At 45.6% G+C, this 71,391-nt stretch overlaps 1 protein-coding gene across 1 annotated transcript; it reads left to right on the forward strand.

Annotated features, from left to right (window-relative positions):
* Positions 1-11,914: 11,914 nt before the first annotated feature.
* Positions 11,915-18,121, forward strand: BMP2 (bone morphogenetic protein 2). Its single transcript, XM_083856039.1, has 3 exons — positions 11,915-12,753; positions 13,529-13,887; positions 16,206-18,121. The coding sequence occupies exons 2-3, from the start codon at positions 13,536-13,538 to the stop codon at positions 17,048-17,050; spliced, it is 1,197 nt and encodes a 398-aa protein (XP_083712165.1). The 5' UTR covers positions 11,915-12,753; positions 13,529-13,535; the 3' UTR covers positions 17,051-18,121.
* The last annotated feature ends 53,270 nt before the right edge of the window (positions 18,122-71,391 follow it).

Here is a 71,391-nt window from a genome sequence, read left to right on the forward strand (position 1 = left end):
TCCTCCCCCTGTTTCTGTGTGAGTCTCTCTCTCACACTAAAAAGAAAAAGAATGTGGAAAAAAGGCAAAAAAGCTTTGAAGGCCTAAGTATCAGATATGAGCTTAGTTGAGAATTTACTGCCCTTTTTTATCCAGAAAATCTTATGTTAACTCAAAATGGCATTTACTTGAATCTAACTGGAACCATTTTATGTAGCTCCAAACTCATTGCTTGATCTCAATAATAAATGAACTTACAAAATATTTTTGTTACTAAAAGAATTGTAGTTATGCAGGCCAGATCATCAATCACGATTTCCTTTTGTGGGCCCAATGTGAACCTCATTTGATTTTGAACAATGTTAGCAGAAACATTAGCTACTGTACCTTCAGCTGTGGCAGGGAATGTGGCTCCTTTAGATTTTTAAATCCTGGTTTACAAGGTAAAGATTTTAACTGAGATTTACTTGTTAAATGAATTTACATTGCATTTAAATATAAAGGAAAGAATATATTTGTAATGCAGAAGTTCCAACCTTGATCAGGACCCCACCGAGCAAAGTGCTGTGCATGTGCTCCAAGAAGGTTTTACTTTTCAGACAAACCAGCTCTTTGAACCTGTTTATGGCAGCAGTTTTGGCAGAAGATATGGAGCTGGGCTGGGAAGGAGCTATCTGCGCAAAGGTGCTTTGATCAGCTACATTGTTTGGGACTCTGTTCATGGCAGCGAGGCTGGCTTCAGAAAGTTTCTGTGCTGAACAGAGGGCAGATGCAGCAAGCAGGGAAGGGTCCTTCATCTCTGGAATAAATTAGTCATGGGAAATGCCAAGCCTGAGTCCAAACAAGGGGTTATCAAACTGCAGCACAGATGGGAGAAATGGCTTTGCTGTGGTAGTGCAGAAACCCTGATACCTCCTGCCTAATTTATGGCTCGATCATGAAGGAATAAAACTTGATTGAGGTCTGACTGAATAATTGTCTCTAGGACAGATTGCTTTTAGGACCATATGTTCATCTAGTGAACTGAATAAAAACATCTTCACATCCATCACTGGGCTTTTTGTAAAAAGAAAACAAAACTGACATTTAAACCTGCCCAAAGAGGTATCGGTCACACATCCTCACCTGGGAGCAGTACTTTCTGCCAAACATCCCTGCTCCTCTCCCTCTCCCTGGAACTGCTTCCCCCCTTCACCTGCCAGCAGAGCAGCATGTACAATTGCTTCCTAACCCAGAGAAAATAGTCAGCTTAAATGTCTGGAGAGGTTTCATCCTAACTTGGAGAGTCCTGATATAGGGAATGGCTGGGTGTGAGAAGTGTAGGAGGCCCTCAGTGAGGATGTGGGAGGAAAAGGTGATCCCTTTCCTTGCTCCCTGCAATCAAGACAAGGTTTACGGCCACAGAGTGACACCCAAGTGAAGAGAATGCCAGTCACAAGCTGGGTGCCAGTTTGGACCAGCCTGTGGATCAAACACAGTGCAGAACTCTGTTGTGGTTCTTGCCATAGGTGTGCCAGGGCAGAGCTGCACCAATCCTGGCAAACCTGTGCACAGTTTGTGGCAAACACCCCTCAGCCCCTCTGTGGGAACAGCTGAGCACTGGGGCTTTGGGAGTCCTCTCACCTCATACCCCTCAGCCCCTCTGTGGGAATGAGCACTGGGTGTTCAGGAGCCTCTCACCTCCCCACAGCTCTGGCTCCCTGGGATCCCACCCCAGCCTGCCCCAGAGCTGCTCTCTGGATCACAGCAGCTCTGCTTTCAAGTGGTTTCCCCTCTGGGCACCTTTAAATGCTCCCTTATCAACAGCTCCTGTGCAGATAAAAGTGTGTTCAGCACTGGGTGAAATCCCCACCAGCTGACTGAAGTGGTGACAGCCTTAACCTCAGTCCTGCATCTTCTGGGCAGACTGAGGTGAGCATGGCCTTGGGAACACCTTGCACTGGTCCACACTGCAGTGTCTGGGAACACACCCAAAGCCAGTGACTGTAGTTCTGTCAGGACACCCCTGCTGTGCCTTTGGGCTGGGCCAGGAAACTCTGTCCCAGGTGGTTCCTCACCTTGGTTTGTTCTGACATCCCTGGGACCACCCCCAAGCAGCAGTTTGCATGCAGCCATCCCACTGAGGAAGCCAGCAGTGAAGCAGGCTTTTCCATGCCAGCTGGCCTCCATGCCTAGGAATGTTCCCAGGCACACTGGATTTACTAGTAGAGATGTAGCCTCAGAGGAAGAGATACAAACAGAGCTGTGGGTCTAGCTTGTTCCTGTGGAATTTGGCCCTGGGCTTTGGAAGAAGAGGGTTTTGTTTCTCTGAAAATGCAGTGGGCTCACGAGGAACATGGAGCTGTGGGAAGAGAAGGAAGCAGGGAGTAAGGTACACTTCTGTCAGGGCTCTGAGTCTGGACAGTGAGATGACAGATCACTTTGGTATTGCTGCACCTGCATTTCTGTTTAATGCCCTAAGGTGCGTATAAATAGTGTTTTCCAGAAAGTGAAGGAAAAGTTGCAGTTTCAGTAACTTGGGAAGAAATGAGAGGACTCTGCCCCCTGAATCCCCATTTCTGGCTGGAAATCCTGGCCTTCCTTCAGCACAGCAGGGTGGCTGCAATCCTCCAAACTACAGGTGCCAGGTTTCAATTGCCCACTCTACACCACTGGCTTAGCACGGGCAAAACGAGATTCCCTTCAGAGGTCACAGAGTTGGCTTGGAAGAGACCTTAAAGATCATCCAGCTCCAAACCCTGCCAGTGACAGGGACACTAAACCAGGCTGATCCAAGCCCCACCCAGCCTGGCCTTGAACACTTCCCCACAGTTAACTTGCGGTTTTCTTTTCCCTCTTAAGATGAGATTTGTTGCTGTGGTTTCTTTCACTTTTAGGATGGGAAATATTACAATAAAAGAAAGGCTCTAAAGACTCCTCATTCAGGGGAATTACATATCTTTTTCTGGTTCTGTTACATTGTTTATATCAAAGTAGTTGTTAGGAGTGCTTTTATCAGTAGCAGGACTAATGAAGAGGTTGGCAGGAGCAGTTATTTCTCTCTCGAAGAGCATTGGAAAATACTATTTCTCTGAACACAATGGTGGTAGTCCTTCTGCTAACCTGCTGCTCTGCTTAAAAATGTTAAAAGCTTTAAAGCTTAAAAATTTAAATGATGTTCGTGTGGCAGCTCAGGAGTCTCCTTTCCACATGGGGTTTTGGGAAAGCCACAGAGGAAGTGACATTCAGTTAGGATAGCAGTGATTTCACTTAATCTTAAGACGATTAAATCTTTGTTTTATCATATAAGTAGAATATTCCTTTGGAGAGTTCATAGAAAAGCTTTTTCATAGTTTCAGAGCTGGAAAATTGAGCTTGTTTTATCAGAACGAGTCCAATATTGTAAATGAATGAAGGGAAGAAAGGAAATAATAATATTGACATATTATTTCAGTGGTGTATTTTTTTAATCTATCACAGTTCCTCAAAATTAATGTCTGACATTTTAGAAGTTGCTTAGGGGGAAAAAAAAGATACAAAACAGTCTACTTTTTATTAAGTTTATTTTGTAAGGAAACTATTTTCCCACCAGCTGCAGAAATGAATGTCACATTCGATTGCACAACTTGGATTTTCAATTTTCCACTGGTATAGAGAGAGCAGCCCTGATTTTCCAAGGATTTATTTGCAAACTTGAGTTTCAGGTCCTCAGGATTCTTCCTAGGCTCTGTGAGCATCTGAACCAGGACTTACAGTTTGTTTAAAATTATTTAAGGTATTAATTTGGGGCTTGTGGTGATCTTACTTCTTCCCTGATTCAAGTGCTGGCCGCCTTTTCTGGCAAAGAGGGGCAGGAGGAATTTTTGGGCAGTTCTATTTTTGAAACCCATTGGCTGTCAGGGCTTATGCAGAGGTTTGGGATGTACAAAGGGAAGCAGAAAGCAAGGGAGACAGTCAAAGGTACAAAATAAATGAAGTTTATTCCATGCTTCCCTGGCTTGTTTGTTTGTTTGGTATTATGATTTATTTGAAAGGAATTTATTCCACGGCTGACTAAAGGAATGTATGCAATGTTTTGTACACCCACCTTAAGTGAATGTGAATGTTTACTGAGCCTCTACACCTGAATACTGGAGAGGAAACAGAAAATGTAAGGAAGGGCAGATCTCCTACAGTAACACAACACCAGGGCTGCCTAAGTCCAGGCAGAGAAAGCAGAATTGATGGGAATAATGGAATTAGTAATTGGACAATGCTGCACATCACGGATGTTTTATGGCACTGCTTTTCCAGGCTAATCCTGAACAGGCTGATGGATGTGCTTACTTTAACAAGCACATAAAGTGAGGGTAGATAGGTCACTGCAAATATGAGAAAAAAGCAGGAAGCCGAGGTGTGGTGAGGGAAGGCATTAAATGTATCCTTTTTTTTTATCCTATTAATTTATCCTTAATACATTAAAGGTATTAAGGAATATAAAGGTTGGCCCAAGCTTTCCCAAAGTGCTGAGCAGATTGGGCATGGAACGCCCATCCTGCAGTGGGGCCTGGAAAAAAGCAAAGTGAGGACATGGTGGCACAGCAAACGAGGGAATTCGGTGTGTCCCTCTCCTATGGAGACTGCTCCATGTTGGGAACAAATCTGTACATGGATACCCTGACTGGTACCTTTATTATCCGGACCAAGGCTGTAAAAACCCCTCTCTCTTCAGTGGTCTCCTACCACATCAGAGCTTTACTCTGAAGTTGAATGGGATTATCATATTCCTGCTAGGATTTATGGGTTGCAATAAGAACTGTGGACAAGGCACTGCAAGAGTTTGTCAGGAAACTATTGGGTAATAGGTTTGGTAGCAGGCTTTTAAAAAATGTCTCCATGAGCTGAGTACTGAACATCTCACTTGAAGTTTTGGGATTTTAACCCAAAGACTGTGTCTGACCTGCTCATGCATTGTTGAAAATCTGAGTGTGACCTCCACAGGTCTTTGTGCCCCTGTGCACCTCTCAGTGAAAATAGCCTTTCTCTGGTCTCTGCCTCTTCTTTCCTTCTGTAAAATGGAGACAATGGCCATTCCTTCCCTTGGAGAAGAACATGGAGGCTGGATACAGAGGGAGATGACTTTGACTAGGACTCTATGACTTAAAGGTTACAGATGTTCTGAGGATAAAGAGTACCTTGAAGCAGTTGAATGTGTGCTGCTAATAATTAGTCCCTGCAATCTGGAATGTGCTTTCTGGAATGCCACAGAGGGAGAGCCAGAGTGGACAAGAGCCTGGGAACAGTCAAAGGATGCTGTTCTCCTAAGGCCCCTCCCAGTCAGGAGATTTTGTAGCACACAAGCAAACAGGCTCCCAAATAAAAGTTCCATGATGATGTTTGAATGGGGACCAGTGCCCATCAGAGCCCCTGTAGGAGCTGGGAACAAGGGAGTGGATTGAAGGCCGCTCACAAATGGCTTTGCTGCCAGCGCGAAGCAGGTGCAGCAGCTGATCCCTTGTGCCGAGCGCATGCCATGGACCAGGCACAAATCTTCACTATTGCTCTCTGTATTTCTGCCTAGGCTTAAGAGGATATTTAAAAATTGGAATTATAATGACTTGAGCAAACATGACTTTACAGCAGAAAATAAAATTGCAAGCATTCACTATCAAAGGCAAAGAAGTGTTAGAGAACAAGAATGCCTGATGATGCAATGTTTTTCATCCTGCAACTGAGCACAGAAAACCTTTTCATATGCCCTAAATCTGCAGCTACAATAAAGCCTTCATACAGACAATCTGCTTAAACAGAACGTCATGCTTGCCTTTATTTTATTTTAATTGCAAAACATTATCCAGTTTCACTGCTAAAATATGCACTTCTTAAGGCAATATGCGTAACTTTATTTTATCCTCCATTTTGCTTGACGTCATCTCTGCAGTGATGAAATTATAAGCTCTTGAAGTGGACCATCTATGACGCAGCCATTTCCCTTTCTTGTGGGAGAACACCCTCACGTCATTGTCTTCCTAACAAGACTTATATAATTAAAAAAAAATCCCACTTTGCTCCAAATCTTCTGACCAGAAGAGTTGGCATCCCTGTCTCTTCATTGCTTAAACATGTAAGCCTGTACCACCAAAACAAGTAGGAACTTTGCCACTGTCTTTGAGGCAAAATTGAGATTATTATTAGTATTAACCTAATATTTAACCCCAAACAATAGCAGTGACTAACTTTTAGTGCTTTTTACTTGAAGGTCTTGCAGGAACTTACAAGTGAGGGTCAGCATGATCATCCCATTGATAAAAATGAAAATTAGAATGTTGAAAATTTGAAAAGTTAAAACCATTAATTGTCATAGAATAAGTGTATTAATATTTTAAATGTAATAATCTTAAATTGTAATGTAACAGTAAAGAGCCACCTCCGTGGTCCCCCTGGAGGGGGCAGTGAGGGGGGGATGCTTGGTCGCTGGAGGCCGCCTGCAGGCTCCCCCCCGACACCAGAGTGAACTGCCCACCGCCTTAAGATAGCCTGCACAGACACCGAAGCAAGCCATCCCAGCCCCAACCCCCACCGCAGCACCGCCAATGGGGGCAGCCTGCCGCTGCCGCCTGCGTGCCGCCCCCCGCCCCCAAGAGTCCGCTTGCCTCGGGCCGGCGCGGCCCGGCTCTCAGAGCCCATAAAAGTGCGGCCATCCTGGGCAGCCGCCGCTGCCGCCACCTCAGCTCTGCTGACGGGGTGGCTCGCCCCCAACCCAATCCGCTCCAAAAACCCGCTCCCTGAGCCGCGGCGGATCGCCGCCGAGGCACTGCCACCGGTGCCTCCCCCCCTCCGTCATCGAAACCGCAGGACCCCCGAGGCACCCCCTCTCCATGTAGCGCGGCCATCTGGCTGATGCTGGTTGCGAAGTGCCATGAGGCTGCTGCAGCCCCTGCCCCGGGGCCCCGTAGAACATGTAAATTAGAAATCCCAAAGCATTCTGGGACCCTTTTTAACACCAAAAACCCCCTATAAAGATAAATCTAAGTAAGATTTAAACCCACAAAAAACAGTACTAAGCTGTATATACCCTAGAGCATCAATAGAGCTAATTAATACAATTTTTGTAACTCGCTGTAACCTAAAAATACCAAAAGAAAGGTGAGACTCTGAGGCAAACAAACGGAAATCAGAACTCCTTAGAGACTCCCGGCGAGGGAAGAGTTCTCCAGCTCTGCTGAAACTTCCTGCTGCAGAGCTGACCAAGACCCTCCTCCTCAAGGGTGAACCTGGTTGCAAGATCCCTTGAGCCACCCTTGTAAGAGCTGATTAATAAAGGCATTTTAAGGAGAAAAATATTATCTCCACCCATTTTTAACACCGTTTTCTTGGTGGGAAAACCAAGGCACTATGGAAAGTAAAAGGACATTCCTATTGCTGGGAAGAAAACTGGGATCTTCTGCATCACCTCACAGCCTACTGAATTGCCCTAGTCTGTGACTATTCCTACTGCATGGAATTAAAAGTGCATCAATGGTGGCAGTGCCATGGAATCTGTCCAGTGAATGCTTGGTTATCCTCCAGGCTGTTCTGAGGTGTTGTGGCATTTTCATCTCTTCATTATAAAAGCCAAAGGTCAAATGTTGGATTTTGAAATCTGGAACTTTGTAGCATCAAAGGAAAAACATTAAAAAAAAAAAGGTTATCGTATTAGCCTCCCTTTTTCCTCTTTCCCCAGTAATTTTACTACAAATTGAAGGAATTTTTCTTGCAGTTTCAAAGCTGCACAGCCACATGAACTGATTGCTGCAGCCTGTGTTTGCAGACATAACAGAGTTGGCAGCAACTGCTATCATTCACTAGCAGTGGAGACATACTGGAAATGGAGAAAATCCTGGCTCTGCATTGTATTTCCTAATAAATTCCAATTTCCCTGCCACCATGAGGGAAAGCAAGGTGAGATTTGATGAATGAAATTGAGACTCACTGTGAAACAGAGCAACAGCTTTGAAGAGCAGCCAGATTTCAGCAAAGGTGAATAAAAATGAAATAGACATTTCAGAATAAGCTGCCTTTCCTCTCTTCAGAAACAAATCACCTTCTTGTAAGTTATCTTCTCAGGTGAGAATCCATCCTTCACAGAACAGCAGACAGGCTGTGCAGCAGAGCCAGTTGATAGATGTTAAAAGACAAACCACCAAAAGGCAAATATGTCTTTGGGAAACAGTATTAAGTAATATTTTAAAGAATGGCCACACATCATATTCACACAGATGCCAACAGGAAGTACAGCTCAGAAAAATAAAAGCTTTCAGATAATCTCTACCCATTAGGAAGGTAAAACTTCAACATCACTAACACATCTTAACTCATTTTCAGCTGTCACCCTGCCCACATTTGATGCTGTACCATGTATATATTTCATACTTCAGCACAGACTTTTATCAAGAGGTTTATTCACTGAAATGTGCAAAATCCATAAGAAAAAGCTCACTACTATTAACATTTCATGTCTCACATACTTATCATGTCCAGGGGACAGGGTCCAAAGTGGGAATTTTCAAAAATGCTCCACATTGGTGACACAGGGCTGCTGGAGCCAGTACTAAAATGTTTAGGGTCACTATGCACAGAGTGATGCAAATGTTTCTGCAGGCTTGTGTCTATAACTAGACCAGAATTTAGGCCATTTTGTTAAGGATTGCAAGCTGTGGTCACAGACCCCAGGGAGCCCTTCTCATCTACGTCCTCCAGCTGAAGTCTTTTGCCCACAGTCACCAGCAATGCTGGTTGCAGTGTAACCAAGCTGGAAAAAAAGACACTACATTGTGGCAGTGTATAAACGTGATTTGGTAAAGGATTTGTAAGAAAAAATTCTGAAGGAAAAGAAGATTTTCTTCTTTCCTGTCTACCATGGAAAAAGTATTCTCACTTTGTTTGTAAAACATGCCCTTATTTGGATACTTTTCCACCCTTTTTACTAAGAAAACCCAACAACACCTGAACACTTGATATCTATCAGCTGGGTTTGGGTCCTTGTGAGGAACACCTGGATCTGAAACATTAGTAGCAGGTGCCACTAATTGAATACTTACTGGCTAAATACCTGCCCAAAAAAAAAAAAAAAAAAAAAAAAAAAAAAAAAAAAAAAAAAAAAAAAAAAAGGAGGAGTGCATGTGGTAAAGAAGAAATAAATGAATCTGTGTTGTCAACTATGCAAAGTTCTGGGGGGAGAAGTGAAATTTTACAGAGGAGATCACCAAATATGCACAGTTAGGTTTATTAAAATGGATCTTTTCAGTGTAAATGGTGGTTTCTTTCTCTGGCAGGACCTGAGCTGAAGAGCAAGATTGCTCTTGGAGTTACTCTGTAAAATGCAATGACACTGTAGGACTCCACCTCAATGGGGCTGGATATTTAGCTGATGTACCACTCAACTCCTCATTTTCACAGAGCTTGTGAGGAATTTCAGCTGCAGGAAAGGCACTGGTTACATAGCTTTAGTTTCTTTATCTCAGGTGTGCTGCTGAACAGCTCTAGGAGTGGGGACAAGGGCTCGTTTGTGGAGCTGGAAGGTCTGGGTGGGCACATCCAGGCGTGTTTGCCCTCCAATGCATTAGACCTAAACACACCTGTCTCTAATTCTCTCTGTAATCATGAAGATGCTTCTCAGCTGGTGAGGTGAGGCGTGATAGTGCTGCTAAGGAGCGGGCCTGAACACAAGGCAGAATTCAGTCAGTTTTTGTGCTGAGGAGACATCGACTGCGACCAAACCTTTGGGGATGGCACTTTGAAGGCCTTTTCCCCCATATTCCAGGGTACTGCCTCCGTGGAGCTGAATCTGCCTTGGTGAGAAATCTTTCTGTGGGGAAAGTGGGGAGGCTATGGCTGAGGCTCTGATGTGGGTGAGCACACTCAGGGAACATGTTATAGGTGCTTCAGTGTTGTTTTTTGGGGCCTCAAGGAAATGGATAGCAAGGCAGAGTTGCTGCCCCAGTAGCTCCAGATCAAAATAGACTGAGACTTGACAAAGTATAAGGGCAAGGTGTTTTACAGCCAAGAGAAGACTCTGTGGGCTTATTTGTACTTAAAATCAGAGAGGGGCAAAGCTACAAGGCCCTGCTGATATCAGATCAAAGCGTATGCAGACCTTCAGAGCAACCGCAAACACGTTTCTCCCTTCTAAGGCTCGTTACCCTAATATAGAAAGCTCCTGGAGATAAGGCTGTGCTGGGCATACAGTAGAGCCTATGCTCCAGGCACAGGGAGTAGTAAGTGTTGAGGCAAGAAATTACTTTTTCCTGGCATGAACCACTAAGATTGAGCTGGAATGGCAATTAGAAGCTGAAGTGCTCATTTAATGTCAGTGATGTGTAAACTACGTTGCCATTGTTACTTTAGTGGTGATTTACATAATTGGCATACCCTGAAGTCACACTGCACGAACTTTCAGTTCATGCTAAAGACTTGCAGGAAGTCATAAAATTAAACATTTTCTGCGCTGGAATGCAACTGAAAAATAATTCAACTTTTGAGGGATTTCACCTTGCTCGGTGTCTGCTCTCCCACCGTGTGCACGGCGGCGAGTGAAAATCAGGTTAGCGAGTGTTGGGAGCTGTTGGCATGAAGGGGCTTTAGCAGCTCTTTAATTAAGCTGGTGTAGTTCTGGGGTGGTTTGTTTTGCTGGTGTGTATCTCCCTGGGTGAGCTCCTCATCCTGCAGGGACGTTCCATGAGAACTGCTGGAATCGTGATAGGGAAGCCAAGGGAAGAATGCCCACAGGAGGAATTATTCCAGCCCAAATGTGCTGAATTCCTGTCTCAAAACAGTGTTCTTTCTACACTAAAATCTTGTAAGATGGAGGGGAAAGGCCGCTCCCAAAGGAGGAGCAGGTAATGGAGCTGTCTCAGTTGTTATTGCTCTAAGTCCTCCTCCGCAGTAATTCAAGGTGTCACAGGCTGGCTGTGCCTTTTGCAAATGAAGCCCCTGAGAGATATTGGGAAGAGAGGTGGAGCACAGAGCACTTGATTTGCCGGGAAGGCACCAGGACCCCGGCTAATGATGGTGTGCCGATGGCTTTGGCTTTGATGAGGACCCTAAATTGCTAGGTATCGCATACCTGTGCAAGGGCCTGGCCCTACCGCAGAGCCCAAGCGGCGAACAAAGAGATGGGGCAAAGGGCACGGCCCTGCTCGCGAGTTACTCGTTATCAGGAGATGAGCCAGCGTCAGGAAAGGGATCGAGGGGTGCAGTTGGGATTGGGAGTCCAATCACGCTGGGCATGGACGTGCCTTCTCCAGCCGTGCCGCCGCTGTCCCACTCTAGGGGTGATGCCAGGAGCTGTGGGGGCTGCAGCCCGAGGAGCAGCGGCGTGGGCCCCGGCCCCGCGGGCAGCGCGGCTCAGCCCCGGGGCAGGTGCGGGGCCGCGGGCGGCGGTTCACGCCGGGGCTGCCGTTCCGGGCCGGGCGATCCGCTGCCGTTCTACCACTGGAGGGCAGCCACATCTTAAATAAAACCCCACACAGCCCAACCCCTCTGCCGCCCGCACGGGGCTGAGCCCGCATCGGATGCGCCGCGGCAGCGCTGCGGGAGGAGACTTCTCCCGAGTCCGGGCACTTCTCTTTCGGAGAGGAGAGCGAGGAAACCCCCAGATTTCCAGCTCTCGCCCCTGGCTCGGGCAGCGGGCTCCACACTCTGGTAGGGGGAGGAAAAATACATGAGTACATATATGTATTTTTAAAGTAGTTCTAAAGCACCGGGATTCTCTTGGTACCTTACGTGACCTTCGCACCTCACCACCCCGGCAGTCCCCGGGGCACGGCGCTAATCCGATTTGCGGCGGCGGAGTGCTCGGGCCGTACAATGGGTCATTGTTCCACCCGGCCCGGTCCCGCTCCGCCACCGCCGCCCGGAGCGGGACGCGGGACCGAGCGGGCCGAGGGTCTTTCTGCATTGGATCGGCCGCTGGTACCAGGGTTTAACGGGACAGCCGCCCGCCCCATCCCTCGCCCCGGTGGCATTGCGACCCGGGCGCGGGCGGCAGCCGCGGCGAGGGAGGGAGCGGGCGAAGGGGGAGGGAGGGAAGGAGCGAGGGAGGGAGGCGGCGTCTCCTTTAAAAGCCGTGCGGGGCCGCAGCCCGCTCCCACAGGGCGGCTGTGATTGGCGCGGGCCCCCGAGCCTCCGGGGTCGTGACATCGCCGCGCAACAAAAAGCCCCGGCGGCGGCGGGCGGCCACCCCCGGCCATGGTGCGGTGCGGGGCCGGCGGGGAGCCCGGCGCGGTGCCCTAGCGCGGCCGCTCCACGCGGGACGGCGGCGGGCGGCTCCCCACCCCCTTTTTTTTTTTTTTTTTTTATCCCCCCGCTTTTATTTACCCTCCTCCCTCCTTTTTCCTTTCTTTTTTTAAGGGAGCGGAGACAAGTTAAGCTTCATCTTGATGTTGCTGCGGGAGTCTCGGTAAATGTCCATCTGTCTGATGAGCGTGATGCAAAGGACATTTTTGAAAAGGAGCCTTTTAACTCGGTAGACACGTAGGGACCCATTCACGGGCAGGCACACACGCGAGGAGGAGGCGGAAGAAGAAGAAACAACTTCACGATCGCTGCTTTTAAAAGGGAGAAGCTTTTTCCCTGGCTGGGACTTGCCTTCTGCCTCCTCAACCAGCTGCTAAAAGTATGTTTCCGAGACGGACTGCACTTCAGGGAACTTCTATTTTCTGCTCGGCAGCTGTAGAAGAACAGCAGCGAAGTTTGGAGTAACACCAAGTGATGCGGGAAAAACACCCCGAGAGCAGAACACCCTCCTGCAGACACAACCCCTGCTGCTGCACACAGGTATAGCTCCGGCGGTCGCACACCCGCTGAAAGCCTTCTCCGCAGGATAACTCTGTGGGCCACGGTGGAGGTGCTAGAGCTCTGGAAGAGAGAGGGGGGACGGGACACTAATCATACCTATTATTGCTATTATAATAATCCAGCCCCAAAGTTTCACGGGGGAGAATGTCATCCTGTGGGTTTGGCTAAGGACGTAGCAGGATATGTATTTTCCTCCTTCCCCTTCTTCCACTCCGCCGAGGGAAAACAGCTCTCCTTTTCCCTCCGCTGAGGGAAGCCGCTGCCCCGCCGCGGGGGAAGCGGAGCCGGCCCCGAGCCCCCGCGGCTCAGTGGGGCGTGCGGGGGGAGGCCCGGGGGTCGGGACGGGAGCACAGCGGGGAGCTGGCTTTGCTGGGCAGCCGCCCCTTCCCTTCCCGGTGAGCGCTGCTGGCCGCGGCGGCGGGAGGCCCGGCCCGGCGCACACCTGCGCCCTGTCCCCGGCGGTGCCCCCGGCCGCGTCCCCTCCTCCCCTTCACCTCCGCGCTCCTTTGTTGCGGAGCGCCCGGCTCCGCTCCCCCGTCCCGCCTCGCTCCCTTTGATCTCCTGCCACGGGGATTTCGGCGCAGCCTGAAGCGGCCCCTCGGGGGGCTCCGCCGGCCGGTCCGCGGCGGGGGCTCCGTCGGCCATGGCCCGGTGCCGGGGTGGATCCCACCTGCGGACCGTCCCCGCCCGTCCCCCCCCTCCCCCGGCGCGGTGTCCGCGCTGACTGGCTCCCATCGCCTCCTCCTCCGCGCAGGTTGATCATGGTTGCCGTGACCCGCTCGCTGCTGGCGCTGCTGCTCTGCCAGGCGCTGCTGGGCGGCGCGGCCGGGCTCATGCCAGAGGTGGGTCGGCGGCGCTTCAGCGAGCCAGGCCGTGCCGCTTCGGCCGCGCAGCGCCCCGAGGACCTGCTCAGCGAGTTCGAGCTGCGCCTGCTCCACATGTTCGGGCTGAAGCGGCGGCCCAGCCCCGGCAAGGACGTCGTCATCCCGCCCTACATGCTGGACCTCTACCGCCTGCACGCGGAGCAGCAGCTGGGGCAGCCGGCGGCGCTCGGCTTCCCGCTGGAGCGGGCGGCCAGCCGCGCCAACACCGTCCGCAGCTTCCACCACGAAGGTACGGGCGGGCGGAGGCTCCGCGGGCTGCGGGAGCAGAGGGGAGGGGGGAGGGCAGGGCCGGAGGAGGAGCGGGGGGGCGGATTCCTCCCGCCGGTACCGCGGGGTTCGCGCAGTGCGTCTCCCGGCCGGGTGCGCTGCCCGACGGGCTCTGCTGCGGAGGTCTTGCTGTGCCAACTCCCTTCTCTCCGCTCTCCGTCCGCCGGGGCGCTCCCAGTTTATTGACTTTTCTCGCTGAACCAGTGCGACTCTGCGTTAAGCGTTCCCACAGATCGCCGCTCTCCTGCGAGGCTAGAAAGCAGGGAAGGCTCCCTAACGCACAGCCGAGCCGGGCCGCTGCGGAGGTTTCTGATCCTTGTCTGATCCCCGTGAGAGATCAATGAAGCAATCAATGGCGGCATTCTCGGGGGCTGCCGTCGAGGAGCGCTGCGGGCAGACCCACCAGGGCTCGCAGTGCCCGGCCCGGCCGAAGCCCCGTGGCCGCGCTGGGCTGTCACCTGCGAGGCCTCCGGCAGCGCCTCCTCCCCGCCCGCAGCCCCCGGGGCAGCGGTTCTCTGGGACAGACCCTCACTCAGCAGCCCGGGGGCGTTTCCCGGCTGCCGTAGCCAAAGCAGCGGCCGTGGCATTAACCGGGCCCGTAGAGCCGGCGGAGCGCGTGTCGCTCACGTGCTTTTTTTTGGGAAGCGTTCCCCCAGGTTGTTACCGTTCCTGGCTGCTCCTCTCCGGTGCTGCCATGCAGTGGCCCCGCTGCAAAAGTAATGAGGACGCTGCTTCCCCCTCCTTTTAGAGTGAAACTGTGTCAAGAAAATATATTAATTAGTTTTTAAGTTTCTAAGAGGAGGTGGTCTCTGAGAAGTGGATGTGCTGTTTAGTGGGAAGCCTTATGAGGAAGGTGAATGGTGAAATCTAATCTCTCATCCACGTTTCCCTACACGGGAAGTAAAAACCTGCTAGTTAATGGGAAAGGCAGCATGTGAGTCATTCATGTTAAACCCAAGGACTGGGAATGGGGCTGAGTAAGAGGGGAGTTGAAGGGCAAAGTTGGTAAGGTTTAGGCAAATGCAAAAATCTGCTGTTTGAAGTAGTCATACGATTACAGCAAGAGCTGATTTTGTTAGAAAATCAGTGTTATAACTTCTACAAAATTTAGAAGAAAATCGCTGTGACTCATTTTTTTCACTGAGTTCTCCCTGCACTAGTGATTTAGTGATTTCTTGAGAGCAGAAGTTTGTCTTGTGACCATTCAGAATATTTGCGTATTAGCAAATACTGGTCTGGTCCTGAAATACCACGAGGCTGTGCCTTACCTTATGCAAATAGTTGTAGTGGATTCAAAGGGGAATGGTTACATGACTAGGAATTGCTAACAGGAGTTATGGCTTCTGCTTAGAAAGTGATTTTTTTTTTCTCTTCAGTATGTTTAGCACAAAAATTAAACACCATGAGTGAGGTTTTTTGGGGAAATATTTTAACTTCTTAATGTCTGTAGCAACAATGTATTTAGCAACTCTAGGTATATTGTGCTCCTTCTGAAGCTCTGTTAAGTTATTACTCAAAGGTGGGAATGGCCTGGAGTATAGTGACTCCTTGAATGTTTGGTTTTGGTGGTTTTATAAACTTCTTGTTTGGAGGTGACTTTGTTTCATTATCTCTTTTCCATCCACCCCTATTTCAGTAGTTGAATCTTCCTGCTGTTCTTTATGGCTCTTTTGGGGAAATTCTGGGGCACGCTTTGTAAAGTACCGTTATGGGTGCTGAGTTTGCCATCTCTAGTTACAGACACAACAATCCATACCTTAAGATTTGTAGTCACCTAAACTGCAGAGTAATATTTTTTCAGAATGGAGCTTAAAGGATTGATGTTAGAGCTGTAGTCTCATAAAAAAATCAGACATGCAACAGCTTCCCAAAGTCCTCCACCAGTTTTAATGATTCCTCAGTAGCTGTAGTGCTTGAGTTTTTCATTCATGTCCGTGAAGTCCAAAATAATGCTTTGTGTTTCTTGCTTCTAATGAGAACTACCTGGAAGGCAAAGGCCACCAGGATCCAATCCAAATGTGTAACAATGAATGAAGCATTCTTAACTTCCTGCTATACATGCTTGCCTAAACAAACTAACAAGGGAGACAGTATTTTCTGCCTGAAAGTCTTCCCAGTGTCATATGTGGTAGCTGCCATTTGAAAGCTGCCATCAGCAGATAGTCTTAAGGGGTTTGATTTTTTTTTTTTGTCTCAGTTTCTGATTTTTTCCTTTTCTCTCTCTCTTTTTTTTTTTTTTTTTATTTTTTTTTTTTTATTTTCCCTGTTTAATCAAATTAGAACATTTGGAAGAACTGCCAGAAACTAGTGGAAAAACAGCACGGCGTTTCTTCTTTAATTTAACTTCCATTCCTAGTGAGGAGTCTATCACCTCAGCTGAACTCCAGATTTTTCGGAAACAGGTGCACGGAGCCTTTGAGAACAACAGCAGCTACCATCACCGTATTAATATTTATGAAATTATAAAGCCAGCCTCAGCCACCTCTAAGGACCCTGTCACAAGACTTTTGGACACCAGGTTGGTGCACCATAATGCAAGTAAATGGGAAAGTTTTGATGTAACACCAGCTGTTTTGAGGTGGATTTCACATGGACAACCTAATCATGGGTTTGTGGTAGAGGTGGTTCACTTGGACAAAGAGAACAGTGCCTCCAAGAGGCACGTTAGGATTAGCAGGTCTTTACATCAGGATGAAGATAGCTGGTCTCAGCTGAGGCCATTGTTAGTGACGTTTGGGCATGATGGCAAGGGACACCCGCTCCATAAAAGAGAAAAGCGTCAAGCGAAACACAAACAGCGTAAACGCCACAAATACAGTTGTAAAAGGCATCCATTATATGTGGACTTCAATGATGTGGGGTGGAATGACTGGATTGTTGCCCCGCCAGGGTATAGTGCCTTTTACTGCCATGGGGAATGTCCTTTTCCGCTGGCAGATCATCTAAACTCAACAAACCATGCCATTGTTCAGACTTTGGTCAATTCAGTGAATTCCAAAATCCCCAAGGCTTGCTGTGTGCCGACAGAACTGAGTGCTATTTCCATGCTCTACCTTGATGAAAATGAAAAAGTTGTATTAAAGAACTATCAAGATATGGTTGTGGAGGGTTGTGGATGCCGCTAACACAGCAAATATATTAGACAAATGCAAAAAAAAAAAAAAAAGCTGACACTTTAATATTTCCCAATGAAGACTTTATTTATGTAATGAAATGGAAAGAAAAAAACACACCTATTTTGAAAATATATTTATGTCTACAAAAAAGTTGGGAAAACAAATATTTTAATCAGAGAAATATTCCTTTAAAGATTTTAAATGTATTTTAGTTGTACATTTTATATGGGTTTAACCCCAGCACATGAAGTATAATGGTCAGATTCTTATTTTGTATTTATTTACTATTATAACCACTTTTTAGAAGAATAGCTAATTTGTATTTATATGTAATCAAAAAAGAAAAAATATAGGGTTTGTACATAATTTGCCAAAATTGTAGCTGTTTCAATTGTGTGTATTTAAGTTGAAAAGAATACATGGAAGGTTACTATAGCAAAGTGCATAGCACATTTGCTTTCTGCTGTGCTACTGTTAAGGTCACAAGTTCAAGTCCAGAAAAAAGTGGATAATCCACTCTGCTGACTTTCAAGATTATATTGTACAATTCTCAGGAATGCTGCAGGGTGGGCTGTCCAATCCATGAGAACTGGCATCCTCTTTAGGTGGAACATTTGGATAAGAACCAGACGTTGCTGATCTAGTATAAATACTGCTATTCCCAACTAATTTGCAGTGTGAATATAAGGGCCAATAGAAATCCGATGGGAGGTGGGGGTGGGGGAGGACTGAATCCTTTTGAAACCTACAGAAAAGTGAATGTTTGATGTTTCCTTTAAAAGTCCTTCCTTTAAAAGTCCTGGCCAAATATAAAATAATAAAAACTAAAATGTCATCCTTTTTTTTGTGATTATCTATGCTAAAGAGGAATACTTACCTAATTTGTACCGGCCCTTGTCTTTAACAGTTGGAAGAGCCTTGCATACTTCCTCACCTCAGATGAGAGCTCACTTCTGTGGAGTGTTACAGTGAAATTAATCTGCAATTTTTGCCCTACCTACAGCCAGCTGTTGTCATATGCAGCCTCCTCTCTAACCTCAGCTGATGGTTTTCCTGTTTGGCAGATTAGTCTCTCTTCATTTCCAGGGCTTTGTTGGAAACCTTTTTTTATTATTTTCCTTCCCAAATGTTTAAATCTATTTCGAAGAATAAACCATAGAATACTGATGTTCTTTCTGAGAAGTCCAGTCTGTAAGAAAAAGCGTTTCACTTATGCAGTCATCACAAGAACAACTTCCGTTTGCATCATCTTACTGGCTTTTAAATCCTTCATGTAAGGGGAAAAGTATGATTTGCAGTAGGCAAACAGAGCATTAAAGCTGCTACTCATCCTGCCTGTTGTGTGCTCCACAGCTGGTGTGGCAGGCAGAGCTTAGGGGTGTTGTGTGAAAATTGTGCTGAAGTAGGAGAGCAGGCAAGGAGCTTAAATGGGTTTCTTGGTCATCCCCCTGAGCTCTGTTGTGGGTCCAGTTCTGGATTTGGTGAACTGAGGCTACACTTCCTGAAGCCATGCATGCAATGGGCCTGTAGGGACCTCTCTAAGCCACCTGTGGGAACTCTGATTTGGGCCTCCTGGTGTTTTGTTAATGAACCACTCTTTTTTTCCTGGCCCTTCCCAAACTCCTCCTTTTCTTACCAGAATCATCTGGGTTGCAGTAATGGTACTAACTAGATGGATTGACGGAAAGGCTAACTTGATGATGTCTTACAGGTCCTCTGTAGAACAATCCTTTACTGATGTTCATCACAAAAAGCAGAGGGTACAGAGGATAGGAGAGAAAAAATAATTAATTACCTGTTGGCTGCTTCCATTTTTTTCTTGTGAGCTTAAAAATCTCTTAAACTATAAGGTTCTGTGGTGAGATAAAGCTGATATATTTCTTTGTACCAGCAGTATTTTTAACAGCTGTCAGAGAACAATCCACCGCTCTGCTTAATTTTGAGAGGTAGCTGATGTTGGTCATGCTGATACTACATAACAGCCTATGGGTTAGCTGAGTGGACAATCTCCAGGTGCTTTTTCAAAACCCTAGTGCTGTTTTGGTGGTTGATGTTTTTAGGGATGAAGCATCACATGTGCAGGAGTTTGGTTTGCCTTTTGCTTCTTGCCAGCTTTCCTGGTGCTGGATTAGTTTGTGGCTGTTGCTTTGGCAAGGTCGTCAGTGCTGCAGTGGAGGTTCAGCAAGGATTCAGTGTTTGATGTGTGGTTCTGCAGTCAAGTCAGAGTTGTGTATTGTAAAACCTAAGCTTGATAAAGCTGACAAGTGCTGAAAATTTAATGATGAGCATGAAAGGTGTGATCCCAATCGTGTGAAATTGGTAAAAAACCCACAGCACTTTTAAGCAGACCCTCAGCTGCAGTGTTGCAAAGCTGAAGTCTCACAGCTCCTTCATGTGTAACGAGACTGAGGGAGGCTCTTTACAGAGTTGGTGACTGCTTTACCTCTCTTGTAAGGCATGAGAACACATTGATGCTAATTTTGTTGCCAGAAAATTGGCTACAGCACTTGTCTATGCATGAGCAGGAGCTGGCTCATGGCGTGGTGCCGCATTCCTTGCACAGGCAAACCTCCTGCTGCTTGACAAGGAATTCCATCCTTAGTAAAATATACTGGGAGGCCAATGATCATTGCAAACTTAAGACCCACTCTTGTAAGCATTTCTGTAACTGCTTAGTGTTAGCCACAGAATCATCAGTTCCATATTGATTTTGAGGAGGAAATATGCAGGTGTGAAGCTCAGCATGTCAATCAATTTCTGCAGAACTGGTTTTGTAATGTACCTTTAAATCCTTAACCTCACTCTCTAGGTTGAGGATGTGAGAGTGCTGCACTAAAGACTTTGTTTAGGATTTAAAGTAAAAGAAACAGAACAAACTTTCACAGATAAGGAGTAGGAAGTTTTCCTAGAGATCAGCTGGGTTCCTGAATTCTTCTAGATAGGGCTGATGATCAGATAGCCTTTCTGAAAAGTTTGGGCTTTCTGGCATATTTTGAAAGTCTGGTAATGACTGCTAGATAATGCTAAATACTAAAGGTATGCTGTTACCACAGCACACTAGTACTTACTTTAGTTCTTTAATACTTATTAGTATTATAGTGCTCTACTAGGAGAAAAGAGCTTTTTTCCCCTCTTAAGAGGAGAAAAAGCAAAACATTTTGAAGGCAAAACTGCCTTTGTTACCCTATAGCTCCTAAACATTTTGCTTCCTGGCACTTATATAATCTATATAGGCAGAGATTGTGATAGATAATGTCACCCTTTGTGCATTTCAGATAAGCATCTCTCTAAACACAAATGTGATCAGCATGTCTCCTTGTCCTTTTGAGACTCAGTAGCAGCTTTGTCGAGTGACTTGATAATTTTTGCGCAAAATTCAGTTGGACTTCTGAGGTCAGCAGCATGTAGAGGAGGATCTTCAGTGGAGGTAAGCTCTCCTGAGAGCATTGGCCATTCCCAGAGAGCAGGGGCTGCTCTGCTGGGCTCCCCTGGGCTCACACAGGCAGCTGTGGACGCCTTCCCTGCCCATCCAGGGTTTGGGTGGCCACATCCCTGCTCTCCCTGCCAGGCACGTGAGGCTCACATCCCACCCGTGAGGCTCAGAGAGAGGAGGCATGTGATTTGTTGTACTCTCAGCTGTGGAGGAGGAGCTCATCCTCACTGTGTTTCTGTCAGGCTCACTACACTATTAGAAGAGGATAATTATTGAGCTATTTTATTGTATGGTTATTCCTAAGTTGTTGATTTTTGGGGTGGTTTTTTATTGATTTCAGGAGGCAGCTAATTGCCATGTGACAGCTTGATGTTAATGTTTTATGAAGATCAGGAAACAAAAGTTTATGAAACAAAAGCTTTTGTATAGTAACTGCAGAATTTCAAGAACTGTTTTATACTTCCTGACAGTGCAGGTCTGGCTTAATGGTTTGTTTTTATTGCTTAAGAGTGTAAACCTTTCTTTAGCCGATGTGTGGAAATTATATCCTCATCCCGCATTACGCATTTCTCATTGCTCATTACTCATTCCTGCTTTCATTGCTGCCATCTGTAATCAGAGCTTTACTGTTTCAATTGCATACAAAATGCTCCTATCCTTTGCACAGTAAGATACTTTTCCTTAGCATTCACCCACCCTTTCAAAAAAAGAAAAAGGAGGGGGCAAAGGGGGGGAAAAAAGGTGTGTGTGGGGGGAACCCTACTCTGTCTATATTGTTTTTCTCTGTTTTGGGTGGAGTCTGTGTTAGATTTTGGTTGCTAGATGGTTTCTGTAGTAACAAGCAGAGTAAAATCCAAGCCTGAAAAGGCTCTTTTAAAGGTGCCATATCTTGCCTGAAGTATTATTTATCTAATTATGGATATGGAATGTTTAGTTTCTCCTTTATATGAAGGCAGCCCCTTTTGGGAGAGCAGAATGCTGCTATGAGAACTTGATACGTTGTGATCTTAAAACAGGAGAACCACAAATCTTGTTCCCAGTTGCCTTAAGCAGCTGAAAATAATAACAAAAAAGCCAAAGGCATTACATGCATTTTTTAAAATTGCTGCAGGCACAGACCACTTTGTTTTTTAGTTACATAGGAAAGGAACAAGAAGCTAGGTTCAGGAGGACACTTGGATTGTACATGTTAGTGCAGTAAGGAGGGTGTTGGATACAAGCAACAGTGTTTTGTTTTGTTAGACTACAGACTACTGTGTACAAGGAAAAAAAATCCCAGCTCCTTCAGAATATGACTTTGCTGCACTCCAATTTTTTGTTTCTTCAAAGAGGTTTTGCAGATGTGTGGGAAAATAGGCATGCACATGGTTGCTGTTTTTGCCTTGCTTAGACATAAAAAGAATTCTAAAAGTATATTAAGATTACTACTTTCCTGTCTCTCCAGTACTAATCCTTCAATACCTGTATTCCTGACAGCCTTGCCTGCCACAAACAGTAATGGTTTCCTAAGGTGGAGTTTCCCTTTTTTTGGAATCTCATCACCTGTCTGTGCCCTTCAGGATTTAGCAACCTTCTGTCCATGAGCCCAGTGAAATGGTAACTTAGAAAAGCAGGTACACCAAATTTGTCCTGGTTCTGTGTCCTTTGCAGGGACAACTTTGTCTCAGCCTTCATCAGGAATCTTAGTTTGGTCTGGGGGTATGCACCCACTGGGCACAGCAGAGACACCCCAGAACAGCAGGCACTGTGGTTGGAACTTGGCAGAAATATGAGGGCCAGAGCTAATTTCCATCTGTATTTCCATAGTGCTGTGAAGGCACTTGGCTGGAATACCTGCCTGGGCTTGTGTGGCCCTCCACAGAGCAACAGAGGTTGAGAGCTCTTGTACCTCTCTGTACCTCTGCAGGGGCAGGGAGTCTGCAATAGGCAGTCTGGTTCTTGGCTCAGGGGAGGTGGGTTTGCTCTTCACAGTGCATTCTTGCAGGGACTTCTGCAAAATATGCTTGGCTGCCCCCACAGGAATTAGACCAAAGCCACTGGGTGAGGTCTGCAGTGGAAGGAAGCAGATCAGTGAGGGCTTCATTTGAAAAAAGACAGGGGAAGTAGGGGAAGACCTCACAGCTTTTTTCAGCTTTTGGAGCTGAAAGTGTTAAAATCTTCGAAGGGGACTTCAGGTAGAGAGACCAGAGCAGTGAATTCATAACATGAAAGTTCAGGTTCCCACAACAGCTGGACTGAGGAAGATTTACAACTTAATGAGGCTGATAATCCCATTAGATATTAAATTAAGAAGGTTTTTCTGGGAGATCACCAAGAAAATTATGAGTATTTTACTGTGCTTGGCTTATATTGCCAAGGCTGACATGTACTTCTTGCACTGCAGGACACTGTTTCGTTCAATGTGTCTCATTAAAACAAAGCCTTCAACTCCAGCAGTGTTTCACTACAAACAGAAGCAAATTATTATTTTTTATTACTGTTACTACTGCTGTTATTACCATCGTCATCTTCCTGGAAACAATATGCAGATCAAAAGATGGAAATATCAACCAAATCTGCAAATCAGCACAGCTCTACTGAGTTGGTTCTCATACAATCCAGTTGTTTTTATTAGAGCAAATCCTCAGGAGGCAAGATGACCATGTATAAAAAAATAATGTATTTAAAGTAACGATTGACATAATTCCTGTAGCTTGGAATTTGCACAAACCACTTTGTATGGCATCCTGCACACCCTAGTGATGGGAAAGTGTTGTATGGAATAATGACTCTGTAACCACAGACTTCAAAAGTATAGAATGTCTGCAGCCTGATGGAAATAGCTGTTTCCACATCAATAATATATTCACAGGCATATTGAAGCTTAATTGCAAGGCCAGTGGTGATGGGAGGAGGAAGGAAGAAGGGCTATCTGCCTGTGACTGCCTTTGCTTTACAGCCAGAAACAATGATTCAATTAATGATAAACTTGAATTTTGCATTTTTTCTCAGGATTTATTGATAACTTCATATGGGACTTCATAGACCAAGGGAGTTATTGACTCCTTAGGAGTTAGGAAGAGAGACAGGGTTTGTATTATTTCTTATAAGCATCACTCTGGCCTATTGTGTTAAATGAGTTTATTTTAGGGGTGGTTCTAACACAACTTTTTCTCCTGATTGTATTTTCTCTTTTCCTTTGAATGAAAAACCTTTTAGTTAAAAGCAGTCTCTCACTTTGAGGCCAACTTTTTTGGTCCACTTTCAAGAAGAATCCTGATTTTCTAGTTCATATCATAATGGTAGAATGAAGACTGTTTTGATGTGACAGTCTGCTATTAGTCCAAGTCCTAATGGACATGGAATATGTTTTCCTAGCCCTAGCACTGTAAATGAAAGGTGGGCCTAATAGCTTTAAGTGAAAAAAGGAGTGGTTTTGTTCTGCAAAATACTGGTAGTATTGCTACTCTTTTATTCCTGTTGTTCAAATGACAAATATGTTGTCACTCTACTGCTTTCAGTGTCTGAACTTAGAGCAGAATTACATTAAATCTTGCCTTGCTGGAATCTTGTGAGGACACCATGGAGCCTGAGATTCTTAAAAAGAAAATTTTCCCATGTTCTCTGGGGAGAGGCCTCAGAATGGCACCTTGAGACTCAAAGATCAGAAGGAAAAGGAATTGAAATTCTCCTTTGCTTAACCACTAGTACTTTTAAAATCCATCAACATTTTTAGTTGTTTAGGATTAGCAGTAACCCATGTTCTCTAGATGTTATTACTGAGGGGAGGATCAAAGACTAATTGATTCATATTTCCTGGTCTGGTGATTTTTTCTTTTTCCCTTTTGTGTTATTTTTTGTTTTAGAAAAAGTTAATGGTTAACTGCTTCTTGACATATTGGGCAAAAAAGTCTCCCAGGTTTGTAGATGAAAAGATTTTCATCTTTGAAAATGTAACTCAAATGTACCCTAGAGGGCAGAGTCATTTAGAGAGAGCTCCTACACACCTGCTGGGTTACTGGTGTGTGCCCACTGCCAGCTCCTTGGAGAGAGGGACCAAGCCCTGGGAAAATGGTGTTGGGATCATGGGTGGAGCCTTCTGGTTTTTGGGAGCAGAAAAAAGTGGAAAAAAAGTGGCCTGTGACTCTCCTGTGTGCAGGAAAAAAAAAAAACAAACCCAATCAACAAAAATACATTAAAAAAAAAATAAAAATCAGTATTTTGCAAAGAGCTCCCTCTAACCCAGCAGGTCAGGCTGCTGGCAGATGTGGCTGTTGCAGCTCAGGCCTGCTGTAGAGGGTCTGAGCCATTTTTTGAGTGTTGCATTTACTTTTCAAATAGAAGCAGTTTAATTTTTGTTTCATAACAGAGAAAATAATGGCTGTGTTGCCCTTTTCAAGACCTTTCTCTTCTTGACACCTGAGCCATTCATGGGGTTTACTGCCTGCTTTTCCATCTAAGTGGTGAGCAAAGTTTGTTGTCAGGCCTTTCTCCATGAGCCTGAGTATCTGGGAAGGTCTTTGCAGCTCCTCTCAATGGGAGTACTTCCTTCAGTGTTTCAGGCTCCATTCCTCTCTTCTTTACCTCGTGCATCTGGGGGGGATGGGAGGGGGAAAAAAGGTCAAGTACTGGGACACTTTGAAGAGTGTGTCTTTACCAAGCTTTGGTTTTTCTCTCTTCCTGGAACTCTCATTACACGATCCTGGTTTTCTGAGCCAATTGTTAGCCCAAGGCCAAATCCTTAACCTTGGGCTAGATAACAAAAGCACAGCTGAGGTGATCTTGACTCCTTTAAAAAGTCTGTCTGCTCTTTGATGCGCTCGGAATGAGACACATAATTCATTTTAGTTCCAAAGGTTGTTCTTAGCATGGGAAATTAGCAACCTCCGTGATAAAAAGTCAGCATGTTAGGGATGTGTGTGCGTGTGTATTTTGTTTTGTGTTGATCCCTGTCTTCACTGCATTCCACGTCCTGGAGGGTGTTGATGTGTCTGGGGAGAAGCTGAGACCAAATCCTATTTGGGAAGTTTTGCTTTGTGTCTGCATTTGTTCGTCCCAAGGCCTGAGGACTCTGTGCCAACAATAGGAATCAGCTTTTGGAAAATGTAGCCTTCTGACTTGCAGCTTTAAATGTAATTGGTGTGTATGCTCAGGAGAATTTGGGATCAAGCTTTATAATGGATTTCAAAACTGGTTTGTGAAATACAGCCCTCACCAAGGACTCCAGGGACAAGAGTGTGGTGTCATGGAGTGCAATGTCTGGCAGTGCTGCACAGAAACTCTTCTTCATGGTGTGGGGCTCTCTCCAACAGGTCCTCCATGAATTTCTCCTTTGGGACAAGACTCCTCCACCATTATCCAGTTTTGCTGAAGTCTCTGTGCTGTTCTGAATAACTTTGTCGTTTATTTTGTGCTGTAGTCTAGCAAGCCTGATGGCAGGAAACAGCATCACTGTTGCTGTAGTGTCAAGTGGGCCAGGTCACAAAAAGTAGTGGCATTTAGAGGCAGGCTGACAGCAGTGGGGAAGGGCTTTTGTGGGTAAAACTTAACAGGAAATGCTGCTAGTCAAATAGAACATCAGGAAAAAGAGAAGTGTAGCAGTGAGACCTCCAGACCAAGGACAGGAGAGACAGCAAACTACTCAGCTGTGGAGCTGGAGTTGGAAAAGTCCCTTGTTGTCCCCTTGTGCTAATTCTCAAATAGCTCTTCCTGCCTCCTAAGTGTTTTGTAATGATATGTACCTTAAAGAATTTGGAGATGCCTAAATGTGCTGCTGTTTATCCTGTTGGGTAGAGATAGATAGCTCTATTATATGGCATAATGACAGGTTTCATCCCTTGGTAACCAGTTTGCATGAGGGCCAGGTCTGGCCAGTGTTAAATTGGAAAGCAAAGATGGCTTTGTGATTAAGGTGCTGGAGTGGGACGCTGGAAATCTGGGTTCAAGTTGTGGGTCAGCCATAAACTCCCTGTGTGACCTTGAGCAATATAATTATTCCAAGACTTCAAAGGTATCTAAACAATTTGGACACCCATTTTCCAGTCATTTTAATTAACTGGGATGCTTTGAAATGCTCACCTTTAATCTCTCTGTGCCTAGGATTCTCATTTGTAAAGCCAGGATAATAATATTTCTTTGCGCATAAGGAGGATGTGTGCATTAGGGATTGGGAAGTGTGCAGCTGCTCGGAATGTGGCAGCTATGGAGCTGGTGAGCCTGGTGAGGAGGGGGGAACCTGTTATGAGGGGTTTAAATCCAGGTTAGGGGCGCTTTGTGCAGGACAAACAGCCTATTCCATGTGGGCAGGGACTGCAGGACAGTTCATTTTACCTTCATTTTGGTTCATAGAGGATAAATACCACTGCAAGTAAACTGCAACCAAAATATTCACTGAGAGAAACAGCTCCTTTCTTTTGGTTTCATTTGGCTCCATAACAACATCTTGCTGTTTCTTTAGTATCCTGTCATTCTTTAATACTGAACATTAAACTTTTACAAGACAAAATGAAGTAGTTATTAACATTTCCATTTCTGGACTTCATAACAAGCTGTGCTCCTGCTCTAATGTCACCTACAGTTCTGTCCCTTTGCCCACTGTTATGTGACTGTGTAATGAAAAGCCTGCAATCCACACAGGCAGAGGGAAGGGTTAAAAGAGCCAAGGGAGTCTTTAATTCCTTCATTTTCTGACATTTGTGGGTTTAATACACAATCTTAACGTTCCATTAGTAAGTGGTTGCATTTTTTTTCTTTTTAACCAAAGAGATTAAAGGTTCCTTCAGATTTTGCATTTTTTCTACTCTTTAGTCATGTCAGTTTTGTGTACTAGGCAGGCAGGAGGTGAAAATCTGTCCTCACTGACCGTTGGTGCTGCTCCCAGAGCTCAGTGATGGATGTCTGAGAGTCCATAGGGGACTGCTGTTCCCTAAAGAATGGCTACCAGGGTAGGGAAATGGTAGGGAAATATTTTCAAGTCCCTGGATCTTGGGTTCCTCACTGACCATCCCAGTGAGTAAAGGGCTTTGTAAACCGCTTGCAAAACCCTGAAGTGTTACATACTGTCAGAGCATCTCATCCTGCTCATTAGGAAATTAATCAATATGTCAGTGGTAAATAGATGTTGAAATAAGGTTTCATATTTAAATATGAAGGAAAGAGATGGCTGCTGCTCTCAACAGCTTCCCCTGAATCAGTTGCATGTGTGACTTTGGTATGAATCAAATCAGAGACCTTTTCCCTCCTCTGTCTGTTGGTTCCTTATCACTGCTCTGTGGGCAAGAAAATCTGACTCTCCCACATTGTGTTAGAACTGGGCTAGGCTGGCAAGGGAGAAACTTATCTGTCATAACCAGCTCTTAAATCTGTCTGTCAAGGTATGTTTTTCCCCTTAAAATTTGGGATTTAAAGCAACCATGAACCAGAGTTTCTTCAATGTGCTTTTGGGGTAGGTGAGCAACTATTTCTCAGTTTTATTCTAAATTCTGTCTTCTGAGCATCCTGGACATTGAGTAGCAATTTTTGCTCTAAAACTTCACTGAAATAAGATAGTGAAAATTCTGGTTGTAATTGTCACTGAAAACTGACAACCAAGGGTTGTAAAGGATTTGGAGTGGTAACTGCTATTTCCAAAGATTTTCCTATTACTTGGGTTTAGTTTTTTACTGAAAGTGAGCTGGTGAGAAATACTGTCAAATTATTGCTTCATATGTGGGCAAGCAAATATAATCTCTAAATATTTTGCAGAATAACAACTGCTTTAGGATTAGTTGACTAAACATTTTCAGATAACCTCACCTCCTAGAATGTGGTTATTTATCTCTGTTTGGTAGATGCACAGTTTGGAAACAAAAGTAAACAAAACAGGAAAATATCAGGTCTAGATATGTACCAAAAATTAAAATTACCTTAGGTAAAGAAAACTGCCTTTATATTTTCCAGGGAAAAATAATGCAGTGAACTGACTGAAAAAGATAAAGAACTAAATATGGCAATGACTTTTCTTTTAGTGGCCTGATTCAGCAAAACTTTCATGTTCTTATTACCTATTTTGTACTCTTGGCCCATGAAAAATTTTGGACAGAACTTACATTGTTACAAACTCTGATATCTGCCTGATTTTATCAAAGTTCATGAACCTTTTGAGCAGCGACCCCCCCTCATGCCCCTGGGGTTCTGGAGAGGGATTTATGGTTTCATGTGCAGAACAGTGTGAAACTTGGCACTTTCACATGGCCTGAACTCTGAGAGCTCCGGGAGCTCTAAGTGAGCTCAAACCAGCTCAAGAGCAAAGTAAAGCTTTATTGAACCTCACTGGAACTTGGACCAAATTCTACTTTACAAAATCTGACCCTTAATGTCCTGTCATTGCCCTATCATTGACCTGGAGGAAATCCATCCTGCGTGGCTGTTGTGGAGATAAATTCAGGAACATTTCTCAGGTGCTCCGGTGAGGATGGTGACAGTGGTGGTGTTGGAGCAGGAGTGCTCAGAACGGAGCAGAGATGTGAATGTCTAAAGAGTCAGTGTATGGACAGGACAAGTCCTGAGCTCCTTGCTGCTGAGGAGCCAGGGCAGGCCAGTCATTGGGGCTGTCTGACAGGGTGAGTGAGTCACAGTCAAATCCGACACTCCTTAACATCACCAGGCTTTTTCAGGGCCTGTGCAAACTGCAAGCTCCAGCTCATACTGAAAGCCAGGTTTGCCTCATACTAACTCTCCTTTTGTTGTGTTTGGGTGATTGTGAGGGGGAATTCAGCTAAAAGTCAAAAAACCTACTTGTCCTCTGATTTATAAACTACAAAGATGCAGCCAGTATCCAGGTTCATTAAAATACAGCATCAGGTTCCTAAAGTTATTAATCTGCAGTTTGGCAGATCTTGTCATTTTTAAAAGAATTTAAATCCCTGGCAGTCATTGGAACTGAGTGATGCTGGGGATTGGGCCCACAAGGTACAGAAATATGTTTTCCTTTACTCATTTCCTGGCCTTGCCCTCTGGACTGTCTGGCTTTGGATCTTTCATCACTCAGGTAGGTCATGTTATGCCTCTTCTTACCAGGTCCTGAAATGAGCCAGTGTTGCTCACCTGAATTGGCTGTCAGTGAACACTTCTGTGTTACATTGCTGTATTTCTACAATGTATTTCTACATTGTTTAAAATACTCCAGGGATCCTCCACAGGTGGATTTGTCAAAATGGACATTTTTCAAAGGGGCTTGTGATTGTTGCATTTACATGGTGTGAATTCCAGCTGTGATCCTACAGAATCTGATGAGAGGCACCTTGGCCTATAAAGTCCCAGTAGGAATATTCTGCTGTTAACTCGTGCAAAAGGCTGGTTATCAAGAAGCAGGTTTGTTTTTCTGACCAAAGGCTATAAACCCTTTCAGGAGAACATGAAACTCCCCACGTCTGCTGGAAGGGGCAGTGTGATGGGGATAAGCAATTTGGGAGATGTATGGAATACATGAGGCACAACATTTTATTGCTGATGCTGGATGAAGTTGACTGATGGCAGCTGGACCTGCTGCTCTTGAATGAGGAAGAACTGTTTTGGGAATACCTGGCTGCAGTGTCATGAGAGATGGCTGGTTAAGAACCTGAGGGAAGTGAGAAAAGCAAGTAATAAAATAATCACTCAAAATTTCAAGCATGTGGACTTTGGCTTGTTCACGGAACTGGTAAGCTGAATCTCCTGGGATTCTGCCCTTGAGGGCAGAGGGACCCATGAAAGTTGCTTGATCTTCAAGGACACCTCCTCAAAGCAGCAGAACAGTCCATCCTGATGTTCAGGATGCTGAGCAGGTATAGCAGGGGCCAGAGTGACTGAACAGGGAACTCCTGACTGATTTCAAATGCAAAAAGGAACAGTATGGAGGCAAAAGCAGAGACAAGCAACCAAAGAGGAACACGGAAATATTGTCTGGGCACGTAGGAACAGAGTTAGGAAAGCTCCAGCTGAAGTTCAGCTGGAGCTGGAACTGGTGGGCTTTTGGAATGTGTAAGCAGGTTATTTCTACATGCAGCACAAGGGAGACCAAGGAAGATGTGGACCCTCTGCTGAATGAGGCAGCTGATGAAAATCACGGGGAAAGGCTCAAATGTTCAATGTTTTGTCTTGGTTTTCATGAGCAAGGCCTACCTTCAGATCTCTGTGGCAGAGCTTGAGGGAGGAGGTGGTACATGCATTAAAGATCTTTTAGATAAATGAGGTATTATGAGCTCATGGGGTCAGTCAGGATGATCAGAGGCTGCTGAGGGGCCGAGACTGTTAAACGTTTTCTTGGGTTGGCCCTGATGAGGCACAGAGAATCCTTAGGGAGTCTGCAGGGGACAGCAGTACAGGACAAGTGGTTGGTGAGGTGGCCAGAGGAACCATCAGAGAAATGAGCTGGGAAATGAATGCCAGGTCCTACACCTGGCACAGAAGTGCCCTATGCAGGTGTGGGAGTAACATTTCTTCACCTGGGGAGCTGGGAGTCCTGATGGACCCCACATCCAACATGTCATCCACTTGGCTCCTGCAGGAATAAAAACCAATTCTCACTGGATTTCCTGGCCTGACTGTTCCCCTCTGCTCTTGCTCATTAGGATGCTACTGGAGCACTGCATTCAGTTTGGGACTCTGGTGGAAGGACAGGCAAGCTGGGGAGATCCCAGGGAGCTGTGGTGGGTCAGCAGCTGGGCTGGTGACAGCAGGAGAGGGGAGGGAACCCTGACTGGTTTAGCACTCTGCCATGACCCAAGGGCTGTAGGGAAGATGAAGACAGACTCTTCTCAGATGTGCACTGAAGAAGAGGAGGCAGCTGCCATGGATTATAGCAAAGAGAAATCTGAATATAAGGACGCAATTCTTCACAGCACTAATGTTTTAGCACTTGAACCATTAGAAAGTGTAGAATTTCCACTTTGAGAGAGTTCCTGAACGTGGCTAGTAAAGGTCCTGAACAAACTGATCTAACCTGAAGCTGGACTGGCTCTGTGAGCAGGAGGTTGAAAGAGAAGAGCTCCAAAGGCTCATTAGTATTTCTGATTTTGTGGCAGAGAGAAAAAACACTGCTCAAGAGCAATAGATGAAGCAATGTGAACATGGTGAGTTCTTGTTTCTGTGGACACCATGTTATTTCTACTTTGTGCTCTATTTAACTAGCAGAGAAAGAGGAAAACATTGCTTTGTTCTTTTCTTTGTTTTTCTTCTCCCCAAAATCATCAAAAATGTGTAAGCAGATGGGCTGAAGTGTGCAGATCTGGGTGGTACATAGTTGTTGAAACTGTCTAATATCAATGAAATAACGTAATGACTGATCATTTATTTTTGGCAGGTTTTTTTTTTTTCTCATAAATAGCAGTTTTGAATGAATCCTAGCAATGGTTAAAAAGGATCTCTGTGTGTACTCAAGAGACCTTAAAGCTAGATTTGACCTGAACTTCCACAACAAAAATTGTTCAGTGCAGGATAGAAAATAATTTCTGTAGAAAAATATTTTGTTTTCCACAGAATCATTGCAGCATGGACAGGAATATAATACAAGGACATTTCTGACCAGTTAAAATATTTTAGAAAGCAAAGTATTTGGCAGGCACTGGCACCTGCTGAAATACAAGCCCATGCTGGAATATCAGGCTTCTGCTGAAATATGTACTGAGCGTATTTTTATGTTTTAAATATGACTTCCCATCCTGGTATTTGCAGGTGCGTTGTACTAAAGCAAACACAATCATTTTGTTAATTGCAGTTCAAGCTCATTAGGGAACTATAAAGGCAGAAGAATGAATGTAACCGTGCATTAAATGGTAAATGATTTTGGGGTGGGAAGCAGTCAGGTGTGTTGCCTTAGGCTATGATTTTCCCCGAATTAACATACATAGCAAAGAAAGAAAGAATGAGGCGGGTGGGAAGAAAGAAAAGCCACGGGTCACTAAAGAAAGCTCCCAAACTCCAGTGATGCTGAAGGGCAACATCAGCTGCACAAGTCTGCCTGGGACTGGCTTGCACCAGCACAGGTTTGGTATTGGTTTTTGGCTCGTTCCAACCAAAAATGGTGAAATCCAAACCGCCTCAGCATTGTTCACATAGTGAATGTGTAACTGAGCTCTGGAAGGTCACACCACAGCCCGTGAGACCTGTGGGATGGGCATTGTTCATGGCTTGTATTGCAAGCCCATCCTGAAGCAGTGTGTGCTTGAGCAAACAGCCAAATATTTTCCTTCGAAGTGTTCATGGAAGGTTTGTAAACTCCAAAATATGTTTATTGCAAAGCTTGGTTGCTTCTGTCTCCCTGCTGGACTCTTGAGCCAGCAGGGATCCATGGAATTCCAGATGGTTGGACAAGCACATTTTGCTGCCTCAGAATGATACTCACTAAGCAAAATTACCTTGGCCAGCACTTCAGATCTGAGTAACAACCCTGAGTGTCTCAGTGGTTGGGTCTCTAGATGGACACAGCTCCAAGAGTAATTCCTTTGGCTGGCTGGGATTTGGATCTTCTGGAAAACCAGGCTCACTTCTGTTGCCTCTTCTCTTCTGTTTTACCTTTGCTTGAAGTGGAAATACTTGTTTTGAAAAAGGAGGAGAATGCTGGGAGAACTGAATGCAGAACCGAGTGAGAATTATCCCTTGGAATGATTTCAACTGATGCTGGTAGGGGTTATTTTATGTAGTAACCCCTATTTTTTTTTCTTTGCTCTTGTCCATTTCACAAAAGCATTCCATTTTATGCTGCTCTAGTGATCTCTTTAAGTAGTCTCCAAAGGCAAAAGTTTTGTGACTTTCAGAATATATCTGTAATAATTGAATGGCAGTTGAGGTGCAAATGACTGGAGTTTTTTTCTTAAAGCTTTCAGAGAAAGAGCTGTTTTCTGCCTAGTCCTAAAAAATTCCTTTGATAGAAAAGAGAGAGAGAGAAATACCATGATTTATTAATGCTTCTGTCTGGTAAAACAATATACTCCTTAGCCAGCGTTTAATCATATTGGGTGCAATTTCTTTGTTCTTTAGTTGTTTCCCAAAGAGAAAACAGACTTCTGTGGACAGTCTTTGCTCCAAGCTTAAACATGGCAATGAAAAGCAATTAGTCCAAATTAGCAAAAGTGTGTATAATAGTCACTAATTTTATAATTATTCACAAAAATAATTGCACTCTAAATCCCCAAAAGTGTACATAGTATACAGGAGGATTAGGGATTTTTTTTTTCTCCTCCTTCTCCTGTAGCTGGTGCTGTGTAGGGTCGGGAAGAGCTTCTGGAATGGACTTGGTTGAACCTTTTCCAGCAAAGCCTCTGTTCTTTGAAGCCCCAGCTTTGGCAGCTGCAGCCAGCTTGACTGTCCAACATGAGACCAGTAAAACCAGATTTTGCTGGTAGACCCGGTCTCCGTGGTGGCTTCCTTTTGAAGAACTAAATATGGACAGTTAATTTGCTTTTGGAGGTACATCATATGTAATGAGATGGATATTTGTTCCTAACAGCTTAAACACAGAGGTGTGTTCTCTTGTCTGCCGTGTCTATTCCCAGTTAATTCACTTGCAGCTTTTCTTAGCACATTTGTTATTTGCCTATTATGTGGAGTAGGTCTGCAAAGACAATGTAGGCAACTTTGTGAGTCTAAAATGAAAGTTCTCAGCTTGAGGTAGACAGATGGTGAGCTGCTCAGCCCGGTGAAGGAAATGTAAGCATAAAAAACCTTCTTGCCTGACAGCTGATCAAAAGTCATAACATTAAAATATCAACCTATGCCTATGGCTAGACTGGTACAAAAGTCACCTTTATTAGTGGCATAGAGAGAAATATAGTAGAAATACTTTTTTATTATAGGAAGGAATTTCAGCCATAGTGGGGTTTTCTGTTATTGTGGGTTAGATGGGTGGATCTGAAATCTAAAACTTCCCAGGCATTTGCTGTAACTCGGGACAAACCCTTCTCTTCACAATGTCCGAGTTTCAGTGGCAGAGCTTCTGTGTGTGTGTGTGTGTGTGTGTGGCATGTGGCTGATGTGGGACTGACAGCACCAGCTTTTTGGGAAAAGAAAAAAAGAAGTTTCACTTGCCTCGAACCAGTGAGATATCTGCCAATTTGAGCAGCTCTAGCACTACCGTGCTGCTGAGATTTGGCAGCAGAGCGACTTTCGCTTTGCTTTGCTGCCAAACTCGGCCACTTGATGAACATTTCCAACCTCTCCCCTTGTTGCGTGTGCCCGGCTGGTGTTTGAGGGGAAAACCTGGAAGCTCTGGTCTGTGCAGAGCCGGCTGGGGCTTCTCCCACAGCCCCCAGCCAGGATGGCTCTGGCCCTCGGGGAGATGGAGGGGGAATTGCTCTGTAATTGCAGCTGTATTTCCAGGAGGGGAGTAATCCCGGGAACGCCTGCACGATCTCCCTCTGTGCTCGCAGGAGGGGGTGGGTGTTTGTGGAGCTTCTCTCGTCCTTCGATGCATAGATACATACACAGTAGAGGAGAAACCAGAGCACAAGACTTACGTGTTTTGGGGAGGCGGTATAGAAAAGTTTGTGTTCAGCGTGTTTCCTTCCAGAATCCTGAAGTGGAGCTGGAATTTTTCCCTTCTGCAAAGGCCTCGGACAAAGTTCCTCAGCTGTCTCTTGTCTGCCCAGCAAAAGGCACCGTGCTGTCCTTCACACAGGTCCTGTGCTCGCTTCAGCTACTGGAGTCTCTTCAGCAACTCCACGGGTCCCAGCCCTGCTGGAATTTACTTCCAGCTGTTCAGTGGATTTTTTGTAGCTTTATTTTGATTTTTTTTTTTTTTTTAAGCCAAGGACATCACACACATGTGTGCAAACTGTATTTAGAAACGTTTAGGATATACCAAAATTATCTTGCAACTTTAATTCCTTTCCCAGCTCTACTCCCATTTTCTGTGCTGTGATACAGCCTTTAATTAGACCACTACAATTACAGACCTGCTTGGGGAATGAATCAGGGTTGTGTGGTAAAATACACCATTGTCTAAGGATGTCTACCCCATTTCTGGCAGGAGTGGAAAGATGAATAGTGAGTGAGGTGGGGGTTTGTGGAAAGAGCAGAAAGTATTAAAGGCTGTTCAGATGTTCACTAGGGAATTAGCAATTTCAGTGCTTCTGCCAGAGTGATTCCAGGCAAGTTACTTAAACCAAATCCTTCATGTGTGGTCACTAATTTAAGTGTTCCTCGTATTCTGGGTATCTGACTTGAGACCCCAGGTACCGACCTGAAAACCTGGGCAGTTATAGGAGAAGCTCAGGAGAACTGCAGTGTAGAAAATACTATCGTAAAGAAAAATTCAAAACCTTTGGCGTGCCTGATTGCACTGTCCCCATAGCCATGGATGCTTCAGCTTCCCTTTTCCTTCTTTGCTTCCCAGCCTGTGAAACTGGGGAAAGCTCATCCTTTCTCTATGCTGGGAAACAGCAAAGATGAATTTGTATCTGTGCCATGTCCAGAGGGCCTTGGCACACCAAGGCACTGCTGCTCTGGGCTGAGCCCTGGGTGCCCAAGGGGCTCATCACACCGGGACCAAATTGCTTTGGGGGGTCAGAGAACTCCTTTCTCTGCCTGGCCGAGCCCAGGACAAACAGCCCGCCAGGAAAATGGGAGTGTGCTGTGTCATGCACATGCATGAGGAGAGGGAAAATGGCTCCATTTACCGTAATTCTGCCTTTTTCTCACTTTCGAGTGCTTGGAACATTAAGCTGCCTTTATCTGTCTGAGTAGCAAACATCCCCACCCCCCCAGCAAAAAAAAAAAACTTTCCTAATGGTCCTGTGAGGCAAAACGTCGTGCCTTACTGGCTTGTTTTTAGGAAGAAAACTTGGAGGCACAAATGTTGATCTTTTGCTGTGCAGCAGTTTATGGCTGGATAAAAGGTTTCTGAAAATAGATTTGATTTAAATAAAACAAACTCTCTCCGCTTTAATTTTTCATGTGTGAACGCTTCAGAGGGTGCTTCTGTAAACGTCATTACAGCACATGCCATTGCGTGCCAAATGAGAAGTTTCAGGGTCTTTGAAATTAGGCATCTGTTATCTCTTGCCTGGGGTTTACTCAATGAAAAAAAAAATTCAAAACACGAATGCGTGCAATCTTTACAAAAATACTGATGTTTACAGTTTGACCTTTACTTTCTAGTGTTTAACTAAGGGCTAAGTATTTGAAATTATGCTTTGGCTTATAAATGTTTATCATCTAATAGGGATGACACCGGACTTCTTGCAAAAATAAGAGTTCCTTGGAATAATGTGACTGAAAAAAGTTCCACAGTGAGGAGAAGAAAGGGAAATGATTAGGACTTTCTGGGCAGGTCTCTTTGTCGTGCCAGCTACCCTCCTTTTCTGGGGGTGGCTGCAGGGTCCCCACTGCCTGGCCCTGTGCTGTTCCTGTCTCCAGGTAAAATCCAGGGCCCTTGGGGAGGCCCCAAAGGCCATCCTGCAAAGCTGGTGGCAGTGCTGGGCCGGGTAAGAGCTGCAGTGGTGTGAGCCAAGGGGAAGTTCATCCCACAGTATGAACCTTGTGAAAGCTGTCTTACAATAGTGGGGCTACTCCTGCAGCTGTGCAGGAAAACCTGCTGGGTTTTGCCCTGGATTTCTACAGAATTATGTAGGAGGCTGTAACAGATGGAATTTCTGATCAATGTTTTTGAGAAGCTGGAAGAAGGAAAGGGGATGGGGTCAGATACAGCAATCATGTAGGTCCCCGTTTTCACTTGTTCTCCCTTACCACACAGTGTCCTGCTTTTCCAGTCTCCTGAGCACTGAAAGTTGTAGTCATTCTCTGTAGGGGATGCTGGGCCTGTCCCTTACTAGAAAGTGGCTTTTTGTCACTGTGCCTTTTCCACAGGTGCAGGAAGTCAGTAGGAATTCAGTTCAGGAAAGGTGGCTCAAGGAGCCACTCCTGTGTCTCTTTTTCTCTGCTGACATAAACATGTAAAGATGATGTTTGCATCATCTTTACACCTCTGCAGCTGGTGAGGACAACTCTGCCTCAGTCTTTCATGGGTTTCTTTTATCAGTTCTGTTTATTGATGAGCTTATTGCTTGATTTCTTTCCCTTCTTGTAACATTTTTTCACTTGGCTGAAGAACAAACTCTTCTTCCCCTTCTTCTTGTGTGTACTATTCCACTTCTTTTCCCCCAAATTTGGAAAGTGCATAAAATATGAAGCAGGTTGACAAGCTTTCTGCCAATGTCTCCAGCATTAGATGTGATTCATTAACCTAGGCTTGAGGAGATGCAGAAGTCCAATAAAACCTATTCAAGCTCGTTTTGAAAGGCATGCAGGAATAGGGAGCGAGAGGTCCTTCACCATGTCATACCTTCCCTTCCTCTCCAGGAACAGGGCTGATAAGTTTTGTTTCCAGCCTGCCTTTGAAGATATTTTTTAACATATTAAGTAGCGCAGATATTCTCATGTTGATGGCCTGGTGGTAAGGAAGGCAGTCCCACCTCTGTCCTGTCCTTGTCCCTGTGTAAGCTTACCCTACAGGGCAAGAGAAATGTGTGTGAAACACAACCTTTTCAATCCACAGGACATTTTTACCTGTAGAATAGCCAGAGATGCGAATACATTTTGTTAGGTTGCACATTAGTCCAATTTCCTGATAGAGGCAAAGCTGCTTATTGGCTCATATGAACTGGAGAGCAACAAAAAAAAATTCCTCAGAGATATCACATTAGCTTCTAATCTCAGTTACAAGAGATGTGTGACTCCAGTGGTTTTGGGAAAAATATTCCTAGTGGCTAATGGGTCCCTAAGAGGAGGATGTAGCCCACCTTGGTTTGTAAGTATTTAATCCTGGTTCACTTATTAGCAGATAATGGTAATGCTGTTTGGGCTGAGTGCTGGAGGTGACCTATGGATATGCCAGCTGGAATCATCTGGCCACAGGAAAAGCAGAGATTCTCAGATTCAGGACAGGCTTACACGCTGTTAGACTGGACATACATATTTGTTTAAATTATTTACTCTTGGTTAGCAAAATTTTTTCCCCCTTGGTTTGGAACAATTTGTCTCCCAAGTTGGGTGGTCAGAAATTTGGATTCAGATTTTGCTGAGAGAACTGCTTGACATGAACCACCTTGCTCTGTGTCTGGTATTTTGGGGTGCTTCAGCTATTTTCCCTCTGCTTTCAGCATTGTGGTTTCTAAATACTTCTTCCTTTCAGTGGCCAGTGGCAGATGAATTCCTTTTTTTCTCTTATGAACTCAGAGATGGAGGAAAGGGGAAGTGCAGCCACTGGAATACCAGTGTTTCCATGGAAGTTATGTACCCTCTGTTAGGACAGCTTTCAAAGTCCAGTGAGTGTTTATGTGGAACTGTTGAATTTAGTAGCCTAGCATCTGAATAGTGTCATTATTTTTTTCATGCAACTTTCCAGTACTTCTTTCCACTTTAGCCACTTTTCCAAACAGGCCATTGTGCAGTGTTATCTCTGAAAGCACTGTCAGATAACACTGGACAATCAGTGGTACAGTACAGACACTGGGTGGTTAATTATCCACTCCTCTATCGGTATAGTTGTGACAAGGGAACTCATCCTAATGGGGTGACTGGTAGGAAGCTGGCTGCTTTCCTCAGTCTGCACATGCTGCATTTGTTCTATCATCTGCATGTTTTGAATCAGATTTTGGTACGTGCACCCTGATTTCACTGCCATTCTCAGGTTTGTAGGTAATACCTGGTGACCTGGATGGCAGCCTTTCACCATGCAATAGGAAAACAAAAAGAAATAAAAGAAAGGAAAAAACCCCTCTCCTTAACCCACTAAAACATCCTGAAACGCACGTGTACCCCCACCCCCTCCACTTTCCATTCCATTAGAACATTTGGATTAAGTGCCAGCGGAGGGTCCAATGCAGAACACATTTCCTCTCAAGTTTCTAAGCTGTGTGTTGGGCAAAGCAAACATCCCAAGGGCAGAGTGCAAGCCCTGACAGCCAAGGTCAGGGCTGTGTGGCTGGTGCCAAGCTGTGTGGTGAGGATCCCACCAGTGGCAAGAACAACACGCGGTTTTACTGAAATGTGTTTTTTTCTGGGCTTTTGTCATACCTGCATTGTATTTGCATCTCTGCTGTGAGAGAGGATCAGGTCTCCTAAAAGAGGGATCTGCCCTGTGAGGATGCTCCATGTGTTTTCTGTCCTTCTCTGCCCTTTCCTTAGGTCTTGGGTGAAAGACAACTTATGTGGCACCTATTTCCAGTATTGATTGGGAACAACCTTCGTAAAACACACTTTTAACCACAAGCTTTCAGTTTTCAACCTGAGCTTTATTAAACAGAATTATAAGCTACTTTAACTGTCATCACTAACACAGACAAAATCACATTTAAAACCGACGGTCTGCTGTTAAATTTTACCCTTAAAACTTTTGTGAGGAGCCTGTGCCTACCATCACTTTGGCCGCCTAGCCCCTACATCCACCACGCCCCTCTTCTCTTCACATTTCTGGTTTGCTGTTGAACTCCCATCGTTTTGTAACAGGACTGTAAGAGTGTGAACCCCGTAGCTCCGCTCGCAGGTGAGTGATGCTCTCTCCTTTGCTCTGCCGGGGTGCCAGACTGTTCCTGGGAGAGGGGAGATGCTGTCTCAGCCCGGGGAGAGGCTGCGCTGTCTCTCAGCGCCTTTCCTGTTGCTGGGGATTGGGAAAGCTGCTTGCTCTGGGAGCAGATGGCCACCTCTCCACCCATCCTCTCAGGTATGGGGAGGCAGCCAAAATCTAGCTTAAAAGAGCAAAGCGTAACCTGTTCAAAGGAGAACAGAAAGGAACATTTTTTCAAACAGCTTAATGAAGCACTTGTTAAGGACTGCCAGGGACAGATTTCCATTCTACACAGGATATTCATTAGGAAAGTAAACACCCTCCAGCACCATTTGAAGGAACAAAACAAGCTTGCATTTTCTAACGAGGTGTTAATTTAATGAAGGAGGGGACTGGCGGAGGAGCAGGAGGCAGCTACGAGCGACTGCCACCTTTTCCTGGAGGAGGAGGGGGCGGTGCCGTCTCGCTTTGCCGGGCGGTGGAGGAGGATGGAGCCGAGCACACAGGCAGGGACAGCCCTGGGCCAGGAGCTGCAAGATGCGGAGCTCAAAGCGGGTTCCAGAGCCGAGAGTCTCCGCTGAACAACCAGGTCCCCTCAAGGCGATGGTTTCAGGGTAACCTCCTGGGCACTTTTTACCCAGGCACCAACGTTGATGGGATGTATCTGCAGGAGCAGCTTCCACTTTGCTGCCCCTGGGCAGGAACCCAGAAACCCATTTGAGCAGGAGCCCTGCTCCTGCTCTATGCCCTGCTCCAGGGCCTGGAGTCTTGAGGCTTCCCAAGTCTGCTCTCAGGGTCTCTGATGCTCACTGTGACCCCAGGGCAGGGTAAAGTAGCAGGTACTTGGGTGGCAAAAGAGTAAGATATTTGTTTCACAGGGAAGCAAATCCTGTGGAAGTTTTCACATTCTTTTCTCTTTAAAATAAAAATAAATAAAAAAAAAAAAAAAAAAAAAAAAATTCTAATTTCCTTTCTGTGGGAAATTGTCTTTCTGAAGCTGATTCCACACACAGACACTCATGAAATGTCACAGCTTCTTGCAAAATAGATGCACGGCAGAGCAGCCACCTCTGCTCTGGTTAAGATATCCATTGATTTGTGAGTCACTCACTGTCCAGAAAGAGCTGGTGCAGGGCTGAGGTGTGTTCAGCAGTGGGTCATCCCGAGTGAGGCACAGCTCCGGGGTCACTCACAAGAAAGGGGGTGGAGTGTCCGGGCTGGCTTTTCTGGAGAGGTGAGAAACGCCCGGATCACTTTGCCCTGCTGCAGCTGGGGATGAAGGTAATAATGTGTGTGCTCCTGGATGAGCCAGGTGTCACCAAGGGAGGGCTGGGGCTGAGGGCGAGTTTTTCTGCATCTCATGCTAGGACTTTAGCCTCAAGCTTATCCCTTATTTTCATACATGTGTGTAATTCCCACCAGGGAATTTCTTCCAGAGCATCCAACCAACACAGTTGCTCCCCGTGGGGACAGGGCCAAGGCAACCTGCCCTCCCAGTTCTGGGAGAATGGGAATGCCTGTGGAGCTTGGCTGGGGACGACGTTTAGGAGTTGGAATGAAAGCACATGCCATGAGGCCAAACCTCATTGAAGATCCTCTCCTGGTTTTTGATCAGAGCATACAGCACACAGGAAAGGAGAGCAGAAATCAGGCCACATGAGAAATTCTGGCCATGAACCCATACAGTCATTGGGAACACTGGCACAAATGAGGTCATTTCTCATGTTTATATTTCTGCATGAATTGTACAATCCCCGTTGCCCCTCCTTGTGTCACTGAGATGTGAAGGGAATTTCCTGCACACGCAAGGCATTGTTGGTGCAGGGCTTTTGTGAGCATAAACCACTTCAAGCCGTGAGGAGGAACAATGCTCTGTTCTGGTAGCAAAAACAGAGTTGGGAAAACTCCCACTCCCTCAAATCATTTTCCTTCTGGCTGCGTGGTGAATATTTTATTTGAAGATTAGGAGAAGTGGCCACATTTAGCAGCTGCTGACTGGTCCCAGCACTCTCAGGATGCTGAGGTCGGCTCTCCAGCACTGTAAATCAGCCCAGCTTTGCTGCAGCCCACCCGAGCCATGGAAAATGAGGGGGCTTATGGAGAGCCCATGTTGAGCCCTCCTTTCCCAATGCATTGTAGGATTTCTGTCAGACCTAAAAGCAAAAAGCACATTGGAAGGAGGAGTGTTCACCTTGCAGCCTCTCACCTTCAGGTGTGGTTCACTCACCACAGTGGGACAAGTTGGGAATAAGTGTCTCTTTAGGCTTTGGGATCCTGTGAAATAAGAATAAGTGTATTTCTTTGGTTACTGAATAAAAAAATGCTGGTTTGCACTGGGAGTCAAGGGTGGTGGGACATATTCAGTCATGGGGTCCTTGGCAGTGGGCCAGGTTTGGAGTGATACAAAATGACTCAATATTCCACCAGAGTCCAATTAAAAGCAGATGTGCAAACAAAGATCATCTCCTGCCCACCCCTTCATCCTGCCCCTGGCCTCAGCTCTGACGCTGTGGCTTAGGGTAGCAGAGCTTTCCTAAGGGCAGGCAATAAAGCCATTCCCGAGCTGTCTCCCAAGCCCCAGGCTAGAGGGGAGCTGTGGAAATGCAGGGCTGAGGCTTGGGGAGAGAGAGCCATCCTTGAGAGCAGCCCCGAGGCTGCTGTGGTGGGCACAGCTCCCCTTGCCCTCCCCTCCTATGCAGCACATCCAGAACCCAGCTCTGCTCATGTCCCACAGGCAAGGCAGCTGCCACCACTGAGGAGACAGCCATGGGGCAGTGCCACCATCCAGCAGCCAGACCTGAGGGAAATGGTGGTGCCCCAGACACTGCAGTAACATCCCTCTTCCAAATTTACACTTGGAAGAGGCTTTAGAGTGCAAAAAAACAACAGAGAAAGAAAAAAAAAAACTGAACAAAAAGCCAACCCTCGTGTAAACCCCAGGGCTGGAGGACGAAAAGTGCCGGAAAACATTTATATTGGGCTCCCTTGATATCAACACAGATTAAATAGATCCCCATGCTTCCCTCCAAACCACAGGCTCTAAAGTGGATTCCAAATCCCATCCCCACTTTAATTTAAGGGCCTCCCAATTAGACCCTTGGATGCCTTTCAAAGCTCTGTATAAATTGGAGATTATGAATCCAGCAGCAGAGGTTTGTCTCCTCTCGGAGAAGCCACTGGCCTGAGTGCTGCCCAGGCTTCCCCAGGTTCTAGCAGGGAAATTCGGGACGCAAACGTGGTGTCCATGTGGCCCTTGGAGGGCAACTCCAGCCCTGCTGCCTCAGGACAGGTTTCTGCTCCAGCCATTTGGTGTTAGGAATCCCCCAATGCTGCTGGGGGCTGCAAGTGGCAGGGCTATGGGAGTGAGATGTTCTCTGGTGCACTGACTGAAGTGGAAAAATCTCAGGAGAGGGGAAAAAGAAAATCCTTTTAGGTTGATTTGAAATGTTTTTGCTGTTCTTCCTCTTCCCTCCTCCCCCAAACCAGCAATAAAAAAAAAAAAAAAAAAAAAAAAAAAAAAAAAAAATAAATAAATAAATAAATAAAAAAAAAAAAAAAAAAACCACCCCTACAAAAACCTCATTACAGACCATGGCACAAATTCAAATAGTTTTGGTCATGCTGTATTTTTCCCGGTTGATTTTTAAGACTTGTTGTTGTTGCCCAGAACAAGGATCCTCCTCTATTTTCATAAGAAATTATACAGTCCTAGGTGGTGGAATCTTTCAGTGGGAGAAAGAAGAAGTGGAGTTTTTTCATTCCTGTGTGACCCTCAAATGTTTCCTCCCATCCCACTGGCATCCCCTCTCCCATCTGCCTCTTCTCCAGGGCTGCTCCCACTCCTGGAGCTTGTGGGTGATGGTTATCCCCAGGACTGAGCTGTCCCATGTGTGAAGGGGACACAGGGAGATGTCTCTGTGGCATGTGGGGGAAGAGAGCCGTGGGCACAGCCACCTTCCTGCAGGTGCTGGATGGAGGACCAGTGAATGACTCCTTTTTCCAAGTGTTCCATGGGATGGCTGGAAAAGGTCTCCTTATGGTGGCAGGTGATGTTGGGTGGCTGCTGTGGTCTTGCATTTCTCCTGTTGCCCCCCAGTTCTGTCATTTCCCACCTGCATTCCTCATCCTGTGCAGCTGCTGGACTGTCAGATCCAAAGAGACTCTGGGTCCTGTCCCAGTCTGCTTGGAGATCAGCAGCTGCCACTCAGAGTACTTTGGATTTCCAAGGAAATTAACCAAACCAGCTGGAGATAGATCATTTTATTGAGCTGCATATTGATGGAAGTGATTGTTGTCCTAACTTTAAATATCTGCCATCAGGCTGCTGAGCCCAAACTCAGTCCTACTGGGCCAGCTCATTGCACTGACACTAACTGGCTTCAATGAGTAGATTAATTTAATAATCAATAATTAAGTGAGCAAGGGGTAGGCAAGTCATTTACTTGGGCTTTTCCACATCAGTTTAGGTCTGGACTTCCTGAGGAGCTGGAGCTGCAGGGAGTCCTGAGCCTGGGTCTGTCACTCAGCAGATTCCTCACTTTTTGGACCAGCTGGTGAGTGCCAAATATAGGATTTGATTTTTTTTTTTTTTCATCTCTTTAAAATCATTTTTCATGGTCAAATGCCCTATTTGGCATAGTTCAAATTAGGACAGTCTTTGTTTTTGGCAGAGGAGTGGAACACTTTGCAGGATGGCTAATTTGCTGCTACCACTAATGCCAACTGCTTCAAACTACAGAGCCTTGAGTGAGGCATGTAGGGCCTGACTGAACTTTAAGTTATTTTTTTCTTATGCACAGGAATGCCCCATTTTTATCAGTCTTTCCTTGAAACATGAGAATTTTCTTAAAAAAAAACCAAACCAGCAGGCAGGAAAAAATAATTGCAAAACCCAAAGGATAAATTTGTGTCTCTTTTAATGCAAAAACCACAACGTCACCATTAAACTGTCAAATTATCCTCTGTTTAATTTCTATATAAAATTTAAAACTTTCTCCAGACAGCCAATAAACCTCAAGGTGATAGGACCTGTTTCTGCTTCCATTGAAGCTGGTGGCAAACCTCCTGAAAGGAGTGAAAATTAGAAAGCTCCTAAATATATGTTGGAAATTCGAAGAGTTGAAACCCTTGATTGTCATGTAATAAGTGTATTAATATTTTAAATATTAATAATTTTGAATTTTAATGTAATAGTAAGGAGCCACCTTCGTGGTCCCCTGGGGGGGAGGCAGTGAGGGGAGGCTGCTTGGTCACTGGAGGCCGCCCGCAGCCCCCCCCCCCCCGATGTCAGAGCAGGCTGCCCGCCTTCGGGGAGAGTCTGCACCCCCCCACAGACCCCGGAGCGGGCTCGCCCGCTGTCAGAGAGCCCCCACAGACACTGGGGCGGGCTCACCCGCAGAGCCCCCACAGACGCCGGAGCGGGCTCGCCCGTCGTCAAGGAGAGCCTGCACAGACACCGAAGTGGGCTGTCCCAGCCCCAGCCCCCACTGTGGCACAGCCGATGGGGGCAGCCCGCCACTGCTCCCGGCCCATGCGGCCATCCCGGACCCCCGCCGCCGAAGCTATGCCATGTGCCCGCGCCCCAGCCCGCTCCAAAAAAACCTGCTCCCAGAGCCGCGGCAAATCGCCACCGAGGCGCTGCCACTGGCGCACCCCCCCCCCCCCCATCAAAACCGCGAGACCCCTGAGGCACCCGCTCCCTGTGTAGCGCAGCCATCTCGCTGCTGCCGGTTGCGAAATAACTCCAGCCCGCCATGAGGCTGCTGCAGCGCCAATTGCGAAATAACCCCCGCCCCCCCGGGGCAACCCCGTAGTACATGTAAATTAGGAATCCCAATGCACTCTGGGACCCTTTTTAACACCAAAAAACCCCTATAAAGATAAATCCATGTAAAATTTTGACCCACAAAAGACAGTACTAAGCCATGTATACTCTAGAGTATTAATAGACAATTTTTTGTAACTTGCTGTAACCTAAAAATACCCAGAAAAAGGTGAGACCCCAAGGCAAACAAACGGAAATCAGAACTCCTTGGAGACCCCCAGCGAGGGAAGAGTTCTCCAGCTCTTCAGGAACATCCGGCTGCAAAGCTGACCAAGACCCTCCTCCTCAAGGGCGAACCCGGCTGCTGGCCCCTCGAGACACGCTTGTAAGAGCTGATTAGTAAAGGCATTTTAAGGAGAAAAATATTATCTCCACCCATTTTTAACACCTCCCATTTATTTTGGTGTGTAGGATCAAACCCCCAGCACATAAATAATCCAGCACTGAAGGTTCTCTATGATTCTTCTGTTCATATCTCTCCCTTCCTCTCTGAAAACTTCTGAGGCTGGGCCCAACATTGATCTCATGCACAGGCTGGGAGCATCTTTCCTTTCCCTTTCCCCTTTCCCCTTTCCCCTTTCCCCTTTCCCCTTTCCCCTTTCCCCTTTCCCCTTTCCCCTTTCCCCTTTCCCCTTTCCCCTTTCCTTTCCTTTCCTTTCCTTTCCTTTCCTTTCCTTTCCTTTCCTTTCCTTTCCTTTCCTTTCCTCTTTTTTTTTTTTTTTTTTTTTTTTTTTTTTTTTTTTTTTTTTCTTTTTTTTTTTTTTTTCCCTTCTCTTCTTTGTGGGTTTTGATCTCTCCCTTTGAAATGGAAGCAGATTCCCTGCAGGGTGCTCTGTGATCATTTGCTGGGTGTAGTCGCATGCTTTCACTTCTTGCTGTAGGTGAAATGGCTCATGTGCAAGGATATTAACTCTCTGCTAGGCAGGAGCAACGTGCTGCATTCCTTCTGTTTTCCTGGATGCTTAACAGAGGAGGCAGCTTCCCCCCAGCCCCAGAAAGCCTCGATGTGTGCCTGGAGTCGTGCAGAGCTGTGGGAGTGTGAGATGTGTGAGAGATGTTTTAGGGAGAGGCAGGTCTTGGACAGACCCATGTGTGAACTTATGCTGTGATAGCTGTGCTGAATAGAAGATATCACCTCTTCCTGTAAATTCATGCCCAATCTAATGCTTGTTGTCAATTATGATCTGCTGCTGTAGGAGAAAATATCATTTCCCCTTGGTTTCACTGGAATGAGGCAGTTGGAGTGGGAAGTTGAGGAGGGAAATTACAGTGATGGGATAACTGTTGGGAGAAAAAAAAAAAAAAGTCTGTTTTAACAGCAGAGCTCTGGTTAGGCCCAGCCCAGAGAAGTATGTAAGAATGTGCTTGTGATTTGCTTCCAACAACATTTTTATGCCTATACTTAACTATAAGCATGAGTATCCCATTGCTTAAGGTTAAGCATGTGCTGAAATACTCATCTGGAGGTAAGCCTTGGCTGGCAGAGCTGGAAGAAACAGAGATCACATAATCAACCTCCAAAGCAAGAGCCTAATCCTACCCAGTCAGCTATTCTGGGGGAGTTTCCAGGAAGGCAAAGAGGTTGCAGAAGGTGGATCTGCATCTCTGATCTTACAACTTTCCTGGCAGGTGCAAAGGCAACTGCTCTGAACAATACCAGAGGTGTTTGCAGGATTGGCCTAAGGCTTTGTCTGCAGTAGCAGATGAGGTTAACAGGCTATTTAAAACAAACAAACAGCCCCGCCTCCCTCCAAAAATTTCAAGAATATGGCCCCTGTGGTTGTGGTATGATTTTAAAAATGATTTAAGCTCTGAAACTGTTCCTATAGCTCTAGAAAAAAATCGGTCTTTCCTCCTTTGCCCCAATCAGTTTTGTAAATTCATATCTTGAAGTCACATCTGTATTATGGAGTCAGTCTGGGCATCTCTTCTTACACCCTCATATCTTGGACCTTCTTATTATTTTTTTTAAAAAAGTACCAGGTTATGCTAAGCAGTTCTTCTTTAAATGATGTTTATTTATTAAGTGGGAATTTTAACAGGAAATTTTCCAAATAATTGCACTTAAGGAATGTGTGTGTGTGCATGTAATGGGGTAAACTATGCTCTTTACTCCTGAAAAAAATACATGTGCACACACATCCACAAAATAACAAGGAAGAAGGGGAAAGGAAAAGCATTTGCTTAGGGATATGGAATGCAAAACTGGCTTTATTTTACACCCTTGAAGAACGTTACAACATCAATGGATGTGGTGCCATCTCTTACCATCTGTGAAATACAGGATGGTGTTTATAGCAAGCAGAGAGAGGGACAGACACAAAAGGAGAGAACTCAAGGCTGGGGTGGGTGTGCTGCCCCATGGGCTGAGGTGGCCACGCTCTGCTGGGGGCACAGGGAGGGGCTTTGGGCACTTCAGGCTCCATCCAAACTGGGCTCAAGGTCCTGTTTTCACTGCTTCTGGCAAAGGCACTGTTGATGAAGCCCCTGGATTTCTTATGTCTTATTTCTTATGTGAGAGAGGTGATTGAAGCGTTTCCAGGTGTTCCTGGCTCCAGAGAATGCTCAGGAGGGCTTTTGGTGTGCTGGTTGTTTGCCAGTGATTTGTGCTCTGCACTTGGGGTCTGTCCTGCAGCACCACACCCCTGGGACAGCCTGGCCACCCCACAGGGACAGCAGGATCACTCCCATCACCTGAGGCTTTGCTGCCAAAGTGCCTGGTGGCTCTAGGAATGCTCTCTGCAGCCACTGCTTCAGCCTCTGATTTAGCTAGATTCACTGGAGAAAAAGTCTGGTTCTCAAACTCCAGGGACGTGTCTGAAGGCCAGGCTGGGTTTGTCCCAGCATGAAACAATCAGGTGTCATTCCATGGATGATCTTCATATGGCATGGATACACTGGTAAGGCACTGGGTGGTAGGTGGGTCCTAGGCAGGGTTCCAGCAAAGACCTCGCCCTTGGATTTTCATGGAGCTGATGATCCACAGAAAAAGGTAACGACGTGCTGGAACAATAGAAGTTATCTGCAAGTATGTTCAGGAAGGCCTGGGGCTTTCAGATGCAAATACAGAAATATATTTAACATCTTGACTTCTATTCTTTTGTCATAATACAAAGTGGAAATACAATGTTTAGTAAATGTTTACATCTTACAAAGGGGAGTTTTGCAAATTGTATTGTAGCTCTTTGGGAGGAACCAGGAAAGAGGGCAGGATGTTAACAACATAAAAAAGAATGGCAATAAAACCTACCCCTAATATTAATTGTCTAAGAGGAAATGCATATATCTCTCATCAGGACATTGCAGACTCTGCTTTGCATTGCTGGAAGCCTGAGAACACTAATCGTTTTTTGGCATGGAGAAGCAAGTTCTTGCATACTTGAAACATAACTCATTTACAGTTGTTTTGATGAATGCTTAAAGCAGCATGGAGAACCCCCAGGTCTCTTCGGCTCGCGAGCAGCAGAGCTCAGATGTAGATCTGGCTCAGCTCCCTGACGTGGGAACTGGAGGGGACTGCTCTGATTAAACACCTCCATTCTGTTTTGGTCCTGAGGTTGGCTGTGTTATGCAATGAAAACCTACCAACAGTTGTCCCTGTGAACTAATAACACCTGAAAGGATTCTCAAAGGACTGTTTGCCCCAGCAGGATGGCACAGGGCCACCACTGCAGTTCTGCAGTGAGGTGGCAACATCTCCCACGCCCTGAGGGTCTGGGCCCTAGGGCAGAGCGAAGGTCGACCCAGTGCTGGCAGGTTAAATGAACAGGGATGCCTCAGTGCTCCAAGGCAAGCTTGGGAGCTGCAGCCTCATCCTCTTCCTCCTTGGAGCAGCAGCTGAAGGTCACCAGGCACTGGGGCCAGTGCAGCAATGCCACCCAGGCACCGGTGATGGGGGAAAGCAAGGGCTGACCTGTAACAATGGGCCCCCAAACTCTGTGTGTGTATTTGTGCACAGGTCTAGGTATGGAGAGAGGTGGAACAACAGGTTTGTGGCTGCAGTGAAATCCTTCCTTCCTGGTCAATGCCAGACAGGGTGTAAAAGCCTCAGCTGTTGATGTTGTTTACTCAGATGTGAGTCTTTACCCCACGTTTCAGTTCCTCCCACACTGCTGTCCAACGATGAGTTGGAAGATGAAGATTAGCACCATCACAAAAACTCCTGTGGAAAGTGACTTGTGCCCATCCCCCAGCCCATTTCTCATGGTGTCCAGAATGCAAAATCCTGAAGCAAAGTGGTCCCTGTGGGCAGTTTCTCTAAGTGCTGAAAACTTCCATTTATGCTGAATTATTTTCATTCCAGTCTGAATCAAGTCCTAGGAAGCTGCAATGAATGACATTTTCTTTGCTGGCAGGAAAAGGAATGGGGTTATGAAATGTGACTGTCAAGGATTCCTCCATGTAACTCACATATGGTTTTGTATGGAAAGGATGCAAAGATTCCTGCATGAAGACTGGAAATCCACTTGTGGAGATACAGAGGAGCTGATGCCAAACATTTCAGAGCCAATCTTCTCTTTCACATAGACTATGTAAATGCCTGTGCACCTCCCTCCTTCCAGGTGAACCAGAGACCTGCTCTTCTGCTGCTGTTGTTTTCACAGCATATTCATTCCTGTTCTACACGTACCATCCCTAGGAAACTGGGCAGAAGCACATTCCAGTAGGTAAATAGCACTTAATTTTTTTAGCCCAGGTTTCCTGCATCTCTTTCTATTCTTTCCATTCCTTTCCCTCCCTGCCCTTTCACCTCTGACCATCCATTCTCCCTATCGGTGTTCCTGGTGCTGCACATCCCTCCTGACAGCTGGCAGGGAGCTGCAGGAGCCTCTTCCTGCTCCACCCTCGCAGGAGGTTTTGGAGCCCTGCAGGGAGCTGCAGACTCACTGCTGGCTCACTTGTAAGGGCAGGAGAACTGCTCCAAACTCCACCTGATAGTGAGGAAGGTGCAGGATCTGCTTTACCAAGAGGTTTTGCAGAAGATATTTCTGGAGGGAAGGAAACCTCTGAGCAGTCAGGGCTGTGCAGGAGGCTTGGGCTGAAAGCCCTGGACCCTGCCAGTAACCAATGTAATTAATAACAGAAACAAAATAAAATTTTAATTGTCCAGGGTGAATATTGGCTAAGATGCTCATAATAATATAAAAGCTCCTCTAAGGTCTTCTGTGAACACAAGTGAGCTCAGAGAATGTTTTACAGCCAGAATCTTCCATAGCAGTGCTGTGTCCTAACAAAATGGGAAGGATCTGCAGGATCTGCTTTTTACATCCAGGAGATATTGTTTTATTAAGGATCCTTTTCATAGATACTGACCATGACTGGCCTTAGACTTGCTCATGTTGAGCTGTGATAATGAGGCAGGTGGGATAAATAAAAGAAAGAGGACATTCAGGATATCTGATTTCCAAGGTGATTAGTAAAGGGAATTTTTATTTGTTTTTATTGCATGAGGACAAAATTTGCAAAATCTCTCAAATTTGCTTAAAGGCTTAAAGTAGCCTTTTTAAAAGCAATTGAATGTTTAGGCTTTGGCCTCCCTCTCATTTTCTGTGGGAGAATATCAAGTCAAATGTTCAGAAGCATCACAGTTCTTTGGCCAAACTCCTTGTGGGTACTACGTAGGTTTCCCCTCCCTGTTTCTAATTTGGTTTATACCCCAAAGCCAACTGGTTTTTGCTTTTCGTTCTGTGAGTGGGAAAGCTTGTGAGAAGGTATTAACAGCTATGCATCCCAGGCGAGCAATGTCTTCTCTGAACTTTCCTGGATGCGTGGAGGAAATTCTTCTCCAAATCAACAGTGTGTTTTCAGGCCTTTGTTGTTGTTGTTGTTGTTGTGTCAGGCAGATCTACATCAGGAAACCTGAGCACCTGGAGAAGGTTCAAGCGCAGACCGAGCTTCAGGTCTCAGCTTGGACTCAACAGATATTAATAACAACTACAAATCTTTCATCAGCAGAGCTCTCCTGCGTGTTCATAATGCCTGAAATATTGTTTATTGTTCAGGGTCTCGTGTTCTGGTTGTTCCTCTCTGTGGCACACATACAGGGTTAGTGATTCCTGCCATTTCAGCAGCTTTCACCTCTGGTTTGTCTCTGGATCCCAGCTGGGCTTGGTGCCCTGCCTGCTGCAGCCACCAGTCTGTCAGGTGTGGCCTCCAAACCTCTCCCCTGTGGTGGGGTGTCAGCTGGGAGCTGCTCCTGTCGCCAACAGGCACGTCAGGCACAAAATTAGATGGTCACGGGCAAGCTGCAGGGTCACACTCTGCTGAGGGCTCCTGACCTCCTCCAAGTCATTCCACTTTCCTGGCCATAATACCTGGCTGCTCACAGGCACTTACTGTGATCCCACCTCTTCCCACTTGATCCAAGAGGGAGAGCTACACGTCAAAGCCCTTCTGTCTCCTTCTTTGCTGTTGACTGTCTTTTGGAAAAAGTTTTTGTTTCTCCCACAGCTGTTAGAGGGGAGCCAGTCCCTGGGCTCTGAGCCTCTCTTCTTACTCCTTCACTTACCAGGAGCGACAGCCACCTCCTAAGGAACATTTCCTTTCCAGAGGCAGAGGAGAGCTGAGTCTCTGTGTGACCTCAGAGGAAAGGCTGACTGTCAAAAAGAGAGGCAAAAAGTGTGAGGATATGATTTTCCCTTGGGGTGGAAGGGCACTGAGGAATCTCATGTGGCCAAGTTTATCCAAGCTTCCTTTCCCAAAGCCAGCTGGTTTCTGTCACCCTCAGAAGCCCCCAGAGGTGTCCCCTGAGAGCTTAATGGGTCTCAGGTTTGGGTCAGTGTAGTAATTCCTGGAGCAGTTGCCTAGCTGGGGGAAAACACAGCAGAAAACACATAAAACAGATCATTGTTCTTTAATCAAATTGTACTTTGTGCTAATACCAGAGTTTCTTCCTCCAAGTGAAGACTGGTGATCAAAACTTTAACTACATTTCCAAATTAAATTTGTTAAAATGCTGCCTCCAGTGTCTGTAGGGGAAAGCCCACACCAACATTCATTTTAAAGTTCAATTCAGTGCTGAGGGTTTAGGGCTAATAATGAATTTAGCAAAGTACTAGTTAGGCTTTGATGCTAATGATTTTAAGTATGGTAGGTTCTGATTCATAAGACAGTAATCACAGGTCGTTATTACCGACATTATTAGGTTAAGTTAAAAATTAGCTTTTAGACTTAGAGTCTCATGTACTAATGCACCCTGAAATGAAACACCTGTGTGATGCCTTAACAGATAATTGAGGGAAATTAGGCTCCTTAATTAAAATAGCTACAACCATGTGTGTTGTTACACTGATGAAAAATGGTATTTGAAAACCTTTCGACAGGGATTTTCCATTGCTGAAATGGGACACTGGTTGGAAAAAATGATCAAGGATTTTGTTTTGTGATATAAAAAAGCTGTGACTTGGCTTTGAGATATTGAGGTCAGAGCTCCACACGCTTCCAGGAATAAGTTGAACCAAAAGTAATTTTGTTGGCTGGACTCTTAAATGGGCTAAAATGGGATCAGCATGTAACTTTAGGAAAACACACACACAAATCCAGTTTTCTGAAACACCTTTGATGGCAGGAGACAGTACAGCAGATGCTTTTCTTTCTGAAACTTTCTTATTTGTGTGCCTCTGCCACATCCAGCGGCAGCCCTGGTGTTCCCAGAGGGGTGAAGCAGTTCCAGCAGGATTGGCTTTTATCTCTGAGAGAGCTGGGATGGATCCCCTCCCCTGTGGTGCTCAGGGCCCCCCATCTCCTCTGCCAGCTCAGGGCAGGCGGTGGCCCTGCTGGTGTCTCTCCAGTGCTCCCAGGACCTTGAGACAGCACAGAAAAGTGGCTCCAAGAGGCCCTTCCCTCTGGCTTTGCTCCCCTGGTGCTTTGCCATCAACAATTCCTTTCCAGGTGCACTGAAAGGTGCTTGTTTTAATCATGTCTTAAATGGGATGGTTATTTCCATATGGACTATTCTACTTCCTTTAGTTTAGGTTATCTGTGATACAGAAACTTGTTTCATTTGGAAGGGCCCAATATTTGCATTTCAATGGGACCCTCTAGGTATAAAATCCATTGAAAAGTATCTGCAGGCATGTTTGTGTGGGATTTTGGTCCCTTTGCATCTCGCAAAGAATTGACAGATGTTTAATTCAGAGAGGGAAGGAAGTCAGATAAAGTCCTCATCTCCAAGTGTAAAGTTTCTTTACAAGGAACTATGGAAAGCATAGATAATTCGATTTGCCCAAGAGCATCGCCCAAAATAGGGCACAGATTCCAACCTCTAATCCTTCCCTGCAGCCATAGGATCATCTTCCTCCTCTTGATCATAAGGAAAACCCAGGAGCTGCTTGCAGGAAGCTGTTGTGCAGGAAGGCAGGACAGGGCAGTGCACCACGGAGATGGATTAGGATTATGAGGGGCAGCACCTGGAGTGTGGGGGCCAGGGAAAAGCAAATGCAGCAGTCACCAAACCAGTCTGGCTGCCACAGCCCAAGGGAACACGCTCCTCCCAGCCAGCATCAGCCCACAAGGGAGTTCAGCATAGAGCAGGACAGGCCAGCAGGGCTCCAATTCACCTCTTGCCCTTCACACTGGGGTTTGCATTTTCCTGCCTTTGTTCTTCCTGGGGCTGGGGGTCTTTCCTTCTTTTTCTTTTTCAGACACATCAAGGCCTCCTGCCAGACAAAATGAGCCTGGTTCTGTAGCATGTGTTTTGATACATGTCCATTACTTCCACTTTTCTCCTTCACCTGTCCAAAATAGGGCAGGGGTTGGCTTTCCTTTTTGGAATGAGCCTAAGAAAAATACATGAAAATGGAATCTCCTCTTTCCAAAAATTGTGTCCAGCTGAAAAGCCATCTGCATCACCAATGTGCACTCAAATTTACAAAACCAGTCTGGATTGTTCTGATAAATCTCTCAAAGATAACCAGGACCAAAAAGGGGGACTATTCCTTTGAAACTATTATGAGGAAATGCACAAGAACACCTACAGAATATGGAACCTCAGGAGCTAAAGACTCCCTGTTGCATTTTGTGTCTTGAATTACTGGCAGATCCTGGTTTATTGAGTTCTGAAAAGAAAAATAATGAGTGGATTACTCTGTTGAGTCTCAAAGCACTTCAAAGTGCTGAGCATGCCATCTCTTTTTGGTTTTCTTTTTCTGGAAAAAGAGGGAAGGAGATGGAGGAAGAGTTGGGGAACTTGGCACGGGGAAATGTCTCTTTGACTCTCATTCCATGCTTTTGCTGCTGGGTAATTAGCTGGTTGCCAGCAGTGTATCTGGCTATAAACAGAATTCACTGCCTCACCCAGGAATTGTGGGTGGTGGGAAGTTCTGCCCATGGGGCTGTGGATTCAGTGTGTTGGTGCTGGAGGATAGGGTGTTCCTGTGAAGAGAGAGCCCTCAATTTAGGAATGTACTCCTCACAAAGGTATGCCCAGGCCCTGGGGCTCCCTGCATCAGGGTGTGATGTAAGATACAGCTCTTTGTTGAGAGCTTTTCTCCTGACATCCTTGCAAGCTAGGCAGATGTGTGGATATCTCCCAGCAGTTACTCCTGGAAGGAAACCTGACTGGATATCCTAAGGGGTAAACAGTGCTCAGAGCTGAGTTCAGAAGTGTTTCTGTTTTCTCCAGCTCTGAATGCGCTGCTAACTATTTTTAGGGTGAAGCACTCATGTCTTATGAGCAGTGGCTCATAAGACATGTATGGATGGATCATTTCCAGTATGGATCCCAGCCCTGCAGAGCTGTTATATTTGAAATCCAGAGGCATGAGGAATCTGCCAAGGCTTAGAGTTTCCCTGCGGATCCAAAGCTCAGATCACATTTGATGAAGGAGCTGCCACAGGGAGATGGGAATGGATGGCTTGGAAGAGCATGAGGCATGCAATGGGGCTGCTGCTGGGCTCCATCCACAGCCCTGCTCCAAAGGCAGCTCCTGGCCCTTCAGCTCTTGTAGCCAGAAGAGGTGAAGGCGGATAAAGGTGATGGCCTCTCCTGAGGATGGCAAACAGCTGTGACCTGCCAGGACAAGGTGAGCACACCCTGCACCTCCCTGTACTGCCACTTGCCTTTCCTGGTGTCCCTCACCCTGCTCTGCACAGGAATCTTCTGTTACTTGTTAATCAGGTGAGAAGGTTCTTTCTTCTGTAGCTTCTTAGGGCTGCCTGTGAGCTCCCTGTCTGTGATGAGCAAGATACCAAAGCCACCAGCCAAAGTCATGCACAGCTCCATGATTCCCTGTGCTCCCTCCTTTGGCTCATTTGCATTACAGGACAACTGCTGCTTATTCATCTGTAAATTTATTTTCCATCCTGCAATTTTCATTCAAGCTTAGGATGAAAGCAGCTGCTGTTGTGTACATAATAATAAAGATCTTCAAATATTTATTCCTAGACTTTTTGAGAATCTTTCTCATAATTCAGGCTGAAATTTTACCCTGAAGTTGGCTAGCTTCTGACAGACTGAAGGGATAAGGTCTTAGTCCTAGATGGAATTGAGGTAGAAGAAGAGATAGAGACAGACAGACAGACAGACAGACACAAGCAGATAGACTCTCCCTTTCTCATTCCTACATTTCTGTGCACCAGCCTAGTGTCTGACTATTTCTCTAACATTCCTGTTATGTGGGAATCCAAGGTCCAAGCAATGACCATGCTTGGTTGAGATCAGTTGCTTGCCCTTGGGTTTCCACCTCTTCCAGGCAAATTCCCTGTTTTGAGGGAAAAGAAGCTCCTTGTGGCCTTCCAAATTCACAGCACAACTAATGTTCAATGCTCAGAAATCCTGCTAATTGGAGTTTCCTAGATAATGCTATTTATATTAACTTTTCCCTTCTGTTTTAGCTGAGAGAGGATCAGAGCACTGGGACCAGAGAGCTGTAATCACACAGGCTAGGAATTCTGTATTCCCACCTCAGATTTCAATTCAATTTGGGGGTCATGTGGAATTCTTCTGAGGCTAAGAGGGTTTGGATGTCAAATCCAGAAAATAATTTTCCTGTTTCATGTTGTGTGGGTGTGTCACAATCCTTTTGCCTTGCCCCTCCATTACCTCACCAGGCTGTGCTCCACCTCAGCTGCACTCCACTGGACTTGAGCTCAGCCTCAGTTCTTGTAAGGAATACAAAGTCCAGCCAATGCTTCTGCCTTTCAGGTTCCATCAAGAGCACTTCCAGAAGCTCTGCTAGTGAATATTAAAATCTACTTACTGCCAATAAAGCATTAGTGATCAAGGGTACTTTTGATACAATGATCTCAAAGCAAATCAATTCAGGGTAATCCCACACCTATGCTGTGGATAGAAACATAGGATGCATGGAGAAATAAATCCTAACTTCACTGGCAAACTGTGCCATAATGGATGGTGCCTTATTCTGAGGGCCCAGAGCCTGGCACTGATGGAGCTGTGAGATCCAACCTAAAACTGGTGTTACGGCATCTTCAGCAAACTACCTTTGTTGCTCTGCTGAGTCCAAGTCAAACACTTCATTTGAAAGTCCCCATATAGAAAAGAGACCCTAAGCAAACTTTTCATGAAATTTGTCCCAGAACAAAGTCAGCTCCCCTTGCAGGCTGTGAGCAGCAGGCTCCATGTGCAGTGTTGCAAACCTGACATGAATCAGAAAGTATTTGCAGCACTCGGCTGGAATCGGGGTAAAGAAAAGGGCTGTTGCATTGCTCACTTTATTTTGGCAGGATCTCATAGTTTATCAGGCCATGCACAGCCCCTGTGCACAGGAGGCCCTCTGTGAGAATCTGTGGCTGCTCCCACAGCAGGCAGAGGTGGAAATCCAGCCTGGAGGCACCGCCCTGCCCCAGCCCAGTGCTGAGGGCTTGGCCCATAGGTCTTTGGGAGAAGAAAGGTTACAGACAACTTTGTTTCTGGGGTCTCCACACTGCAGTGGGTTTTGGCTGAGGAAGCACTTCAGCCATTTCTGATTAGGTTGAGTGCTCTTGTCCTGTCTTGTGTCCCTAAGTGGTTGTATTCACAGGGACAGATGGCAGATGAAGAAGCATGAAAAGCAGGGCTAGGAATATGTAAGGTATTCCTGACTTTTGGTGCAGTACATGTAAACTCTGCAGGGTTACACAAGAAAAGCCTTCCCTCCCCTGTCATGTTTTGTCCTGAGCACTGGTGGCAGTGGGACTTACACCTTGGAGTATATTTGGAAGTATTTAAATGCACAGTTGTGACAGAGGAAGGGGAAAATGGCTTCTCTCCAACCACCCCAGGTGAGGAATATTTTCTGCAAATTGCCATAAGATGTGATGCTTCTTTAAGGCTCACCCCTCCTTGAACTCATGTCTCTTTCTAAGAGATGGATTTCCCTCCATGTTGACTGAGTTTCTTGCAGTGCAAGTGATGGAAAAAATAGGCACCTCAATGGAAACAGTCCCTATAGCTGGGCATATTCTCCCATTTGTCCAGCTGGGCAAACGTCTGCATGTGACCAGAGGCTTCTGTGTTAATCTCACCCTCTTGCAGTTCTGGGTTATCCTTTCATGTGAGTCATAGTTTGTATCTATACAAAGAGAAGCTTTAAACTGCCTCAAGTGAGGTATTTTTCCAGTACTTTAGCACTAATTAATCATTAAAGTGCCAAGATCAAAGGGTGGGGAACTACAATGCTGGTATGTTCTTATGATCACATTGTGGCCAGTTCCTCTCATAAATCCTGGTATTTTGTGAGCTTCAAATCAAATCTCCCATGGAGAATGATTTGGCAACAAGATGGTGGACTGCTTTTCTCTGCACCTTTCAGAAGTGAGGGGAGCTTTGACTCCATGAGGAATGCAGGGTCAGCCCACAACAAAAAGACCAACCATTATTTTGAACATCTTGGCACCCAAACAAGCCAGTGATTTAGGCATGGATATTAAAACCTACTCTTATGCAGTGAGAGTCCCTGTCCTGAAGATCTGGTAGCTCAGTCAGAGAAGCAGTGAAATGGTGGGAGCCTGGAGCCTATTCCAGAGGTGAGGGTGTAAACCTCATTGAGAGCCAGCAAGACTTACTATTGAAGTGCTTAAGTTACTTCTGAAAGTGAAGCTTTTAAAATAATGCTGCTGCTTTTGAGAAAAACGTAGCCTAAGGCTGTGACTTCAGTGAAGCATGAACCTCAGTGCTCAGTGGCTGTTGCCTCCTCACTGGGCCAGCCCTGGCACCTGGGGATGCTCCAAGTGCAGACAGAGGCGTGGGCATGGCAGAGACTGTGCCTTGGCTTGCTCTGATCCCCGCACCTTCCCTGAGCCAGCACGGGGTCCTGCCCCCTGCAGTAGCCACAGGGCTCACTCTCCCTCTCTGGTGGGGTTAACTGGTGTGAAATCTGCAGCACCTAAGTGCTTGGGATCTGGGGAAAAGTGGCTCTCATGCCCATGGCTTATTAAAGATGGAGGGAGGAGCACAGGGAGTGCAAACAGGTCCTGCTGCTAGTGCCCACCCGTGCATGGGAATACCTGAGTCTGGCTGCTCTGGAGGAAAGGCAGGGGAGTTGTTCTGCTTTTGTGGGGACTGAGCAGAGCAAAAGGCTTGGTGTTTCGTGCCTGGAGCAGGAGAGACTGGAGAGCAGCAAGCTAGAGATGAGGCTGGGATTGAAGGAGGGGCAGGGCAGGACAAGCACAAGCCAGCGGCACAAGTAACAAAGCATCTGTAATATCAATGGCCAGTAATAGCTGTCCTAGAAGCAGACAGAATGGAGCAATAGCATTTTTGAAATTACTTTTTTTTTTTTTTTACATCCATAATATCGGTGTTTGTAAAGGCCACTATCACTCCTTTAAAAAAAAATTCCTTTTTTGCTCCCTTTCATTCTTTCTCTTGTGGGATGCCTGCGACTTGGCAGAGTGGGCTCTTGTCCAACATTTGTTCTGATCTAGATTTTAACCTCTGTTTTTTTCCCCTTACCTTCTGCTCAGTTGGCTACTACCTCTAGAAAACATGCATATAATCTATAAAACACTTGTGTTTCCCAATCGTTTTAATTTCTATTTTCAGGAGATACTCAAGACTGGAACAAAAAGTTTTAAATTGCAGTGACCATAAATGTTTTGGGCTGCCAGGGCCACCTAAATAAATATAATCCAAGGGACATGCAGAGCTTTATTTTGTAACCCACTGGTTGTCACAGATCAAAAGCAAAGACAGAAGGAGGGAACAAGCTGACACCCTGGGAACACTGGTACCTGTCAGTGATACAAGGTTTTGGCCTTTGCTCTGGAAGAGCAAAGGTGCTGTGCAAAGTCAGACATGGAGGGTCCTGTTAACCTGTGCAGCTAATGAAAAAAATTTTGGTGGGAAGAGTGTTTGTCTGGTGAGAAGCTGGAAACACTGCTTTTCATAGGGAAAGGCAGAGCAGGCCATTCATTCCCTGCTGGGGGTTAGAACCACCTGGTTGTCACATCTTTGTGCTGCCGAGGAGCACAACCTTCTCCAGCAAGGAGGTGAAGGCTCGGGAAGAGCTGAACTCTCCCCAGGCATGGAGCTCTGCCCTGCTGGGTCACCTGGCCCTTCTGCAGCCAGGCAGGCCCACAGGAATAGGTGTTGGAGAGGATTTCCTAGTGTGTGCCACGCTCATGGCAGCACTGGTCAAGCACAGAGCAATCCCAGCCCTTGGGGGGTTTATCTCTCTCTCTTCCCTCCAAATGCACCAAGCCCCGTGTGTGCATACCCCACATTCTGCAGTGACTCGTTGAAGAGGACAAGGTGATGGTGCAGCTCCACCGCCCCTCTCCTTTCTGCGTGCACCACCCAGTGGAATTCATCAGCTAATCCTGTTCGATGAGCCAGAAAGAATGTTTCAAGAATGTTTCATCCCTCGGTAATTTTGTTAACCTCTCCTGGCAACAACAACAACAAAAAAGGCAGGTAATGAAGTTGTTTGAAAGAGTGTAAAACCTAGAGAGCATTTGGGAGGGGCTCCGAGGCCAACATAGGACTTCTCCACATGGCTCCTCACTTCATCTGGGTGGAAAAAAACCCAAACAACCTTGTGGAATACTAATTCAGTCCTTGGTTTCTTTCTTGTATCAATTCCACTAACTTTGCCTTAAATTTGGGCCAGATGCACAATGGCTTTATGATGTGGTACTGTGGGTAAGTCTGGGCTGGATCTAACAGAGGCTCTGCTAATGAGGCTGCTCCTTTGTGTAGCCTGGGATGCTTCCTTGTGCCTCTATGGGAATACCTTCATCAGGAATGAATGGTTGGGGGTAACAGGTGGGTGAGGTGTCTGCAGCATGGCAGGAGGAGCAGAACAGTTTCTGACACACTGGGTTTTGCAGGGCACCTTCCCTTGTTTGGGCATAAAATATCAGGTTTTGTTCAGATTAACCCTGAGTCAGTGTTGTGCTGCTGCAGGAACCACATTCATACATTGCACATCCTTCTACCTGGCCAAATGGACAAAATCGGCAAAGAGGGGTTGTGCTCATCCCAGGTCTCATTCCCCTCATGTCAGCGCTCAGAAGCAGCACAGCCCATGAGTCCAGTTTAGCACCCAGCACTGTCTTCCAATCAAAACCTAATCATGAGACTGTCCTGTTCCTTTCTGATCATGTCACATCCCAAAAGCTTTGTGGAGGATCAACCAAATCTCCTGTGTTTTCATTTGCTAAGCTCAGTCAAGTGATACAAAGCCCAGAGTGCTTTTTCTGCCAATCTGAATTTGCAGTGATTAAATTGCACTCTTGTGAGGGTTAACTTTCATGGACGGATAGAAATAATTATCAGTTAATATGCTTAAGAATCATAAGGAATATTTGGTAGTGTTTACAGCTACTTAGCTAACTGAAATTGGCATAATTCTTTTGAATTTAGGCTCTGTAATTCAGTGTTGTCTGTTTTTTTTGTTCTCTCCTAATAATCTGATCTGTTTTCGCATCTTCTCTTTACCCAGCATTTTTTTCTCAGCTCAGATTGTTTTGTCACCACCTGTTCGTAAATCTGCCAGCTGATACAGAGAATGCTGAGACTAAAAACAAGGACTCTGTGCATTTGCTTGTAGGTATAATTTAAAAACAAAACTCAAAAATACCCTCCTAGGGCAGTGAGTTTGTCATTTATTTATTATATATTTAAAAGACAAATTATTGGGGTTTGTACAAGATTAAATAACTACAGCTAGTGCAATGCAGGGTGGCAAATTGGGATGCAATAGTTTATGTACTGAGGACAAACCATTCCAGTGGAACACAGAGTTTCCCTATTTTTTTCTGTGATTTTGATAAATGCAAATAAGTTGAAAAATTCTCGATATAAGACAGAACCACAGCAATTTCACTAAATTTACTAAAAATTAAGGGAAATGCATTCAAATACCCTCAAAGAATAGCATAAATCCAGTAACTTGTGACTCAGGACTGAATTAAATTCCAAGTGAGACACAAGATCTCTTTATTAGACAAATACATTTCTGCCTAGGATTCATGCAGGGGAAAAGTTCTTTTACAGCAGAAACACTTTAAAACACAATTTACCCCCTATTTTTATCTGTCTTGAGGCTCTGTTAGCTGAGCAGCCGTGGTGCTGACAAATTCAAATTTATGTGCTCACAGGGGCACCAGCCATTGCTGTGTTTGTGTGCTTGAGGTGCTACCAAGAGAGACCATCACCCACAGCTCATTTCTGCTTCCCAACTGCTGGTCCTTGAATCCTTCCAAGGAGGCCACCAGGACCTCCTCTCTGAGAGGCTGACACCCACCCTTCCCTTTGGGATGTGATTGTACCAGCAAGGTCTCACCTGAAGCGCTGCCTGCACAGACCTCTGTGCTGTGGCAGATGGGAGATACTTCCTGGCTGCTTTCCAAAGCCTGGCATAAGAAGATGTGGAGAGGGTATATTATCATTTTCCTGGCCACTTCAGGTGCAAAGAATTCAGTAACAATATTTGTTCTGGAGCCAAATTGCTCTCAGACTGCTTCTGATGTTTATTCAGTTGAGGAGAATTACCCAGTTCTTGGGCTATGCAAGTCACTGGGTAAGAATTCCCAGACAGGGTATTTTTCTTCCTTTTATTTTATTCCCTTTTGAAACATGTGTCTAGACAAGTGACAGGCAAAAGGCAAATGGTTTGGTTGCATAGTTGAATGGTACCTGAATATTTCCTCCCTCTCAGTCCAGCCCCCTGAATGCACTCAACCTGCCCTAGTTCCTGGAAATTGGGCTGAGAGCCTCAGGAGAACAGCCTGTCTTGAGAACTTTTCATCTCCTCCTGGTGTCAGAGAGTTCAAAGACCTTGAAGCCACAAAGCTTTTGCAAATACTTTGCTCTTTGGATTTCAGATTCTGTTGCCAACCAAGAAGCAACCAGGAAGCACAAAATTGTAAAAAAACACCCCAAAACATATGTATATTACTGGCCAACTCTCCAAACCTTAACATAACAGAAAGCTGTTCTTAGTTGAAATTAAAAATGCAGTTTGATGACAGGAGAAGTGTTTGAACCCCCTTTTAAACTCATTTAGACTTGGAGCTTACTGCCAGTAGCAGGCTGCCACAGACATTGCATATTCCCATGGAATGGGCCATGCAGGACATTTTACTGGAAAAGCTCATGGTTGTCGTCACAGGCCCTTTGCTCAGCTGGAGAGATGCAGTTGAACAAATCCATTTGATTCCAGTAGGATTTCACATGGGTTAAGTCTGTGGCTGGGCTGATGGCAACATCTGTAGTACTGGATCAATACCTTCCTGCTCTAAAATAATGATGGAGCCAGGGCTGTTTACTGGAAACAGTTAATTAAGGGTGAGTGAAGGCAGTCAGGAGTCTGTTAGGTTGTCTGTCCATCCATTTGGTTACTTATTGGTCCAACCAGTCCTGCAGCTGCTCCTACCCTCTGGGCAATGGATAACCAAGTGTTTTTGTAATGTCTGTCCCATTTATACTACATCATAATTTTGAAAATTATTTTGGATGTGAGTTTTATTTTAGTAAGTCCTCCTAGGAACACACTCCTCCTCAGCTGGGGCACTTCCCTCAGGTTTTGTTCTGCTGTGGAGGTAGGAAGGGGGTGAGAGAGGTCTGGTTCAAAAGGCAGAGCTTTGGTGTGGCTCTGGTCTCTCCAGCACACACTGGCTCAGTGCTGACACACAGCAAATAGCTGAGCTGAGCCAAAGCACCTAACTCAGGGTGGGAGCAGAGGTTCACTGCCATAAATTAGGTAGGAATAGGGAAAACCACTGATTTCTGCCATCCAGCAGTTAATTCCTGCTCTTATTCTCCTGTTAGCAATCTATAAAAGAACTATTACAAGACTTGACTCTTCTCTCCAGAGCCAATAACATCCCCTGTGCCAGGTGGAGCAATAATTCAAAATAGGGCAGACCTAGGAGAGAGTTAGATGGGGTTAGGAAGCAAATTCCAGAACTCCAGCTCCACTGCACCTGGTTCCTTACTGCTAAACGCTGAGTAAGGAGAAACTCAACATTGCTGCTCTGCAGCAACACTGGAAGATTGTAATTTCCATTCCATTCAAATTTTAACATGAAAAAAAGTATTTATGTGGCTTGATAAGTTCCATGCGTCCTTCCCACCTGTTTCCATTTTAATGCAAAAATAGAAACTCTTCAGTTCATATCTTGTTTCCAAGTTGGCAGAAGTCCCTGGGTTGCTCGGTACTGCGAGCTCAGAGTATGATGCAGCTCTGTGTCGCTGTCTAAAGAATGAAAGAACTCTTCAGGCAAAGGGGTGCAGTGGAGCAAGACTGGTAATAAATGCCATAGAGAGGCTTGGGTGGAATCGGAGCCAGGTTCCCAACTACTGTTTGGAAAGGACACCAGAAAATCTGTTTATAAGAGAAAAAAAGATTATATAAAAATTATGTTTCTGCTTAAGAAATGAATGCTTAGCCCAAAAGAATGCAGGTAACCACAAAGACCCTCCTAAAAAACCTGTACTTTGTTCAGTGTTACCAATCCAAGGGAAGCCACTGGGCTGCCCAAGCCTGAGGGGCTGCTTCACATAGAGCTTGTCAACAAGGAGAAAGGCTCTTTTTAAAACTGTGGATGGTGTCGAGAATAAAAGACTTTAGTGAATAATCCTGAATAAAGAGCAAGCATTTAAACAAAGAGGCACTGTGGAATTTACAGACAAATGCATGAATTGGTCTGTTGTAAAATGGATGGCATTTTACTCAAGGGTGCAGTAGACACTTCCAGCCTTTCAAATTTCTACCAAGTGTTAGAGGCTAAGTGCTAAAGAAGATAAAAAAGAGAGATGCTAATCAGTGATGGGAATGGATCTGTCCTGAGAGTTTTGATAGGTTCAGGCTGAACATCAGGAGGAATTTCTTCAGTGGCAAGGCTGGTAAACATCGCAATGGGCTGCCCAGGGAGGTGGTGGAGTCAGTGTCCTTAGAGGTATTCAAGAAATGACTGAATGTGGAACACAGTCTGGTTGACAAGGTGGTGATCAAGGCTGGCTCAATGATCTCAGAGGTCTTTTTGAACCTCAGTGATTCTGTGATAGGATGTGTGATAATTGATGCATTATCCCATCTCCAGCACGCCTGGACTGGCTTCAGTGCTGAGATCACTGTCCTGCAGCTGGTGAAAGGAACAGCAGCAGAAGGGGAAAATTCAGTCTGGAGGTCCCTGCACCTCCATCACCTCCCACCAAGACCTCCCTTTCTGTGCATAGAAATTACAGCTCCCAGCATGGCAGGGAGCTGATGTCACATGTGCAGGTTCTATTGCACTGCAGGAACGCTGATTGCTTTTATGCTTTGAAGTTTTTTTATTTTTGCTTTTATTGCCTTTTATTGCTTTATGCTTCAATGAGAAGAAAAAAAAAAAGGTAAAAAAGAACTCATTCTGCCTCAGCTCTTTGGCAGAAGAGCAATAATTTCAGTGCACACCCCCCACCAAAGCTCTGCTGGGTTACAGCAGTGGTGTTGCCTGCAATGAAACACCACAGCTGTGCTCTGCTCCACCTGAGATGGGAATGAAATGTTCCCTCCTCCTCTTCTGTTTGCAACATGGGCAACAGGATTTTGGATTACATTACCTGAGTGGTCAACATCCAAATTATTTGTCCAGATGTAGTGCAGCAGGGCAAAGAATCCCACCCAAAAAACTGTGCTGTTACTTCAAATATCTATCTGAGTATTTCCATGCTTGCAGCTTTCCTGTGTAGGTGTCTAGTGATTCCCACTGATTATATAACCGTATGTTTTATTTTGCTCTTAAAAAAAAAAAAAGAGATTCAACACATTTTTGTGACATGTTAGATCAGCTAAAATAACACATATAATAATCCTGCCCTGATTGAATTTAATGCCACCATTCCCTGATTCAGGATTAGGCCCCAGTGAAAAGTGGAAGTGTGTAGAAGAGGTCGGGACTGTAAATGCAGTCCCTCTACACTGGGGACACACTGATCTCATTTAGTACAGAAATAATATTTTTCCATGACCTGGATGTACACAGATGGTCCAGTTCTGCACAGTACAGCAGAAGCTCCTGCTGAACTAAGAAGAGGAAAATCAGGTTGAAGATTTGGGATTGCAATTGAGATCACTACAGCAAGATCAGTGTGGTTGGAAATATGCAGATATTGCAGTTTTTCTTTGGAAAAACTGTGGTCCAAACATGGTGCTCAACTTACAGCAAGAACTGTACAATTCCTGCTGTAAATCTCAGTCCCTTTCCACTAAGGCTCTCTGTAAGCACCAGGATCTTGTCTGGGATTTAATTCTGCAGTGGCTTATCTGCAGGTCCAGCAAACAGGTTCTCCAGGTGCAAGGTGGTGCATGGAGAAACACCCAGAGGGGTAACACTCAGAAACTCCTGATAACTCCATATGGCACCACAACAGAGCCGGGGCAGACCTGAGTCACAGTGCTCAGGGATGCTTCCCAAACACACAGCTTTCAAGGATGAGGCACAAGTTGAGTCTCAGGTGAAATTTATCACGAATTTGGCCCTTCCTGCCACACCTTGCGACAGCCGACTGACGGAGAAGTGAGAATGACACGGGGTAACAGAGCAGAGGTGACATTTGGTGACACAAGGAAATGGCCTGGCAATGCTAACTGCCCTATGGGGTTTCACACTGCCATGAGGGCTAAGCTTCCAGGAGAACTGGACCTGTACCACAGTAGAGCAAAGGGAAAAATCTCTTCAGCCAGAGTGTGCAAACAGGGCAGTTTCAGGTGAATTCAGTTCCAGTGTAGCTGAGAATTCCATGACAGGAGGGCAGCTGAGGGCAGCAATAGGTATTTCCCAGGCACACCAAGACAAGCCCAGCTCTCAGCTCTCCTGCAATAGGGCATTCAAGACAGATTCTGTGGGTTCGGTTGGTGAACTTTAGGAATTCAGTGCCAAAGGTGTGCAGTTCACCTGTAAACAGAAGTGATTCTGTATCTGGCAATAAAAGGCACTGCTGTAACTGAGTCTTCCTTACCAACCTGTGTTCCACGGTCTGACCAACAGGGACAGACTGTGAGTCATTAAAAATATTAAGTCGACGAATGACACAGCCCTGCCTGGGGAATGAAATCCTTGACACACAAGATGGGCCTTCTTATCACTGATTTCTCCTGCTTCCCCACTCAATATTGATAACATGCTCAGAGGAGTTCAGAGAGTGGTGCCAATAAACAAAAATGCCTAAAAACTGTCTGCAACAAGGCTTCATGATAAGAGATGAGAAACGCCAAGTTCTTTCCTGCAGTTATAAGGAGTTAAAAGCTGTCTCCTTGGAGGATGGGTATAAATCTCTGAACATTCACAGTCACTGGAGGTCACTGGTGGGTCCCCTCAAGGCCTTGGCTGGTGTCTGCCACATGTCTTTGTGTGAGAGAGGTTTCATGCATTACTTAGAACTAAGTTGCTGTTGAAATACTAATTTGAAAGTGTTCAGACATATTCATAAATAGTCTGGTAAAAAGGATGAACAGAGAGAAAAGAAATTTTGCAGATGATGCAAATCTGGCCACAAAGCACTGCTGAAAGGGTTTGCCATCCTGAGTGGCTGGGCAGTGAAAGGGCTGAAGCAGGGCAGTGTCAACAAAGGCAGAGCACGTGCAGAATGCTCACCCTCACTGTACTTCCACACACATGAGCCCTAAAAATAGCATTGAGCAAAGAGAGCTGGGAGGCCTCTGCAAATATCATTTAAAGTCCATCAGAAGAGACAACAATCATGTTAGGAATGAGCTGGCAAAAAGGCAGGAACAAATCAGAAGACATCATTACAGCACTCCTCGATGAAACTACATCTCCATGGTAGTGTGTTTTCTGGCCATGGAACTCCAGAAGAGCTGGGCTGAACTGGAAAGCACAGGAAGGAAAGCATTCAGGATGAGGAGAGATGGGCAATAGCTTCCACAAAGATGGAAAAATAAGCAGATGAGGAGTCTTCAGGGTGGAAAGGAGTGACAGGAGCAGGAGGTTCAGTAAAAGTCTGTCAGATCATGACTGACACAGAAAAAAGCAAATAGGAACTGGCTGTTCAGTGGTTCTCTTAAGAATTAGAGGGACCTGGTGGCACTGTCACACAAGAAGGTTTAAACCAACAGAAGGAAGTACTTTTTGCTACAAAGCATAAATTGTGGAACTCATTGCCACAGGATGTTGCGGAGGCCAAAAGTTATAAATGGCTTGAGAAAGGGATCAAAAACATTTGAAGAGGATAGATCCATGGGTGGCTGTTAAAACACACTGGTCTGGAGGCAGCCTCTGCTTTGGGAAGTCCATAAACCACGGATCGCCTGGAGCAAGGAGGGTACAGCAGGGGAAGATTGATTCTGCATTGCCTGCATCACCTCCTGCCTATGCTGGGAGATGGGATAATGGGAGCTGGGATACTGGCCCATGTGGCCTTTTGCTGTGACACTGGTCAGGTCCCAGCTCTGTTGTCTCTTCTTACCTTAATTTAAAAAAATCCCCAAAAAGCAACAAAACCACAACCTAACACAGAACAGGGGGAAGAGGCAGCCCCAGCCCTCCACACACTGTGAGTAGGCAGTCTGGTAGTTGTTTTATTTTCTTTAGAGTGGACTTTGGGTTGGAAGTGGCAGGAAGCCATGAACCACAAAAATAAAATAATTCTAACCCTAGTGCTAAGTAAGGAAAACAAAGATGGCTCAGCAATTAGCAGCATTATATATGTTAGTACTAAGTAACAACAGATGTCAGGACTTGAGCCCTTTGCATTCCTCGCAATCCTTTGGAAACCAAAGCCTTTTGACGTCGCTATACATTATTGCAGTTATTTTGGGGTTGGGAGAACAGCAAAGGCTCTTTGAAAGCTGCAATATGTAGGTTGCTAGGACTGGTTGGGTCTTACCTGCATCTCCCTCCCCATCCTGTGTGCCTCTGCTGCCTTCCCGGGCTGGTGTGTGCTGTAAACCCTGCTCTGTAAAGACATGCGCTGGCCATGAGTCATTAGCAAGCATGCAAAGCTAATTGGCAAAATACTCACAAAAGATTTTGAAGGTGGGTTAATTACTATTCATTACACTGTAAACTGTCCCCAGGCTATTGTTAAAAAATGCAGGAGTTTCAAGGTCCAGTATTTTATGATTCATTTTGCCATGCAGTGAAAAACAGACTCTAATATCAAACTACATTCATTATACTTAAGACCACAAAATCTTTATTGGTTTTCCCAACATTCCCTCCTTGTTATATGCATTCATATGGACTGCACATTTCTAGCAATTGGCAAGAAGGCATGAAATAAAATTTATTTTATTTTCTTACCTTTTACTTGATGCAACCTTAAAAACTGCCTGTTCTTGTTTCTTTACATCTTCCCAACTCAATTTGAGCTGATGGGATGGGACACCGAAAATTAACAGAGCAATGACTGGGAATGACTATGCCACACTGATGACTTGGTGTGATGAACCTGGATGCTGCATGTGAACACAGGAATTTCAGCTCCAAAAGGATACTGCTAATGAAACAGAAATACCTTCTCCTTCTAGTATAATAGACAATTAAAAAAAAATCAGAATAGACACATTTTTGCCAGTCACTGGTATTTCCAGATGGAGGCTCTTGTAGCTAAGCCCAGGATGCACCTTCAGAGAGACAAAGATACCACTTGACTCACACGAGTCATACTCCCTACATGCTCTGCTGGACCTTTGTCTCCTCAGAGCCAAATTCTCCAACTTACAAAAGAAGATAACAGAGCCTTTGACTGTCTTTGCTGATGCCAGGACTGTCAAATACTAGTGAGTAACTTGGTGTAATTCTCAATACTGCTGTGTTGAGAAAAATTTAATAGAGGACCCAGCTGTGACCCCTGTGGGAGCAAAGCCAAGTGCTGCTCATCAGTGGCACCTTTGTGCCCTTCTCTGGGGTGCTCCTTATCCCCTTGTGCTGGCTGGCACTTGGGCTCTCCTTTGAGGCTTAAATGATGCCATTCAGCCAGGCTTTGCTGAGCTCTGCTTCAGCAAACCCAGGGGTCTCTCCTAGGCCAGCCCTGCTCTGCAGGTACAGATATGTCCCTCAGAGAGTCGTTGTGGGCATTCCTGGCTTGGCCAAGCTAATTTTGGGGTTAGCACATAAACATATCATTATTGCAAAGTAAATGATGGAGGTAGCTAGGGACTACAGCTCTTCCCCATTAAAAATGTTGATGATATGGATGGATTTGGTTCTTTCAGTTAATATTTTACTTTTTGACTTTTTTGAGGTGATGGGGAGAGGGGGAATACTGAAGAAATCTCTCACTCAGGCAATCATTTAATTGCTGGTCTTCGTTTTTTCTTGTTGAAACCTCTAAATCTTTCAACAAAACTGGACATTTTTGGAGGCAAAGTTTTTCATTCAATTGAAAAATGCCTTCTCCATTACAAAAGAATATTAATAGCAAAAATCAACCCAAAGCCTTCCAGCTTGAAATTGGCCACGTGGGAACATCAGTTTGTTCTGGTAAGACTCCGTAATGGATTTATTGCAGCATGTAATGTTTTTGTTTGCATTAACGTAGTGTGAAGTGATAAATATCTTGTATTGGTTCTTTTGTCTGAGGTTTCTCTGGGAAACTGAATTTTCTTAAATGACAATGTCAGAACTGCCATATTTATTAGGACCAGAACTCTGGTTCCCAGCAGAGACATGCAGAGAAGGGAGAAAACTGATCTGAGCACTTCTGATACTTGCCCTGGGTGTTTTGCCAGGCCCCACATCTGCTCTGTCTGATCAGCTGTGGAGCTGATCCTTTCCAAATGAAGCCACTGAAAGCTGCGACATTGGGAATGGAGCTCAAGGGGTCACCTGTGCCACAAGATTTACAATGGGAGCATTTTCCTACCGGGAGATGTACCACATGGATGTGCCTCTTGCTTCCCCTACTGAAATGGTCTGGTAGGGACCAAGAACTGGGCAAATCCCAGAAGGTTTTCCCAGAACAGCAGCCAGGGCTCAGCTGGGTTTTCAAAGCCAGTGGGAGCTGGCAGCAAAGAACTTGCAAATCAGACTTCAGTGATATTTATGGGTACTCTGACTAATCTCTGTGCCTGGGACATAGCAAACTACATCCAAAAACATTAGCAAATATTCTTTTGCCTTGTTTTGTTTTGGTAAGAGTTATAGCTGTTCCTGTTGCCATCTCACCTGGAAGCAGCACATGGAGCAACTCCAGCAGCTCCACT

This window comes from Zosterops lateralis (assembly GCF_965231275.1).
Source record: "Zosterops lateralis genome assembly, chromosome: 3".
Lineage (NCBI taxonomy): Eukaryota > Metazoa > Chordata > Aves > Passeriformes > Zosteropidae > Zosterops > Zosterops lateralis.

What these genes read in the sequence shown, in the direction of transcription:
- BMP2 (XM_083856039.1), top strand. Translation starts at nt 13,536, where the DNA reads ATGGTTGCCGTGACCCGCTCGCTGCTGGCGCTGCTGCTCTGCCAGGCG. An exon ending in CCGCAGCTTCCACCACGAAG is followed by an intron (nt 13,888 to 16,205) that starts GTACGGGCGGGC and finishes TAATCAAATTAG; the next exon opens with AACATTTGGAAGAACTGCCA.